Source organism: Buteo buteo, chromosome 16 (genome assembly GCF_964188355.1).
Source record: "Buteo buteo chromosome 16, bButBut1.hap1.1, whole genome shotgun sequence".
NCBI lineage: Eukaryota > Metazoa > Chordata > Aves > Accipitriformes > Accipitridae > Buteo > Buteo buteo.
In genome coordinates this window covers 7,556,591-7,625,787 of record NC_134186.1, presented here as the reverse complement: position 1 = coordinate 7,625,787, position 69,197 = coordinate 7,556,591, and the positions used below count along the sequence as shown (strand labels likewise).

Sequence of the window (69,197 nt, the reverse complement as noted above, 5' to 3'; positions counted from 1 at the left end):
GGGATATTCCTAGGAGGAGAAGGATATGACTACAGCCTTCAGCATCGCTTTTCTCTTCCCAGCTTGCTTTGCTACCTCCTGCTGCTCAGAAGCTTTGGGTGAGATCCCAAACAGAGCCTGAGCCTCTTCCCACCAGCTGTCCCCTTCTCTGGCTCATGGGGAACCACCACATGCAGGACTGGAAGAGGAAGGCATGGGGTGAGGAGGTTTGAGACGGAACAGCACCATCCTGCTAGCATACCCCCATCCACAGCAGGGCACCCATCCTGCTCGCTGCTTTCTAGGTTTCATCGAGGCTGAGCCCTGCTTGGCTCAGGCAGCAGGAAGACCTGGTCTGGAGGGTTTGAGGTGCTCAGGTCTTCCCAGGCATGCTCAGCTCCATGAACCCTCAAAGAATGGAATGGGTGAGCTGTGCAGTCCTCCACTGCTCTGCAGCAGCAGGAAAGGTCGGGGTTCAGACCAGTCAGTGGTAATGGCTTGAAAACCTACATTTCTGTGAAATGTGGATCTCCCTTCTTAAGGACACATGACCTTGAACATTTCGATTTGATCTGAGGAAAGGAAGAAAGTAAGAAAAAGCATCTGATCCAGCACTACTGTAAGCCTCCCCTGAGGAAGGCAGGTATGGTATTAACTCTCACCTTGCTGCTATTGCCCTGCCAGTTGTTCATGCCTGGCTCAGGTCTGGGAGGTGACAGAGCTCTTAATTCAGAAGGGAGAACAATTAACAAGAAATAAAATACCAGTGAGCCTTGAAAATCACCTGGAAGATAATAAAGAGAAATCAAATCTATCCCCTTTTTGAGAGTTCTTCTCAGCTCAGCAGATTTATTGTTGCCTTTTTAAATTTTAACAACTTGCAAGGCCAATGCACTGACTTCCATTACATTAAAACTTTTGCTTTTTATTCCCTAATTCAAAGCAGAAGGGAAGCTAAATCACCAGGCAGCGAAAGGTTTGCAGTCGACAGTTGCTGCTGTGCAAGGAAATAGATTTGTCTTGCAAGGTGTCCTGTCTGCTGGGTAGCACGTGAAGTGAGGGGGATTGCCTTCCTCCAGTCCTGGTGGTGAGTGGGGAGGAACAGGCTTCTGCAGCTTTTTGGGGTCTCCTGAAGTGAGAACTGCTCTGAGAATCTGCTCCAGCATTTCCATGTCAGAGGATGCCTGTTTTCCATGGCACAGGCTGGTTATGGGGAAATGCCTGCTGAGGCCAGTTGGCTTAGGACACCCATGGTTGTGTGGTGAAGTGGTTCTACATGAGACGGGAGTATTGCTTGGTGCTCCCACGGGCATGGGGTCTGATGCCACCCAGTGATGATGAAGCTTCAGTCCAGCAAAGACAAGGTGAAGGAAGATGTGCTCAGCCACTCGCCTCCTGCAGCATCCTAAGCAAGACACTTCTGTCAAGCTTCATCTACCAGATGGACGAACAAAAATAAGTTTCCTTGAGTGTCTTGCAATCTTTCCTCACTTGCCACTGTTTGGTGAGGACTTGGGTGGCCTCAGAGGGATGCTCTTGGTAGTTCCCATACCCTGCCTTCACCCATTGTGTCCAAGCACAAGGCATATTGCACTCCGTGCCTCCCTGTGTGACACTGGACCATTACACTGGTTGTCCCTTATACATTCAGAGGTGACCCAGAGCCCTGTGGGCATGGTATCTTCCATTGCCTTCAGAAGACCTAGACCACAGGAGTCCAAAGAGATGTGCAGGATGCTCCAAGGGGTATGGCCATGCTTGGGGCATTCAGAGCCCAAAATCAATGTGTGGCAGTCACCCTGGTTGATGCACTGAAGGCTGTAAGTGTGGTGCCTGCCTGCATGTTGCTGGCTCAGTGCACAGGTCTCCTGCGGTCATTAGGCTTGCTGGGGGTAATTGACGCAAATTGTTGAACCTGGTGGCAATATAGTGAATGCTTCATTAATGGGGGGATGTAGACCTGGCAGTCCATGCCAGCCTAACAAACAGGAGACATCAGACTGACAACCTGGGGATTGCAAATGTCCCTGCACGCTGGCAGGGAAGAGAGGAGCAAACACCATGCTGTGTCCATTAGGACGTCCTGGGGCTGCCTCTCCCTGCTGCGCATCCTGCCAGCCTCACCTGGGTGTTGCCTACTGCCCATCAAACTCAGAACAGCTTGCTCCTGCTGGGACTTCACTTTGCAGGATGCCCAGAGCCATCCAAAGCAAGCACAGATGTTCTCACCTCTGGCACGGACATGGCTAATTCCTGTGGGGTTTTATTTGGCCAGGATTCAGTGGAAACTCCCAACAGGGCATGTTCTCCATCCTCCTTCACCCCCCCCCCCCCAACTTTTTCAATGTGCCAGACACCGGTGTGCATCCCAACACAGCATCCTTCTCCAGTGTCTCCTGCCTCCCACACCTGTGTGGTACAGGATGGCCCCAGCCCAGGGATCAACCTGCAGCAAAACAGCTCTGAGGATCATCTGTGGACTTCGGTGAGAAGTTAGCCTGAGAACAAAGACCAAGCACCTTCTGATAGTTTTGTTTCTAGCTGGGGTCTAAAAGTATTTAGAGTCAGGTCCTCTTTCTTTACAAGCTAAAGATATTTCACCTGGGAAACAGGTTTTCTTGGCCTGGGAAACCTGGTGGCCCCAGTCCTGCAGGTGTCTTGAGTATGGCATTACCCACGTGCCACAGGGACCTGCCAGCACCAACCGACGGTAATGCCCAAGCTTCAGATTTCGTCAGGATGGAAAGGGAAGCGAGATGGCACAAGCAGGTGTTGTGCAACCATGTGGAGTTACTCATGGTCAGATGCAGCATCAAGAACCTGCTTTTCATGAGGAACTGGACTTGCTAATGAGCCCTGAATCTGGGTCAGGCATTTCCCACACTGGGGATGGGTGGACGCGGGCACCGGCACTATACCAGGGAACCTGGAGACATGAGGCAGAGCAGCCAGATTGTCTCTGGCTGTGACAACACAGGTGAATTTTTGCAAAGGGCTTTTTGGCTTCTGCCTCCTGCCAGTTTAGGCAGGCTGGGGTGTGTGTCTCAGCTGGCTGAGAGCAGCAGCAGTTGTGAATCTGGCCCTGAGATCATCACAGAAACTTGGCTCCTAAGTGAAGGTGCCTGACTTGTGTGCAAGTCCCTTCAGGCCCTGGCTCCTCCTGGGACACCCCTGAAGGTCACGGCTGCCCCTCTCTGAGGAGCAAAGCGAAAGCTGCTTTGGAGATGATGCATTATTTTCTTTAATGCAAGATAGATCAGCTAGACCAGGTGCTGCCCTTCATGAGGTCTTGCTGGGGTGAGGGAGATGTTGACCAAAGCTGTGTCACCAGCCAGACTGTGGCCCATGCAGTACAAAAGCAGGTGCTGCCCCAGCTGAGCAGAGCAGACACCTCTGCAGGCTGCTGCCCAGGTCACTGCAGTACCTATTCGATGCTTTCCAGCTGCCAGGGTGAGAAAAACTCCCTGGCACCTGCCTGGTGGCTGCTCTCCGCATGCTTGTGAAGATCCTGCTGTCCCTGTGGGATGCTCCAGCACCAAGCAGGTTTGTTGAGCCCCCAGGGCTGCACCACCGTAACCATGGGGAAAATAACCTGATGGAGGGTCTTCCTTCTGCTCTCTGTCCTGCGCTAGGGTATGGTTTGGGTATTTTATTCCAGTGTCGCTCTGCTCTTTGACCAAAATTTCAAAAATTAGGCACAGCAGCCTGTTTCATCTGTATGCATGTCTGGGCACTGGATTTGAATATGAAAATGGTGCACTAAACAGGGGTTAAAGTACAGGCAAGTGGCTAATCAGATCTTTACAACCTGTGTGCCGACTGGGATGCCCTTGCCTGATTTGCAGGTTACTCTTGCCTTGTAGTCCTTTAATTCTTTGATCCAAGCAGCTCATTCAGTGAAAATCAATGTAAATAAGGCTCCTGTGGTTCTGCCTCACCCCATCAGAGCCCAATACTTGAGTCAGATGGACCAAAAACTGCTCTCAGCCACTTATTTATTTTTTAAAATGAATCCAGCCTAAAGCAGGATTACGTGGATTAGCAGCTGAGCATTCCCCTGCCTACAAAACATGCACAGCCAGCCAGCCAGATATTCACTGATGGGAACCCTGTCCTCCAAACATGACATGTATTTACATGGCCTCTTGGCTGCTTGCAACCAAGCCCATCTGTTCGGCTGATTCGGGGTCTGCCCGTCCTCCTGGGCTGCTTGGACCACTGCCCTGGGGCGGGGGTGCCAGCCAGGCTGGTGCAGGCAGGAGATGCTATAAGTTTCTCTGTCTGCAGGAAAGCTCTCCTTGCTGACAGCATTGCATGCTGATGGGGGTCATGGAGAAAAGCAGGAGAACTCCTCGGAGCAGGGGGTGCAGGGAGGCGAGGGGTCCAGCAGAGCAGCTGGTGCTTTTACCAGCAAAGCAGGCAGCGTTTTTTTAGCAAGGAGGCCGTCCCTGGTGAAACACCTGCAAATTTGGGAAGGAGGATGAAGCATGGCCTGAAGTTATCAGAACAAAACCCAGGGTAGAAGGGATGTATCGGTCTGCAAAAACACTGGTGCTTTTCCAGATCTCAGAAGGCACCTGAACACCTTGTGCGGGAGCGTCACGGGGACATGGTGTCCAGCATGAGAGGTTGTGGAAATGGGTAGAAGAGCCCCACCTGCAAAGAAAAATCCTGTCGGGTCCTGCATGGAAGGAAACACTCCAGCTGCTGTCGGTACCAACCCACTGACAACCGAGGGAAGGATTTCAATCCAGGCCTGAGCAGCCTGAAGGGCTGGGCTGTCTCTGAGCCACAAGGAGCCGCACGGAGAGGGAGCTGGAGCCATCCTCGTATCTGCCCCCATGAAGGGTCACCCCTGGGTGCAGAACCTTGTCCCCAGGGACGGACCTGTGTCCTCCAACCAGGCACTGGGGGGGAGGGGGTGTGGTTTTGGGGGCCCGGCTGTGTCAGCAGTGAGCGCTGCGGTTCACGGTGGTGCTGGGAGCTCCCTTGACTGAGTCAGGCAGGTGGGCAGGACCAGGGTGGGTGGCTCCATATGGGATAGTGCAGGCGGGACAGGCAGTGTGTGGGCAGGAGGGGGAGAAGCTCTTTGGAAGGGCCTTTCTCTTCCTCCACCTTTGCTGCTGAGAGGATGCCGAGTTCTAGAAAACACTTGCAACTTGTGGCAGAGCCAGGCTGGCCTGTGGGTCCCCCATTCCTCGTTCCCCTGCAGGGAGCTGCACAGCCTCCAAGGCTGATCCCTCGGCTCTGCCTGCTGCCAGCTCCGCTCTGCTCCCTGCCTGTGCCTGCCCACCTGGCATGGGGTAAGGACCATGGCAGAGCGGGGAGCTGCCCAGCCCCAGTCCCTCTGCCAGGGAAGCCCGCTTGGCTAAACAAGTTTTCACTGACACCTTTTTTTCTCCTTCAGTGGAAGCCTTCCAGCAATTTTTAAATTGCTCTCCGCTGAGCGGAGTGAGGCCAGCTCCCTGCCTGCTCCTCGCTTGGAGCAGACAGCTGGCTCCTGCCCTGAGCTGGCCTCCCAGGCTGAGAGCCAAGCAGGCAAGACGCGGGTCCCACGCTCTCACGCATGCTCGCACGGCGAGCGGGGTGCCCACGCAGCTGCAGAGCGCTGGCACAGCTGCCGGCTCCAGCTTGGCCTCCAGAGCGGGAGTGGGACTGTTCTGGAAATCCCAGCCCGGGGGAGGCACTGCTCTGCCCGCAGAGGAAGCAGCAGGGTCTGGCTCAGACCCCCAGCTGCATCTCGCCCCGGGGGATGCTCTCCTGCAAGCCCAGAGCCCAGGCTCTGCCCAAGGGGTGGCACCTTGAACTTGAACGAGGTGCTGGTGCCAGGTTGCACAGGCGCCGACGACCTCCGTCCTCCCCGGTGATGTCCTGGTGCAGGCTGCCTGGGGGGCTGCATCCCTCCTGCCCACACAGCCAGACCGTCTGCGTGGGACTGCCCTGCAGTCCTGCCCCTCTATAAATGCTCCCAAAGGAGCTTCCCGGGACCCACCCCTGGGATTAAAGAATAATTTTCTAGAGGGAGATGGGTGGGTGGAGTAGAGGTGAGATGATCAGAGATGTTTGGATGGAGGAAGGCAGAAATAACTCTGCTACGTTTGACAGTTTCCCTTGTTAATGCATTGCTGATGGTTCCTGTCTTGCTCACACCAGGAGTAACACAGGCCCCTTCTTTGGACATGAACGAGCCTGTGATTCACTGAAGGAGCACCGAGGAAAAGGAAGTATTGAGCAGCTTTGTCATTCAAGACGCATCATTCCTCCTTCACTGAACAAGGCAGAAGCGCGTGCTAATAATCTGGGATCTCGTAATTAAATACCCTGCAGCCTGAATATGTATAAGAAAGCACAGTTACGGTTTTGTGGACTATCTCACTTGTGGCATTTCTGTGGGTTGGAGTTGCTTTGCTTTGCAACTTAAGTGCTCATGTAGGGTTTGCTGTATGTGGCACACTATCAATCACGGGTGTGAAAAATCCCCAAAGCCACCAGAAAATAGAAACAATCTTGAATGCTCCTGAAGTGAAAGCAGAAAGCCATTCCCAAGACATTCCTTCAACAGCAAAATGGCTTTTTAAGGAATCCAGACAGAAGATGTAATAAGGGAAAAGCTGTACAGAAAAAGAAAACCCTACCACCTGCAGCAACACAGTATGATAGGAAAATTCAGGATGGAAGGGACTCTGGAGGTCTGTTGTTCAATCTTCTGCTCCAAGCAGGGTCAGTCCAGGTTGCTTGGGGATTTTTTTCAAGACCAGTCAGGTCTTGAAGGCCTCCAACAACAGAGACCGCACAGCCTCTCTGGGCAACCTGCTACGATGTTTGACTTTCCCCGTGGTGAAAAAATTTTCTCCTATATCCAGTCCAAACTTGTTTCAATTCATGTCTGTTGTCTTTCGTCCTCCTACTGTGGACAATTGTGAAGAGCCTGGGTCTGCCTTCTCAATGACCTCCTTGTAGATGGCCTTGAGATCCCCCCTTGAAGTGTTCTCATCCTCAGGCCAAACAAAGCTTGTTCTCTCAGCCTTTCCTCACAATGGCACATGCTGCAGCCCCTGCACCATCTTGGTGGCCTCCTCTGAACTCAGCCTGCTTTACTGATGCCCGTTGGTAGACCCAGAACCAGAAGAGGTATCTAGCTGCAGTCTAATGAGTGTGGAGTAGAGGAGGGTCCAAATGCCTCAGCTCCTTTGTAAGCACTCCAACTGTGTGGTCTGCATCTCCAGGCACGTCCTCTCCCATCAAGTCAGAGGTGTGCACATGAGGAGGTGACCACAGAGGGCTGCATGGAAGATCTTGAGGACAACCGGTGAAAACCCTGGTAGGAGAGAGGGCTAAAAGCACCATCCTGGAGGCTGGCTGGACAGACCAGCAACCAAAGATGTCAATGTCATTTCCGAAGGAGGTGAGAGTCCAGGGAGATGATTTGTCCTGTCTGGGACAGCATCAAAACCACAGCACCTGCCACCCCCCCCCCCAAAGGCTCCCCAGGGAAGTGGGAGGAGACACCACCAGTCAGGGTGGAGATGCTCAGTGTGGGGAAATCAACTTGGCTGCGGCTGCTCTGTGGAAGAGAGAAAGTGCAGCACCTCCCTCCCTGGGCATGGGGCCAACGTGTCTCTGCATGAACATGCAGAGCGTCCCGCGCATGAGGCGGCTGGCGTTTACTGGAGGGACACTGTTGAAAGCATTTGAAGAGCTTCTTGGCCCTTTTGTGCCTCCCTGGAGGCGTCTGCCCGCGTGGATGTATGCACCACTGCACCAAAGGGACCTTTCCACTGTGATGGCCATGGACTCAAACTCCAAACAAATATGCTCTGAGCAGTGTTTGCTGCATAATTCCTCAGGTACTCAGACAGCTGTGCTTGCACTAGCTGTGATGGGACTGTCCAGAGAGTCAATGAATGGCCTTTGATGTAAATTTTTTAGCTAATGTTGAGATTTTTTTCAGAAAGAAGTACTTAACTCCCACCCCAATGCACCATATCCATCTTTCTTATGGGAACAATGTCCTCCTAAAGCAGTACAAACTGTGGTTCTTGTAACTGCTTCACGTGTGGGGAAACACCTGGGAGGCTGATGGGAGCTGTGCTGCAGATGGTGGGGGGGGTGTCTGTGCAGAGTTCTCTCCAGGCCTGCAGTATGAAATACAGTGCACTACTATTATTATCCCTGTCTAGGGGTTTACCACCTTCAGCAGATATAAGCCATTGGTGTCTTCTTCTGTGGTGTCCTCCACACTTGTTGAAGGCCTGTAACTATCTGCTGAGCCTTCCCATCGCTCTCCTTCAGACTCCTCGCTGTCTCTGTGCTGCCAGTAACCCTCAGCACAATGAAGCAGCTGGTCTGGAAGACCCCTTGCTCCCAGTGCTCCCCATTTCCCTTTGGACCCATCAGCTGGCTGTTGCCATGTTCTCAGATCTCCTGGGAGCAGGGCAGGTCCTGCTGCATTTGGGCATCACATGGGTGTGATATGGCTCGCAAGGGGAAGGGGCTAGTGTTTGCATGGTAAAGAGTTCCTCTTTAGTTGTGTTAGCTAACCATACATAAGGTTGCATTGGCACTGTCAGATACGTTCTGTTACAATGAACAGGGAAATGGGTGGCTTTTGGCTATGTCTTTTCTGAAAGGAAGATGTCAATTCTCCATTGATGGACTGGCTGACCTCTTGGGACGTGCCACCAACTGGGAGCTGCGCATGTCTGAGCTCATGGCCGTTTCCCCTGAGTGAGGACATAGTTCACATCAACCTTGCTCACGAACAGGGGTTTTCCTGTGGATTTCCATCCTAACAGCTTCTGTCACAAATAAAGGATCACATGGGTGTCAGGGCGGAGGCACACGAGGTGGAGGAGTGGTTCAGCACGTATGCTGCCAAGGGAAGGAGCAGGGATGTTGCCCTACTTGGTCCAGGGCAAGATCTTCTGCTGAGCAGGGGCTTGAGTGCTGCTGGACCATGGCCTTGAGGAGGATGCTGGAGAGGGCAGGGTGTTGCAGGAAAGGCTGAGGTGGGTGCTCAGTGCTGGGGCAAGAGTTTTGGTGCATACCTTCACTGCCAACTTTCCATCACATACACGTTGCTTAACCAGTTTGTCTACAGCAGTCCAGTTCCTACCTTTTCATCTCTGGGTAGTGGTGCATGCAGTATTTAAATGCAGATTACCTGGCACCGAAACACTTCATCTCATACTCGCTGGTGCTTAAAGAGTTCTGTAGATTGTCCAGCTTTTAAGCAGCTAATTGCAGAGCTATTGGCATGTCTGCAGTGCATCGCAGGCTCTAGACATACATTTTGTTGTAGGCCTGCAGAAGATTAGATAATTCATCTAGATTTGCTGACAAGAACAGACTTTGACACAGAGTCCCTGCTCATTGCCAAAGCCAGCTGAGCCCCTGACGGGCAAAAGGAGCATTTTTAGGGAAATGCAGCCTTTGCACTGAGCCTGGGGAGAGGCAAAGCCCCAGGAACATCACGTGTAAAGCCTAGCCATTGAGGATTTCTGGGTTTCCACCGCTGTTTGGGGAAAAACAGGCACAAAATGACACCCTCTAAATTCACTCACCACCCAGGAGAAGTAGCTGAGCTCCTCTGACCTACAGCGCATCTCCAAAGTGCCAGACCCCAGGGAGATGTCCACAGCTGGCTGGGGGAGAAATAGGCTCCTGGATCCTAATTTACCTCCTTCACTGTGTAAAATGCCCGTGGCAAGTGGAAGAAGAAGACATCTTCTGTGGTGCTGGTCTGATGGCAAATGTCCTGGTTCACCAGGGCCTGTGCTAGGCACATCATGACCACCTAACCAGGGTAGTTACTTCACCACCACCACCAAGAAGGGTTTCCCCATGGTTGCACCCCCGGCTAAGAGCCCCAGACCGAGCAGGACATGGTGCCCATGTCACCCACTTTTCCTGGTCCTTGGCTGTAGCCCATAACCCCAGAAGTAACTGGCCACCAGCCCTCTGCATGGGAGCAGGACGGGTGGAGAGCAGAACATGGGCTCAAATCCAACCTGAGAGACTCCCATCTGAGGCTGGCTGGAGGCAGCGGTTCCCAAAGGTCAGGTCAGGAATCCTGGGCCATCCTGACCCTTCACTCTGCTATGAGATGCTCAACCCACTGACACTGCACCACTCCCAGGCTGCTGCTGTGGTACATCTCCATGTGCCAGGCCGCCGAGGGCATGCCAGGTTTTGCATGGGGATCGCGTGGGTCGGAGTTAGCAAGTGCTGGTGCACATGTGCAGTGTACGTGGTGTAAGGATGAGGTCTCAGAAGTCCCTTCCTGCCCTTGTCCAGGAGCTTGCCTGTTACCCCTCTGTGCTGCAGCAGTGCCCATCTCCTGCACCACACCTTGCACAGCTCAGCTCTTGCAAGCTACACCAGGGTTAGGGGAAACTGAGGCAGGCAGGAAAACAGGGGGCTGGGGAAGGCAGAAGGTCTGCATTGCTGCAGGCTGGAAGCAAAAAGCAAGTGGTACGTATTGACCGGTTGTCCCCAAGGCAAACAGGGAGCAGGTGACTGCATCCATCGGACTGCTCTGTGCAGGGTGGGACCTCCTGCGCCAGGACTCGAGGGCTAAGGCCGTGCTGTTTATTTGCAAAGCTGCTGGAGAGGAACTGGCGGGTGAGCACGGTCCCGGGTTTTGGGCCACGTGTCAGCCGGGGCGGGGGGGGGGCCAGGCTTGCTGCTGAACGGGTTCGCCTTTCGGGATGTCTTGGGACGGGAGCCTTGTGCGCGGCTGAGCAACTAGAGCAGGAGACGCGCCTTGCTTTGGGGCGTCCTGGGAGCTGAGCTCTCCTCCGACGCTCTTGGAAAGCCTGGCGTTTCTTCCTCCCCGTGGGCAGAGGCAGGGAACTGCGTGTCCTCTCCCGGCCGACCTCTCCTGCCGGGTCAGCAGGTCCCCGCTGGCCTGAGCCACAGGAATGCTGGAGCACAGGCCGTTCGGATGCTACGCTGGTTAACTTCAGTCCGAGCACTGTGCTCATTTGAAAATATCCTCTGACAAATACCTGCACAAACAGGGGGGGGGAAAACAACCACCAAACCCAAGACCTAACCCTTTAAAAAAAAAGGCACTGTAATTTTCCACAGGACGGAGGCATATTATTTGGCCTCCCTGCCCCGGGGCTGCTTCAAGTCCCTCACCAGCATCGTGGGGTTTGCAGCCAGCGGAGTCCCTCCGCCGGTGCCTTTGCAAGCGGGGCTGAGCCGGGAGGCTGGAGCAGGAGGGAGCGTTGCCGGCCCAGCGTGGCCCTGCAGGGTGAGGCTCGCAGAGATGCGAGCACCCGCCTAAGGCTTCCCGGCAAGCCTCTGGCACGGCGGAGCAGGGAGCGGGTCCTGCGCTGACCCGCTCGGCCGCACCCTCCTCCCCGCCTCGCACCGGCTGTTTTCCGCTCGGTGTTGCTCCCCGTGCTCCAGCCGGGCTGGCAATGCCTGCGCCGGCGCTCGGCATCTCACCTTCCTCCCACGCGGGTGCAGGTACCGCCTGGCTGGCGGCCACGCTCCCGTGGGAAAGGGCTTCGATGGGGTCCCGGTGGGACAGGGGTGCCCGACCCCGGTTGGGGCTTTGGCAGGTGAGGGATGTTCCCGGGCATGAGCCTCAAGTCCGGGTGCGTGGTTTGGAGGTGAGAAATGCCTCTAAGCACCACTTCTGCCCACTAAAGCTCTGGCTGGGTTTTGTGGCACTGGGGGCTATCGGTGAGAAACTCCCAAAGCATGAACAGGCTGCCCGTCCGACTGGGAAAGGGGGAGAAGCAGTGGCTCAGCAAAAGGGGAGAGTGCAGCCCCGGGGAAAAGGCTGGAGGGGACCAGGCATGGGGTGCAGATGCACTGGGATGAGACTGGGGTGCCCAGGCCTGGGGTGCAGGACTCAGCCCCGTTTGGTGAGCTGGAGGCAGCCCTGGGGACAACTTTGTGGATATCCACCAGGCAGCCAGGGGAAGAGCCACAGGGCTGCTCAGGGAGGGGACCAGGGTGTGCGTGTTCCTATCACGGAGTGTAGCCCTCCACCTCACCCAGGCACAGCTGAGGGTCCTGAGTCACTGGGAGACACCCAGCCCTCCAGCATCTGGCCCTCCTGTGCCTCCCCAGCTCAGCCCTGACTCCTTTGGAGGCTTGCAGCATCACTGGCTGCATCTTTGCTTCTGATGGGCTCTCCCATCCATGCCCAGTCCTGCTGGGACCTCCCTGCCCTCCCTGCACCCGAAGCAGGGAGGCAGGATCCTCAGCACTGGCTGGGGGTGTGTGTGGGAGGGGGCATGGACATAAGCCCAGTGCAGAGAGTCAGGAGTGCAGAGCCTTGGCAAATCTCCCATCTGGCTTCCCAATATCAGTTCAGTGCTGGTACAGCGATGCTCTCAGCTCCCTGTGACCTCGGGGATGCAGGACCTGCCTGGGTCTGGTGCTGTGACGGGGCAAGACTCCCACGGTCACTGTAAGAGCCACGTTTGTGCCTTTGGTGGAGGTAATATCTCCCTCTTGCAGTGTGGCGCTGGCAGCAAAGCCAGGCAAAGTGTCAGTTGGTCATACCGAGAAATGCTCCGAGCGGGCTGGATGCTGACCCATGCTCATCCCCATGCTGTCCCCCCCACACCTTGTGGCATGTGCTGATGAGAAACATGTTGCCCCACCACGATTACCAGTAGTGCTGCCTCCTCCACCTCCCAGTCGCTGGCTCCCTGCCCGACGCACGCAAAGGATGCTTCATTCCTGGCTGATGACTGAGCTGCATGCCTGGAGCATTTGCTCTCCAAGGGGCAAAGGAAGACGGCTGGGCTGCGTGGCTGGCATGGTGCAGGCACGAGGACAGCACTGAGGGTCAGCGGGAGCTCAGAGGTCTTCTATGGGGCTCTCCAGGAAAGCAGCAGAGAGCTTTGGTCCTGTGAGAATGTCACAGGGCTGGCTGTTCCCGTGAAGTGGTCAGCATGGCTGGGAGAATGTCCTGAGCACTGCAGCTGGGTGCTGGATCCTGGCCTGTGAGGTGTGGAACAAGGCTGGGTGGCTGTGGAAGGGCATGGGAAGACCTGGAGCAAGGGGTCTTGGGGATCTTGGGTCATTCCTGTGCTCCTCCTGACTGCTGTGGGGACACGAGGGGCTCTCTGGACACAAGGGCTCTGCTTCAAAAGGGGGCGCAGCTCTGCAGTGCTCCAGAGCAGTGCTGCCCAGGGCAGCCAGAGCAACCTGGCTCAGGGATAGAGCTGGAAGAACCAGGGCCTCTGAGCAGGTGCGTGTGTGTGTTTGCATGGTGCATGTGCATGCGTGTGTGTGTGTGCACACACGTGCATGTACATGTACATGAGTGTGGGCACATGTGTATGAGTGCATGTATGGACGTATGCATGTGGCATGCATGTGCCTGCACACATGGGTGTGTCAGCAAGTGTCTATATGCACGTGTGTGCATGCATGTATGTATGTGTGTGCATGCATGTATGTATGTGTGTCCATGCTCCTACAGCCCTGTTTCTTTGCTCCGACATCCTGCCCACCTCCCCTTTTGACAGGCAGGGCATGCGTAGCCCCCAGACGCTTCTCACAGGCATGTGCTCCTGCTCTCTCCCTTGGAAATGCAGGTACTTATATGTGAAAATATGGAAGCATGTTCAGTCCCTGCTCAGTGACCTTCAAAACCATCCAGCAAATTCAGCTTGGACCACGAGCCCAGCCAGATGGCCCTTCTCAAACACGCTGGCCATGCAAACTGGGGTTTTACTCTTGATTCCTGCTCCTGCTCCAAGGCAGGCTCATGAAACAGCGTATTCAGTATGTGCTCTGGGAAGGCAGCCACGCAGCCCCGCTCCAAGGAGGAGGCGGTGGGGAGACTGCCAAGCCGGGCTGGGGAGGGACGATGCAGCCGCAGGCCGGCGGCCGAGAGGCTTTGGGATTTGTAATTGAAATGTGAAGCACAGACTTAAGTTTGGGGGATTCAAAACTGGAGGGGAGGGGGCTGTGTACAGATGTCTGGGGTTGCCAGCACCATCTCCAGCCAGGGTGGCCACTGGGCACGCGAGCAAGGCGGAGGGTGGTGGGAGACATCTCTGATGCTGGTGTAGAGGAGCCCGCAGGGGCGATTGGATCGCGGGGAGCTGGGCAAGGCCAGTGTGACTCCTGAAGGCCAGGAGAGGGGAGAGCAAACCAAAATAACATCACCTAACAGAAGGGAAGGGTTAAAAGACCTGTCAGAGCTGAGTCTCTCTGGAAGCATGGGAGACAGCTGGAAAAGATTTAAATAACTCTTTGCTGTGTGTCTGCAAGCCGTGGGTGCCAGCGAAAGGTAGTCTTATTTCTGATAATATCTGGTCTGACACACTCAATGTGTTTAACAGTTTTCAGTTCACTCAGGCAGATGAGACTAACTAGGAAGCGATCATGCAGGGATTCCTGGATGCTGCATTAGCATGCTACCTCTGAGAGGAATGTTTTCGCCTCTAAATGCAAATAGAGGTTGAAGCTATTGAAGAAGCTGTGACTGATCTTAGTCTGAGGAATCAGTCTTGCAAATTCAGGGGTAACCAAGCCCTTGGCGCGGACATGGTCTTGCAGGGCAAAGACTGACAGGGATGTCGGGGACCCCCTGGTGCAATGCCCAGAGGGGTGCTGGGGCTGGGGTGCCCTTTCGCTCACCTCCACCTTGGCCACCACCAGCCCCCAACAAGGAGAGACACTGCAGGATGTGGCCGATGCCGGCGATTGCCTCCAGGTCAGCAGGGCTCTGGCAGGACACGGGGCAAAGCAAAACCTAGAGACAAGGGCCACGCTCCCCTGTATGGCCCTGGGAGGTGAAGGGGGCTCCCAGAAGGAACTCAGCTGCCAGTAAATCCTTCCTGTTGGGATTGGCACAGCCCCACTGATGACCTCATGGGTGCTAACGGAGTATTGATGCACCCACACAGAAAATGAGGCTCTGGCAAGCGTTTTGTGCCCTCACCTGTGGGACACCAGTGCCAGGAGCTGATCACAACCTCCTAAAGTCTCTTGCCAAAACGGTTCTCGCTTAGATGCTGGGGGACTCTGCCTGGGGAGGTGGTGAGGGTGACAAGTGACTGTGAGCTCTCCGGGTGATGCTGTGCCCAGAAAAGCTGATGAAACCTTTTGGTTTGGAGACAGGGAATAGTGTGTTGGGCTGGAGAGTTTTACTGCCTTCGTGTTTGGCCGTGGTAGCTATGCCAGGAGGTGAGATTAGAGGGTTCATGAACTTGTTGCATGACATACACCATTTTCTATCAAGCAAAGGTATATTTAATCACATGGAATTAGCACTGAAAACTATTATTAAGGATTACTATTATTAAAGAGCAGATTTTTCCCTAAGCGCTGTTCTGGAGCAAAATTTAATACTGATAGCATACACCAAAGGTTGGTCAGAAATTTTCCACCCAACCCATGTCACATAAAAAATGGAGCTATCAGTTACACAAGACTATCCCTAAAGTGTCTGCTTGGTTTTTCAGCAAAACTCCAGCCCTTCAAAATGCAGCACTTTTGGTTTTCAACTAAAAACATTCATTCTTGAAATTTCTCCAAATAAAAGTATGAAAATTTAGTCCCGCTATGATGCACTTGGTTTGACATGATGTGAACATGAACATGGACATGAAGCAAGGGACAAACCCTGCTGCTGTTGGACTGCATGCGCCCCTTCCACGGACTAAGGGTTCAGCATCAGGCCTTATGAGACACTGGAGAATCCAACCCCAAGGTGCATCCCTTTCCCAGGCAGGATGGAAGCAGCTTTCCCTCCACGCTGCAGCTCCGGGAAATGGCTCTGGTGCCTGGCAAGTGGGTGACTCGGGACTCTCCTGGAAACCTGCTCTCTGAACAGGGCTGAAGGAAAACATTGTCTGGAATGGTTTTCCGTCAGAAAACAGGATTTTATTGAAATCAAATCTTTCCCTGGGAACTTGTCTATTTTGCTGCCATTTTCTCCAGGAAGAAGTCTACCAGAATCACTTTGACTTTCTTGTTTCAGCAGTGTCAAAATGTTTATTCCGATCATGTCAAAACACCAAGCTCATTTCAGGAAAGTAAAAATATTTCATTTTGACTTTATCATTTCATTCGCTTAACTTCCACTTTATGTTCCGTGAAAGTATTTTTTAATACGTGCCGCTTGATATCCTTTTGCGCCACGCCATCCAGGCACTCTGTGAGGAGATGATGCTGGATTGTCACACGCGGCGTTTCAAAGGCCCGAATTAGCATTCGGGTGAATTTTCATTTCGTAGGACGTGCTGCACGTGTGGCTTTGCTTCTCAATGCAGAGCAGATGCCTTGCATGCTGCTGGGATTTTCTTGGTACTTCCCTCTCCCAGCTCTCTGCAGACACCTGTGGGAAAACCTGTCTGCTGATTCCCATTGGGATCAGGGGGCTGGTGGGGTGGCCTAAGGTGAGGGTGATGGGCTGCAGGGTGAGATGGGCACCTGGGTGGTGCTACCCTCTGCCCGGCTGCCGCTTGCTGTCCTCTCACCCAGCCAGACCGCAGTGCCAGGGGAGTGCCCTTGCAACCAGGTACTCTGAGTTGTCATGTTGGAAGCTGGATTTTTCCTTGGCGGCAAGACAAATTGGTCACAAACACAGTCCTTGGAGCCTGCTGGTGTTTTTTTGTGGGGGCAGGTATCCCCATCTGCCTTCCAGAGGGGCACTGCCCAGTGTGGTCCCTCCTCTGCTCCCGTGCTGGCTCCCACAGCTCCATCACCACCTGTGGGGCTCTGCTCTGGACCCTGGAGCTGCTGGGCACCCCCCAGCAGGGATGGTGAAGGAGATGGGGGATTCAGAACAGCCCTCCGGTGTAAATTTGTGGGGTGAAAGAGGGCAGAGGGGGTCTGCCTGGAGTGTTGCAGGAATCATTCAGGTGGAAGAAAGATGGAGGTCCTGCTGGCCTGGTAGGACAGGAGGTGATGCCAGCATCAGGAGAGAACAGCAAGCCTTGGCTCTGCCAAGAGCTGCAGAGGAGATGGCAGAGCGGGGGCTCAGGCTGCACCACCCTGCCTGGATCCAGTCGGTGAAGGGATGCCTGGAGCGGCAGCTCTCCTCCTCCTCATCTTGCTCCTCCTCTTCATCCTGCAACTGGCCCCTTTCCTTTCATGCCTCCTGTTGGTGGGTATGATCCCCCCGAGCTCTGCCCAAACTCTGCAGTCCCAATTCCCCCTTCACGAGGAGGGTTTGCCCTGGGGAGCAGATGCTGTGGGGCTCAGCGTGGTGCATGCTGGATGTCCTCCTGTTCAGATCGTTCTGAGACCACTCAGACGAGTTTTGCAGGCGACTTGCAACAGCCAAGCCACTAGAGCACCCACCAGTCGCCAGGCATTAGAGCATCCATCCACTGATGGTGGGCACAGATCTGGCGCTTTCTGGGGGGCAGCGCTGGGACAGGGCAGCTACAGCCCCCCTCGCTGCCACCCTCACTTGCAAAGACCATCTCACACATGTGTGGCAGGATGTATCAGAGCTGGTCCTGCTCGCTCCATCCCCACTGAGCTCCCATTTTCCATTTCAGCCTCATCCTTCCTGCCTTGGAAGTGCCTGGCACCTTACTGAAGCTGGACACATCTGTGTAAGGCAGCCCTGCTCTCCCTCTCCTGAAGCGAGAGCTTCACATGATAAACCAAGGTGTTGAGTGGCATCATCATCAAAAGCAAACTGGTTCCTGTCCTAGAGCCCAGGGGCCACAGGAGCCCCACTTCCCAGCCAGCTGGGAAGAGGGGAAGGAAGCACCACACCCCACGGGACACCTTTGCCAACATGCTGCTGGAAGCTGGCAGGGAAGGGACAGAGCAGGGAGTTGCACCAGGCAAGGGCTGCGCTGGCTGTGGGAAGGAGGTTGGAGAGAGACATGTGCCCGGACCCCACAGCCCCAACCACCCCCATCACCCCCTTCCCTGCTGCTGCCGCCATCCAGCCGGACTCTGCTCTGCTTTCCCCCCTACCAGACCCTCTGCTGCTCCGGTGCTCACCCCAGCCCCTGGAAAAACAGAGCTGGAGGAGCAGGTGAGAGATGTGGTAAGGTTTTGACTAATAAAAATCTCTGAAATCCCAGCGCTTACCCTGCAGACCCCCCTCATTTTCCCAGGCGTGGCCATGGAGTGTGGTGGGTGCCTGGCATCTGGGATCGGGCAGCCAGGACCAGGGGGCACCCCGGGGTGTGGGGGAGAAACGTGGCAGCTCACTGCCCCCCAGCTCTGCTCCCAAGGCTGCCTCTTACCATAAAGCCATGGATGAGCAGCAAGGCCTGCTGCTTAACGGGGACAGTGGCAGCATGCAGCTGGCTTAATAAAGATGCTCCTGCCTGGTGCCAGGCGGTTAAGTGATAATTAACCAGGTGCTTGGGAAGGTGATGCTGGAAGCCAGCCCCACGCTGCTGCTGCTGCGGGGTAGAGTGCTGAACACCCACCTTTGTGCACCTCAGACCTGTGAGTGCCTTGGCTGGGGCTGCGTGCACCCAGAAAAGTGCTGCTGCACACCCTCGGGGCTGAGTGAGGAGGCCAGAGGTGAGACCCTGGGCAAGCCAGGGATGGGAGTACCGGGCAGCTTTGGTTGCTTTTAGGTGCAAGGAGCCATGAAGCCGTCCAACACCTGCCTGTCACCTTCACCACCAGCAGCCATCCTTGTCTGCAAGGCTAAATACTGCTTTACAGGTGGGGAAACTGAGGCAGCAGGTGAGCAAAACCAGCATGTTTCTGCAGCATTAGGTATTGATAAAGCACTGGGGAGACCTGGCAGCATGGGCAGGGAGGTCCGACCGCTGTTGCCCAAGGGATGAGGCAGCTCAGGGCAATCGCAGGGAGGTGCACCCAGTGCAGCAGAGGAGAAATGCTGCTGGAGAAACCGAGCAGCACCGGGCAGGGAGAGGCACCCACTGCAGCAGCACAGGAAGGGTTGTGCAGGCTGGGACCCTCCCGCTCAGCTCGGCACTGGGTTGCTGAGCCTGGGCTGGAAAAACAAGGCTGGAAGAGCGGGTGAGAAATGTGGGAGGGTTTTGACTAATAAAGGCAAGACTGAGGGAAGAAACACCGCCAGGTTCCAAGTGGGCTAAAGGCTGCCGAGAGAGGAGGGAACGATCCTGCCTTCGGGCCCTCAGGGTAGGGGAAGGAGACCGTGGGTGTAAACCATAGCGAGAGAAATTTGGGATACATCCCAGGAGAAATGTTCTGGGGAGGAGGGAGGCACAGGGAGATGCAGAGGCTGGCTCCACCCTGGGGTCTGTAGGGTCGGGGGGGGTGATTGGGGGTCAAGTCCATCCAAGGCTGCTCCAGCACCACACACCCCATGCGGCCGCAGCCAGGCTGGCCAGGGCACATCGGGTGCCGGCCTGGCTCAGCCTGCCTGGACCAGCTGAACCAGTAGATGTGGGGCTTGGCCAGCAGGTCCCCCTCTGCATGGTGGGGGGTCGGGGAACGCAATACCTCAGCCCCCAGCTAGCTGGGATGTGCCTCCAGGGACAGCTGGGGCTTCTGCAGCCACCGCTACCGCTTGCAGGTTGCGTGAAACAGAGCACTTGTCAAGTCCCTCCTGTATATTGTATTATATTTATTAGATTATATTATACTTTATTATATTATTAGAGCTGTCAGGCCAAGCACTTCAAGGCTGGAACCATCAGCTTCATAGTTGCTTGGGTAACCTTAGCCCGTCCCCTTGGACAATGAGTGGGACTGCAGGGAAGTATCGCGTGTGACTGTGGCATTAAAGACACTGTTACAGACACAGCTGGTGGCAGCAAGGGTGACAAAGCCCCAGAGCCATCCAGGGTGCTCGGTGACAGTGTCCCCAGGGCCAGCGAGGCATGGCGGGTGGGAGGGATGGGTCTGCGGTGGGGACGGTCAGAGCAGGCAGTGTGGGGCCGGCAGGCAGCAATCCCGGGGGGGGGGGTGGGGGGGGGATGCAGGGGAGACACCTGTGTCCGTTGTGGGTAGGGGGGACACAGAGCTGCTGCGGACACCCCTGTCCCCAGTGGGTGCGGGGGCAGGTGCGCGTCCCCAGTGGGCGCGCGCGCGTGCGTGCGTGCGGAGACGTTTGCACACTCGCGGGTGCGAGGGAGGTAGGTGTGCCTCGCCACGGGGTGCAGGGGGTGCGTGCAGGCCGGCATCCCCCGCGCCTGTGGGGCAGGAGGAAAGGCGGGCTCCGCTGCACCGAGCTGCCCTCCTGCCCTGCCAGGCCCAGCACGGGGCAGGGGGGGCCGCCCCAGCCCCGGGTGGGCCGCCCCAGCCCCGGGTGGGCTTCGTGGGTCTGACCTCACTGTCACCACGTACCCCTGCGGTGACATCATCGGGGAGTCACCGGCCCCGCCGACAGCCCGGGCTGCTGGGGACGGGACGGGGCAGGGAGCGGGGCGGGGGGGCTGCGAGGGGGCGGGGCGCTGCGGGGGGCGGGGCTGTCAGGCCAAGCTACCCCGGGGCGTGGGCGGCGGGGCGGGGCTGCGGCCCTGGGGCGGGGCTTGCGCGGAGGGGGCGTGTCCTCCAGGTAGGAGGCGGGGCGGCGGGGCTTGGGGGCGGGGCCCGCTTGAGGGGGTCTCCCCCGACCGCGCCGGCAGGGGCGTGGCCTCGGTGGGCGAGGGGGCGTGACCCGTAGTAAAGGGGCGTGTCCCGCCGCCCGGCCGCGGCGCCGGCGTTGCCCGGGGTGACGCGCGGATGCAGCCGACACCCCTGACGTCACCCGCGGGGAGGGCCCGACCCCCCCACAACCCCCCAATCCCCCCCCCTCCCCGATCCCTCCGCGGAGCGTCCCGCCGGCGCCGCGCCAATAGGCGGGCGGGGGGGGCGTGTCCGCCGGGCGCCTCCCGCCAATGAGGAGGCGGCGGCGGCTCGGGGCAACAATGGGGGGCGCCCGGGGCGCACGTGGGGCCGCCGCCGCTGCCGGGGGTCGGCGGGCCGGGGCGGGCTGGGGGGGGAGCGGGGGAGCGCGGTGCCGGGGCTCTCCGCTCCGCTCCGTCCCGCCCCGCCGCTGCCCCGTGCGGCGCTGGGGCACTCCCCTCCCCCGCCCTCCTCCCGCCCCTCCGGGCCCTCCCCCTGTGTCACGGCGGCGCCCGCATTCGGGGACGGGCACGGCGGAGGGAGGGAAGGAGGGAGAGAACGAACGAACGGACGGACGAACGAAGGAACGGAGGCAGGCAGGAAGGAAGGAAGGAACGAACGAACGGCGGCCGCCCCAGCATGTGGCCCGCCCGCGCCGTGGCGGCAGCGCGGCGGCGGCGGCGGCGGCGGGCAGGTGCGCGGCCGCTGAAACGGAGCGGGGGGGCGTAGGGGCGGGGAGCCGCCCGCCGCCCGCCCGCCCGCCGCCGCCGCCGCCGCCGCCCTCGCCCGGCGCTGTCAGGTGCGTGCCGCCCGCCAGCATGGCTCCGCCGCGCCGCCGGACTTAGCGCCGGGCCGCCCGGGGGGAGGCTGCGCGCCCGCCGTGCCAAAAGCTTCCCCCCCACCCCCCACCTCCATCCCGCTTCTCCCCGCCCAGGTGCCCCGCCGCCCGGCCCCGGAGTACGCCGGTCCCCGGCCGAGGATGCCGCCCGCCGCCGGTCGCTCCGGTTCATCTGTTGCTGCCTGAACCGCGCCGCCAGCCCGGTGCAGCCTCCGCCGATGGATGCGGCAGCCCCCGCGCCCTGCCCGCCCGCAGCCGCCCCGCTGGCTATCGTGCCGGGAACGACTCCGGAGCTCCGCGGCTGGTAAAAAAAAAAAACAAAAAACCAAAACCAACAACAACAACATCAACAAAAAAAAAAAAAAAACAAAACCAAACCAAAAAAACAACCCCCCCGTCTCGCCCGGGGCTGGAGAGGCGACCGATGAATATGCAGCATCCCCCCCGGCTCGTCTCTCCCGTTAGCCTCCCGTTTCCCGGCGCGGAGCCGGGCAGAGCCGCCTCCTAAAGCTCCGCCGGACTTGGGGCTGCACCCCCGCCGCCTGCGCCCTCCAGGAGCCGGGCGCACGGAGCGGCTCCTCCTTCCCCTCTCCCCCTCCATCCGAGCTTGGAGCCCTTCTTCGCACTCCTCTCCCTCTCGTGTTTTTTGGGTTTGTTTTTTTTTTTTTTGGTGTTTTTGGTGTTTTTTTTTCTTTTTCTTTTTTTTTTTTTTTTTTTTGGGTGGAAACCGACTGTAACTCCGGGGAGGGGGTTGTTGGGGGGGGGGCGGGAGCGGCGGGGAGGGGACCATGGAAGAAAAGCTCCAGGCGCATCAGGTGGAGATCGACCCGGATTTCGAGCCGCAGAGCCGGCCCCGGTCCTGCACTTGGCCTCTCCCCCACCCCGACTTCGCGGCGGAGGAGGAGGATGGGGGCGCGGCGGGAGGACCCCCGGCGCTGGCGGCCGGCGGCGGGGAGGGAGCCGAGAACGCGGCGGCCCCGGCGGAGCGCAGAACGGCCGCCGCCGCCTCCCTGCCGCCCCCCGGCGCGGACGTCGGGCAGCTCCGCAAGGCCAAGACCTCCCGGAGGAACGCCTGGGGCAACCTCTCCTACGCCGACCTCATCACCAAAGCCATCGAGAGCTCGCCGGAGAAGCGCCTCACCCTCTCGCAGATCTACGACTGGATGGTGCGATACGTCCCCTACTTTAAGGATAAAGGAGACAGCAACAGCTCTGCCGGCTGGAAGGTACCTGACCCCCCCCCCCGACCCGAACCTCAGCGCAACTTCCCCCCCCCCCCGTCCCCCCGCTGCCCAAGGTGCAGCGGAGCTCGGGTGCTTTCCCCGGGGCAGCCGGAGCTTGCCCCTAGCTGGGGGGGTTTGGGGGATCCCCGCTTTCCTCATGGTTGGGGCGGATAAGGGCTCGGTCAAGTTTTGGGGAGGGCCGGTGCCTCGTGGTGTTGCGCGTTGGAACCAGGCTGAGCTTGTCCCGGGTTCACCCACTGGCCTCGGGTTGAGCCGGAGCACCGGGCCGCCATCCTCCTCGGGGAGGTCGGGGAGAGGGGGATGGCAGCGGGCAGGGTGGTCACGGCCGGCTCTCCTGCTGGTGTGCGAGCACCGGGCTACGGTGAGTGACAATCCCGCCGCCACGGCTCTGCCTGTCCCTGCCTGCGGGCACCTGAGCCCTGCCAGGTCCCTGAGCGCCAGTGGCGTGCCCAGGAGGACAGCCGGAGGGAGGGCTGTCCCCAAACAGGTGTCTCCGGGCCGGCTTTTACCCAGTGCGTCTCTCCTGTCTCAGCCCCCACCTTCCCCAGGGCCTTGTCCCCCTCCCGGGGGGCCACGCAGGCAGCACACGGCCCCCGCGGCTCCACGCTGGCTTTCCCTGGCTTTGCTCCCCGGCTGGCACCGTGGGCTTGTTAGAAATCCCTGGTGCGGGCAGTAATCCCCCTCTTGCTCGGTGCGAGCTGGGGATGTATTGCACTGACCATTCCGGCACCGGGCAAGGGCATGGAGGGTGCCGGGTCCTGGGGAGGGTCACGCTGGCCCCTCCGGTTGATGCTTGCCCGGCTCCACGCTGGGAAGGGGGAAGAGATCGCCTGTGTCCAGATGGTGTCAGTAAGAAGGAGACGGTTTCTCTTAAGCCCTCCCCTAAGCCCTGTCACCTCCAGTGTGATTAGTGTGTAACAAGGCTTCGGGGGCTTTAATACCAGCCTGCAGTCCTGGCACGGTGTGCCCTGGCTCCGTCGGAGGCGGCCGGACCTGGCCTGCCTTGGGGGGGTCCTTCTTGGTTGCAAATAGGGCTCTTTTGGGGCAGGGAGGCCGGACTCTGTCTGTGGCACTTGTGGCCGGGCCGTGGGAGCTGGCGTTGCGGGGAGCCTGGGCATCCTCTCTGCCTTGCCCCACTCGTGACGGGTGGGCAGGGGGCAGCCAGTGTCGTCGCCCCCCCCCCCCTCCGCCCCCAACGTGAGGATTCACCGGGGGAGGGTGTTGGGGCTGTGGTGGTGGCGGAAGGTGGTGGCTGTGGGGGGGCCTTTCAAACCCCCACCTGGGGCAAGACCTGCATGGCCCTGGGTGCACGCTGGGGGAGAATGGTCTCCCCAAGGCTCGCACCCATTGGGGACAGTGGGGGCCACGCACTGACAGGGTCTGGGGACATGTCAGAGAGGTTTGGCAGGGCTCTGGCCCGGTGCCTGGCAGAGCTGGGATGAGAAGCGAAGGGATTCCCAGGCAGCCGAGCCTGTCACTGGGCTGTGGGATGCTTGGGGACCCCCCCAACCCGGGTATCCCTGAAGGGCAGCCCAGGGCAGTGAGGGCGAGGGGACGGAGCCATGAACAAGTTTGTGTGCCCAGCTGCAGCTGGGCAGGAGCGGGGAAGGGGGATGCTCCTATCCCCCCGTGCTGGCACGCGAGCCAAAGCCATTGAGCAAAGCCCTCCCCGCGTGGGAAGGACCCGAGCCGGGGATGGCGGGGCTAGCAGCGGTCCTTGTCACAGGGGAGTGCTGGGGTTTGATCCACCCGTGGCTTGCACGGGATGGAGGAGTGACCCATGTCCTCTCTGGGCGTGCCAGGGCTTGCACAGGGACAGTGGCAGCGTGCGGGTGTGTCTGTGCAGGTGTGTCTGTGCAGGTGTGCAAGGTGGCACAGGCTTCCCTTCCCGCCTACACCGGCACCGGCTTTTGGCCCCTGGGTGAGGGCAGGCTGTGATGGCAGCGTTGACTGCCCGCATCAGTCCTGGCGGAGGTGACCCTCGAGGGCATCCTCCTGGGAAAGCAGGAGCGGCCTTTCCCCATGTCAACTGTCACCCAGGGTGTCCCCCGATGTGTCCCAGAGCCACGGGAGGGCCAAGACCTTCTCCCAGCATAGCCTCCACCAGGGAGCGTGTGGGAGCAACGCGGGTTGTTCAGCCCTGTCCCTTGCCCCCTACGTCCTCCATGGTGTCCCTTGTCCCTTGGTGTAGGAATGGTGCCTGGCCTGCGTCCCCATACCAGCACTGCTCAGGGTGCTACCAGCAGAGCCCCATCACCCAACGTGGGGTTTGGTGACTTTCTCAAGGGGGCTGCATCCCCAGAGGCTTCGTGGTGCATGATGTGCAAGGGGGCAGGACAGACTCAGGGTCCAGCTGCTGTTGGGCACGAAGGGGCATTTGCAGGGGCATTTGCAGGGGCCGCCTGATCGAGTGGGCTTGCCTGGCTGCACCCCGGGATGGGATGCTCTCCACCTTCCTGGCCCATCTCCGGGTCAGAGCGGCTCCGCCATGGCTCTGCCTGTCTTCCCCTGGGCTGCGGGCAGGCGGTTCTGCTGCCCGGGCTGCACCGCTGCTGCCTGCTCCCTCCTGGCAGCCCTCCTTGCCCTCGCGTTGGCACTGTGGCTTAAACCTCCCAGCCCAGCACTGGGCCGGTCACAGGGCAGACGGGAGGGCCGAGGGCTGCCCAGCAAAACGCCCTGCCTGACCTGTGCGCACACCGGGACAGACAGCACAGGGTACCCTGGGGCCTGTCCTGATGCTGGAGGTGCCCGATCCCCAGCTGGGGCTGGCAGCGTAAGGGCTGGCAAGAGCCTGGGGTGAGAAGCAGTGTGCAGAAACCCTCTTTGCCTGGCATTCTTGTCGGACACCAGCATGTCAGGGGTTAAACACCTTCCTCACAGCCCCATGTCCCTCCTGGCTGTCCTTTGCCCCGACCCCCTGGGTGCCCCCCCCCCCCCCCCAGCACATCCCTCCCCGAGTCAGGCTGGCAGCTCCTGGTGCTGAGGGAGCACCCAGAGCGCTGGGCAGTCAATTTTGTGGTAACGAGCTGCTGGCGGCTTATTAAAGAGCCCCTGGAGATGCCACGTCCCTCCTGCCCCAGGCCTGGGAGAAGCATGGCGGATTTAAAGCGTTTCATTACCCAGCACAGCGGTGTCAGAGGGGGGTCTCGGGTAACGGGCTGCTCCTTTAATTAGCTCCTTCACAGCCTCCCTGTGCCAGGAAGAGCAGGATGGTGGAGGTCTGGGGGCCCAGCCAAGGGCACGGCATCCCCATGGGGTGCTGGCTGCACTGCTGGTGGTCTGGCAGGACTTCTCCAACCCCCCCTGCCCTGCTCCGGCACTGGAGGGGCTTTCCCAGGAGGAGCCCTTCCTGCATCAAGCCGGCTGTGCGGATGCTGCACCCACGCCTGGCCGTAGTGTCTGATGTGTCTGTCGGGGATGTGTTCTCCCAGGCTGGTTCGTTGTCTCTCGGAGGGGAAGGATGCTGGCACGGGGTGCATTTTGGGCTCAGGCCTCTCCTTCCCTGCCAAGCTGCGGGTTGCATTGCATGGTTTTATGGCAAAGTAACCAGAGGCACACTATCTAAACACCTTGGCCGTGCTCAGTGTCGGGACTGGGACCAGGACCCAGGCCTGTCTAACAGGGAGGGGGGAACGCTCTGGCCAGTGCCCCCCTGGGATGTGCATCCCCCCATGCTCCCCATGCTGCAGCGGGCTGGGCTGGCATGTTGGGCTCGTGCACCGGGAGCTGCTGCTGCTGCTTCCCAATGCAGGGCAGCAGGCGCCCGTTGACTGACAGTTCTGCTTAATTAGGGAGTTGTTATTTTATCAATTCCAAAGCGCTTGAAGTTTTCTGCTCCAGCTCACGCTTTCCACTTGTTAATGGGAAACCAACACCCTCCGTCAAAAAGGCAGCGGCACTGATGCATTTTAAAGGTTTCTGCTTGCTCTGGTTTGACATCCAAAATATAACAATCAAGCAATCAGCTGGTGGATGCCTGTTTGATGCAGCTCTGACAGTGCTGAAAACCTTAATTTCCCAGCCCTCCCTCCACCTCCTCCTTTATATTGCTGGGTCGGTAGCACGGTGGCTGCTCCTGCCATGGGGGACTGGGGCTGCCGTGTCCTGCTGGCCCACGGGAGCTGGGAGCAGTGTGTGCTCGGGGCCGGGGGCTGCCATGCAGAGATGCCCCACCAAATGCCACCATCCCCTGCAGGGCAGGATGGAAATGAATTAGGGAGAGAAAGGGGTGGAAAGGGTGTTTGAGTGGGAGCGTGGTCTGAGTGCCCCTTGCTGCCAAAGGGTTTGGGGTGTAGTGGGGTGCTTCTCCTCCCCCCTGGGCATGGAGACCCCTGAGTTACAGCCCCGTGGGGCACGGTAAGAGCATCCTTCAGGGGAGCTGCTCCTGGCTCTACCTGCTCTGTCACTGATGCCACCCCTGCCCCAGCCCCTGCCCTTCCCCTCTTGGATGGGGGTGAGTGCATCTGCCTGGAACGCTGCCCGGTGCGGCTGGAGAGGCTCGAACCCAGCGCCTGGGACTAATGGGGACGACTTTCCCCTTGCAGAGGGCAGCCTGGGTGCCAGGGAGGGAGCGGGTGGTGCCATGGGGGGGTGGCGAAGGGGGGAGTTACGGGGAGGATGGGGTGACACGGCTCTGGGGGTGACACGGCTCTAGGGGTGCACAGCAGGCTGGCTCCCATTTGCACTGGGATTAGCAGCGTGCCACCGGCCCCGGGGGGCTCGGCGGAGGGCACGGCCCCAGGGCACTGGGCTGAGCGCGGGGGGGGGGGGCTGCCCACTCCGGGCTCCCGTTTGGGCGGTTTGGCGCGGCTCGGCTCGGCTCACGTATCCCTGTCCTCTCCATATATGGAGATTTTTCCAGCGGCACGGAAAGCCCGATGCTCCCCGGAGAGCTGCCCTGCTGTCCCGGGGGCCGAGCAGGGCCGGGAGGAACTGCCGGTTCCTTCACCTCGGGGAAACCCCTCTGCTTCACCCCCAAAGAGCCCCTGGATAAGCCGCCCTGGCTCTCTGGTCCCCACAGGTGCAGTGCCCCTGGGGTCCCCCCGGTGTGAGGGGATCCCCCAACCTTTTCCCACGGCACAGGCGGGTCCCCTGGGATGCTGGGCTGGGGTACCCGACCCTTCAGCGTCCCAGGGCTGGAGCGGGGGACTCCTCGCCTGTCCCCGACTTCACACAGAGATGGGGGAGCCCGCTCCCGTCGCCTCGAGCTGCTCCGGTGCTGCTGGCGGCGTGGCTGTGAGGAATCCCCCGCACTCCTCTCCTCCTTCCCACCTCATTTTTCTCTCTCCTTTTTGGAGGTTTTCATCTTCCTTCTGATTTCTCCCCCCCCCCCCCCCCTTCTTCTGGAATCGCTTTTCATGCAGCGCTAACTGCTGAAGTAACACAAACCTGCTAAATGGTCCGGCTTTATGATAGCATAAAAATGATACTACAGCAGTGAGTGGGGCTTTATTAAACCCAAGGGAAAGGCTCCAAATGAACAGCTTGCTCTGCTCTTAGCTTTCCCCCACACTCCCTCCCTTTATTTTTAATAACCACTGGAATATAAACTACAGTTAAGATCCTGTGGACTAGAAGAGCGCTCACAGCCCGGCATTATCTCCGTCCGTCCCCACATGCGGATCCCTGTGCGCATCCGTCCCCTCCCGCTTGCCTGGTGCTCTGATGGGAGGACCAGCATCCCGGGCTGGGAAATGAATTTCCTGGTGTTTGGCTTTGTACTTAAAAACCCTCGTAAATATTTTGCAGGGAGGCCGTGCCCCCAGCGGGTCAGGCCAGGTGTGATGCAGGAGCTCCTTGGCCTGGCTTCCCATCCCGGTGGGATCCTCACCGGGATGCTGCCGGCAGCAGGAGGTCCCCTGGGCTTAGGGATTGGGGTTGGACACCTGTCACCACCGTGTTGTCACAGAGGGAGCTCGCAGGAAGGAGATGAATCTCCCCTCCCCACTGCCACAGCAGGGTCAGACCCCCAGCCCCAGGCTGTCCCCTCCATCCCTGGGGTCCACCCCAAGCCCCGCTGCTGCCATGCCCTTGGGTCTCCCGTGGGGATGCTCTGGAGCTGGGTATGGGGTCTCCCCCTTGCTCTGCCACCGCACTGCACCTCCGCCCTGCCCGCGGGGAGGCAGCTTCCTTCCCCCCTGCCCTCCTGCACCCACTGGCGGTGGGCTCGCCGCTCCCCGATTGCATTACTTTTAATTAGCCCGACACTTCCCGTAGGCTCCTCTCTCCTGCTGAAGGTGCCTGATTAGTGCTGAGGTGAAAGGCACTTTGGGTTACGGAAGGACACGCGGAGAGGCTCGCCTGTCTGCCGCTGAAGCTCATTTTGGACAGCATCTGTTCATTATTATGTGGTGCCTTGGCTGGGCGCCAGCCAGGAGAACTGAAAGCCCGGGCACAAAGCTTGCTTTCACCCACCGCGGGGAGGAGGAAGCAGCCGGCGCTGGGAGGGGGTGCGGGGACCCCCGAAGCAGGCTGGTCCCTTCCCTCCCAGTGGGGATGCTCCAGCATCCCAGAGTATCCTGAGGTGTCGCCTGCTATGGGTCAGCCATGGGGTGTCCAGCCCCGCTGGGACCGCTGCTGTCCTGTGGGGTGGGGGGCAGCAGCGGGGGGCTGCCCCAGGGGGGTTAGCAGCAGGACAGGGTGATGTTGGGGTCTGCGTGACTGATGCCTACTTTTTCAGGAGGGGGCTCATACTCCCCCTCCCCAGCACCCCCATGCCACCCCGTGCACCCAGCTGTGCCCATTGGGGCTGTGCGCTGTGCCTGTTCTCAGCAGCGGGGAGGCTCGTGGGCTTTGCTGCCTGCTGGCCTTCTGGGAGCGGGTGCCGGGATTGATGGCACTTTGTACCCACTGAGGCAGGGATGCAGCAGCGATGCAGCAGCGATGCAGCTCAGCTCACTGCTCCCCTGGGGCCTGTGGGCTGAGGAGGTTTCCCACACAGCCCTGGGTGCTGGCAGTGGGGGCGTGTGAGGGGATGGCTCTGCCACCCAGACACCCTGGTAGGGGCAAACCCTTGCCTGCGCCTGCCCACAGGGCTGGACGGAGCACAGGGAGCTGCAGGTAGCGATGCCGCAGGGCATCCACTGCCTGTGCACACACGTCTGAATTTGCACGTGTTCCCTCGCACGCTTGTGCGTGTGCATTCTGGGCCCGGCGCGTGCACACGCGACACACGTGTGCCGGGCTCGCCACGTGCGCTCCCACGTGCGCTCGCACCCGCACGTTGCAGTCGAATGCACATCGGGTGTGCAAGGGCAGCGCGGGGAAGGACCCTTGAACACGCTTTGGGCTGGCTCGTGCCGCTGCATGGCCCTCCTGGGGACGTGGGCTGGTGGCAGTGTCCCCCTGTCCTTGGGGACCGGGGGGACACCATGGCCTTGCTGTGGGGCGGTGGGTACCGCAGGGGCTGGGTGCTTTTGAAGAGGTGGCTGTGGCTTGAGGGGGGGTGGGAGCCTGAGCCGGGGCGCCGAGCAGCCACCTTTGATTTGCTGGGAAGGGAAAAAAAACAAAACCAAAAAGCAAAAAAACAAAGAAAAAAAGCCAACCCCAAGAAAGAGAAGAAAGGCGAGGGTTGTTCGGAGCTGCCTGCCACCTGGCGCGGTGCCAGCCCGGGGACGCTCCAGAGCAGACATGCCAAGCTGTAATTGCAGACAGGCTCATTTCAAGAGACGAGACGGTTATTTTTAACTCGCGTTAAGGTAATGCACTGATCTCCTGCCTGCTGGTTCAAAAGTTCAACCCCCCCCTCCCCAAACCCCCCTTTGCTTGCCCACCCCATGCTGGTACCCCCCAGCCGGACTCCGGGTGCCCGCCTGGAAGGCGCATGGCCTTGCCCACAGACCACGGTTGGGCAGCCTGGCGCTGCCAGACACCCTCGCCCTCCCCGGGGCAGCCTTTGTGTCTCCCCGGGAGTCTGGCTCCTCTCCTGCGGGATTGGGAGGAGGCTGCAGCCGAGGCCAGCCCCGGGGTACAGAGGAGACGGGCGTTCGCGGGGCTGTGCCAGCTCCGTGCCCAGCCTTGGCGCTGCCGAGGTCCCCGGGGGATGGTGTCGGGGATGGGCGCTGCGTGCCAGGCTGCCAGATCCTGCTCGGCATCCAGTGGGAAAGCCTTGCAATGCTGTGTGAGTGGTGTCACTGCTCACTCTCCGAGGTCCCCAAGCGCTTTCCAGTCACGGCTCCATATGCTGGTGGCCATGCTGCCCCAGGGACTGCTGGCGTCTCCTCCAGCAGCCAGGCTGGCAGGGATGGCAGGGCAGTGCGGGGGTGGTGGGATGTGGATTCCCCCCTCCTTGGGCTCGCTGGGCATCCCCGCAGTGGAGGGCTGGGTCTCTGGGCCACCCGTCTGGCTGGACCAGCCACCGAGCCCGACGCTCCCAGAGCCTCTGGTTGGCCCACGGCAAGGACCGTGCAGCCACCTCGGCTCTGGCCGTTGGCAGTGGGAGAGCCGAAAAGCCATGTGTGAGGGATAGATCTCCTCTTTTTTTTTTTTTTCCTTAAAATGTATTGCAGAGTGCCAGCAGGGTTTGGGTGCCTTCTACTCCTTGGGGAGCAGCTTTGCTACCCTGAGATGGGATGTCACTGGCAGCATGGGACCCAAGCGGTGCCAAGCTGGGGAGCATGGCAACAAGCCTGGCACCCGCTCCCCGACCCTTTGCCCAAACCATCTGAAGCAAAAGTGGAGTAGAAACACTCCGCAGCATGTCAGGTTTGGACATGTAATAGCTGTAATTAATCCTTTGCCCCCCCATCAGCCTCCCTTAGGAGCCCAGCCGATGGGAGCCTGCGGGAACAAAGCCCTGGGGCATTCCCGAGCAGGAGCAACGTGTCCGTCCCCCTGTCCCCAAATGCCCTCTCGCCCTGGTTCGTGGCGTCAGCAGTTTGCCAGACGGCCAGGAACTCCCTGTGTGGCTGAGATGTCTTTTGTCCTCAGCCGTTGCATGGCCGGGACTGCCAGCTGCAGGTTCTTCGCTGCTCCTCCTTTCCGCTGCCGTGGTTCAGCATTTTCCTCCCCTTTGGATGTAGCCACTTTCAGCAGAAGCGCTGAGGTTTGGGGTTTGGAGGGGACCTGAGGGGAGCTGAGACCCGCCGTCCACGTTTCGTGGTGTTTCACCGCTTGCCTGGGCTTGTCGCTGGCCCCTGTGGCAGCGCATCGTCTGCCGGAGCCGATAAATCAGGGGGAACAGCCCGGCTGCGTCAGCGGTGAATTGTGGGGCCATTATCTGTAATGAGTTCAACAAGGATGGCATGGCGTGAGCCGTGGGGCGAGCCTTACCGGGATTATTCCTGGACTGTGACCCTGGCAAAGCGGGGGGCGTCTCCTAGCCCAGTGGGATGGCCGGCTCCGTGGGGGGATTATGTGGCCACGCGCTTCGCTGCTCCGCCTGTGCAGACCCATGGGATGGGAAGGGCTGCCCGCCATCCCCTCTGCGTGTGGGGATTGGGAGTGGAGGGGGACCGGGGGGTCGTGTGGGTACTGTTGGCTCTGTACTGGCGTCTGTTGATGCTGGAGGGACTGGGCACCACATCAGCGTGTGCTGAGGTTTCAAGCATCCCTAGAGCCTGCCCAGGCTCTGGGATGTGTTTGATAGCGCAGGATCGGAAACACCCAGGGCAATCTCTAAGGATGAGAGAGCTGGGGAGACCACAACTGGGACCGTGCTTGGGACTGTGCTTGGGACCACACGTGGGACAGTGCTTGCTTGGGACCACGCTTGTGATCCCCTTCAGCATTGGGTCCGCTGGCTCCTTCCCCCTGCGGGTGCAGGGCACCAGGAACCATCCCGTCCCACTGCACAGCCGGTCGGAGCTGCTGAGAGCCGACGGCTGCCGGGAGCGGGTTTAAGCAGGATGAAGAAGGACAAGTCCCTGGCTCTGCAATGCCACGCCGATGGGTTCAGGCAGCCAGGATGCCTGCTGTCACCTCCTGCCTGCAACTTGCCTGGCCGGCAGCCGGCCCTCGCGCCCTCCCTGCCCCAGGTGGAGGGCGCGTGCGGAGATGCAGGGAAGGAATTAACAAGCTTGTGGAGCGACAGGCTCATAAATTTCAGCTTTTTTTTTGAGACTGTCAAACCTATGCCTGTCCCAGGGATGTAAGACAGCATTTTATTGCTGCCTGCTTGATGGTTGTTCCCTTCTCCTCTGCGGCTGTGATTTATCTCTGCACTTTGCGCTGATTGGATTAGAAGTTTAAATGCTAAGGGTGCATAACAATATATTTTTCTTATTAATATTAAAAAATCATTATTGGATTTTTTATAGTTCTGTTTTGAATTGAATCCCCTTGCTTGATTTATTCTCTCTCCCAGAGTAGAATTTAATGCTAATAGGAACAATCATTGCTTTGTTTTGAATCTTTGACTGTTTGGAAAACTTTCCCTGCAAAGGGAAATTACAGCATTATTAAGAGTCCATTAAAATAGGGTTTGCCCATTCCTGACTATTACCTGCGAGCTGGAGAGAAAACAAAAAAGCCAAGACAAAGAGTCTCTTTTGTAGGGCTTTCTGCTTACACCCTTCCCTAGGTATAATACAATTATCGTGCCAATTATTATAATCAGCTCTATTTTATCGCAGGTATTAATTGCAAGTCCGGTCAGTTTGATTTCTTGCGGGACGCTTGGCGGTGAACACATGCGTGTAGCGCAGACCACGACTCATCTGCGTTCACCTATGGATGAGAAAAAGGCAGGGGCCTGGCTGCCCGTGATGGGGGACGATGGGGACTGCGGGGCTGCTCAGCTTCTTGCTGGTTTTCATATTTTTAAGGCAAATATGAGAAGCATGATGGCAGCCCCCGGCTGATGCCTTTCGCAGCATGTTCCCGGGGCTGTGGGTACCAAGTGATGGGATGGAGGATGCTGGATATCCTCCCTGTGATGCCCTTCGTCCTGGTGCGGAGGCTGAGCGGTGTCTCTGCCCGAGCGTGGCGACCAGCCATCGCCCACCCACTGCCGTGCCAGCCCCGGGACCCACCACATCCTTGCAGCTGTGCCCGGCGTGCCTTGCTTTCAGGCAGCTGCCTGCAGCCCACAGGGGCCGGGCACACAACCCATAGGCAGCCCTGGAGAGCAGGGGCAGGCAGGCAGGGGGGAATGGGGCAGTGGTCAGAGGGGCGGCATGATGCCAGGCAGCTGGAGATGTGCCTGGGCTCCGCGCATGGTGCTGGGGTGGGTGCAGCGGCGACGGGGACCTGTGCCAGGCTTGGCACGCGGCTGGCACGGTTGGCAGGGGGAGGGCAGCCTGCCCGGGCACGGCTGGGGCAGGCCTGGTCAGCCGCGGCCCCGTGGAGCACCAAGGCAGAGGGGGGAGGCTGGGGTGTGGGGTGGCTACTGGGCGTAGGTGGGAGCGGCAGGAATGTCAGCCCGGGGCACGCGGGGTCCCACGTTGGCATGAACCACCCTGCAGCACTGCGCCGTGCCAGGCCACCAGCCTGCACTCTGCACCCCAAAACCTACACCCTGCACCCTTCACTCTGCTCTCCAAAGCCAGCTCCCTGTATCCTGCACCCGGCTCCCCATACCCAGCACCCCACACTCTGCTCCCCAAATCCTGCACCCTGCATTGTGCTCCCCAAACTCTGCTCCCTGCATCCTGCATGTCACACCCTGTACCCCAAACGCTGCACCCCAAGACCTCCACCCCACACCCTGCACCCTGCATCCCAAAACCTGCACGCTGTACCCTGCATCCTGCCTCCCAGACCCCGCACCTCGCACCCTGTACCCCACCTGCCCAGACTCCCGCCCAGACATTGCTTATTGCAAACCTGCACCCACTCCCACTGTGCACCCCATACCTTGAATCCCCCCGTGCACCCTGTACCCTGAACCTGAACACTCAGAAACCCACCTGTGGTTGCTGGACACCCCGTGTGCTCGGCTCTGCCTCCTTGACCCCTCCGTGCTCTGTGGGTTATGGGGCGTTGCTGCAAAGTGCATCAGCTGGGGGGAAACCCCTGTCCCCCTTGCCCCATGGCACGCCAGCATGAGCAATTAGGATGTGCACCCCCATGGGTCTGGGGGTGCAGTGCGGTCCCTTGGGGACCACCCTGTGCTGTGATAGGGTGGGGGTCCCCAGCACACTTCTGTGTCCTGGCCCTCGCCGGTGTGATGGGCATTTGGAGAGCGCTTCCGCTCACCCCGCTTTCCCACCGTGCACTGCCAAGCCTGCAAAATAGTTTTTTCCCACCACTGACAACGCTGTGGCAAACACATGCAGCGAAACAGCAGCCCTCAGTGTAATGAGAAAATGCCAGACGGGTGCGTCAGATGCGGGGCTGGGGGGAGCTAACCCAGCCACGCCGTGGGGTCTGGCTCACCCCGGGGATGGGGCGAGGAGGTGCGCCCTCAGACCCCTCTGGAACCGTGGGATGGGCCCCTCCTTGCATGCCTTGCTGGGGAGATGCTTGCTCAGAGGTGGTCCAACCACCTCCCCGCTGCTGCCAGGACAGCACCGCAGGGCACACGTGTGCCCCCCCACCCCGTGCTGGCGGGTGGCACCGGGCACGGCCCTGGCGGGGCTGTCGGTACCCACAAAGCATCGCCGGCTTCCAAGCAGCGTGTCCTTAGGTGTCCTCCCACGTGCTGGGACCATCTGGCCGAGGTTTCCGGCGCCCCATTCATGGCCAGGCAGCGCTGGGATCCCGGCGGTAGGATCCACTTGCCCTCCATGCGTATTTTTTGGCTGACCCCCTCCTGTTTTTCCTCCGTCCTGGAGCCTGAGCGCACCAGCCAAGGAGCGGCTGTACGGGGAGGCTGCCTGCCAGGCCCCCGAGCCGGCTGTGAGGCCGTAGGGTTTATGGCAGCGGCAGCCCTGCGCTGGGCTCGCGGTGGTGGCTGCGGGCTTTGAGGTGGGGACCTGGCATGGGGGGATGCAGGGGGTACCCCCAGGATGCGCGGCGGGGTGCTGGCAGGTACCTCTGTGCCCGTCCTGCTGCCTGTCCCCGGGAGGCAGAGACACGTATGTGTCCGTGCCCATGTGGGACTCGGGGGGCTGACCCCACAGCTGGGGTTTGGGGAGCGAGATGGGGAGACGTCGGGTACAGTGCTGTGGGAATACTGGGGTGCAGAGCTGGGAGATTTGGGGTATGGGACTATGGAATGTGGGGTGCAGGACTGGGGAGTGTGGGGTGCTGCAGCCGCATGGTGGCACGGCCCCAGGGAGACGGGGATAGTGATGGCCTCGGTCCCTGGGACCCCTGTCCCTGCCCCCAGCCCTCTCCGTGGCACGAATCCTGCTCCTGCGTGCGGAGAGTGAGCGGAACCAGGGGGCTCCTACAATTATCATCGCACTGAATAATTCATAGCAGCATTACTCCAGCGAAGCCTCTCCCTGCCCCAGCTCCCTGCCATGCCGCCTGGCAAGCACCGGCTGGCTTTGGGGGTGCCAAAAAGTGGGGGGGCAGGCTGGCCGGGGGGGTGGGGTGGGGCAGAGGGGTGTCTGTCACCTGCTACCTGCTGCGAGGGGTTGGGGGGGAGGCGCAGGCAGGGGACGGAGGAGTGGGTTGGTGTGCGTGCCCCCGGGAGCATCGCCATCCTCCCCACTGCACCCCCACGCTACGTGCCTCAGTTTCCTCCTTGTCACAGTGCCAGGGACGCTGGAGTGAGCAGGACCGGCATGCGGGTTGTTTTGCTGCCTGGCTCAGAACACCCCATCTTTTAGGGGGGGTGTCTCCGCACAAGCACACAGCATCCTGCTCCCTCCAGCCGTTCCTGCAGGGCTGGATTTGCCCCAGGGGGGTCGAGACCCCATCCAGCCGGGATCCAGCTGCGGGGCCGGGAGCTCTTGGCCCCAAGCGCCTGTGAGCCCGGGAGCAGTGAGGGGTTAAACGCAATAAAGCCGGTGTGAAACTTTTGGCTGGGGAGCTGCAGGCAGAAAGTGCATTTGTAGCCGCAAGTGGCCGCCTTGAAGACGATCCAGATCTGTCTGGGAGCCGTCTGCTGCTAAAACCCTTTGATCCACTTACTTCTCCCCGGGGAGCTCCCTGCAGCTCTGGTGCTAATGCCCCCGTGGCGACAGGGGCTTCGCTGCCAGACGGATGCAGGAAAGACCCCCCCCCCCTTCCCACTGCCAGGGAGGAAAGCAGCCGCAAAAAAAGAGGGGGGGGGGGTGGGCAAAAAAAATGAGGGGCTTCGGGACACAAGAGCGATGCCACCAGGCTTAATGTATGGGGTGCTGGGGGTGCCTGGGGGTGGGAACAGGTTTGGCCGTTCCCAGGCTGTGGGCAGGGATGTGAGGGATGGAGCGAGCGTCGCTGGGTGATTGCCATGGTGCCAGGGCGGGGGGAGGGATGGCGGTGCTGTCATGGGGAGGGTTTGCATCGTTGATGGCTCCTCAGGACTGCAGATCTGGGGGCTTCCAGCCCCATGGCTGACTGCCCCCGTGCAGAGCCACATGCATGGCTGGGTGTGAGGACGTACCGCTCAGCAGCCGGACCCGCCGGTGATTTTGGGGGTGATGAGGGCCCGGAGCAGCTTTGCTCAGGCGAGCGTGTCCCTTCTGCCTCCCTGCCAAGGCCCGGGAGCAGGATGCACCTTCCTGGGGCTGGGAAGGTAGCAGTGGCACGTGTGGCTGTAGGGATGCTCTTGGGGACACAGTTCCTATTCATCCTCACCCTGTACGGCCTCACAGCCTGGGTTTGTGGGGGCAGGAGGTCCAGCCCTGTGCCCAGCTGCACCCGACTGTTTGGGATTTATCCCGATGTGTATTTGTACCCCTTCCCAGTGTGAGTGGCACTGGGATCCCCATGCTGGCCATGCTGTGCCAAGCCAGCAGGCATGGGTATGGCTCTTGGGGTCAGTGAAGGTTTGGGGCATGGGGAGATGGTTTTGGAGTCAGTTGGGCAATGTTTGCTTGTGTGGAGGTTTTTTCCACAAAGGAAAAACAAATTTGGGTCAACTGGCCCAGATAGCAAATTGGCTGAAAGGGGAAGGCAGGAAGAAAACCAATAGTGCTGGGCATCCAGGAGCCAACTCCCATGGGTTTAAATGACATATCGACAGTTTTGGGTCGTAGCGATAACTTTGCTTTTACTGTAGTAAATGCTTAAAGACGGGAAAGCTGAAATAAGCTGCCATACTAGACATCAAATACACATTTTCCAGTGGATGTCAGGACTTAAAGGATGCACTGGTCTGTGCCTTGTCCTCCCCAAATCCCCATTGTGGATGGGTTTCACCCCTGTGGCAGTGGGGATGGGTGTCCTCGGGGGGTTCCTGGGCTGGGAGCAGTGCTGTACAGCATGGGCAGTGATGGGGTTGGCATGGTGCTGAGCCCTGCAAGGGGACACTTTCACGTGGGCTGTACCCTGTGCCCTGCATAACATGCAGGCAAGTTACAGATGGACCCGCTAACCACAGGCTGCAAGTCTGTGCACGGAGCAGGATGAGGCCATAGGGGAGGAGGGCCACAACATCCTCCTCCGTCCTGGGGGATGGGGTTTGGGAGCTGGTGCTCTGGCGGGTACCCGATGCTGCCTGTGGTTTTGGAGATGCTGGGCTGCCCTGCCAGCAGGACGGCATCGCCTCCACCGCTGCCAGCAGCCCTGGCTGCGCTCGTGGGGAAGGAAAAAACCATTGAGGCAGCGGCAGAGCCGCAGGAGAGGCCAGGGGACGGTCATGGCCAGGGACGGTCGCGGCTGGGTCCAGAGGGCTCATGGCAGGGCCGAAGGGGTGGGATGGAGGTGTGAAGGGAGGCAAGCAGGGAGCGAACAAAAGCTGCATTGAGTGACAGCGCCTGGCCATCCCGCCGCCAGCAGAGCAGGAGCCTGGCCAGGAAAAACAGGGCCTGGAGCGGGGAGCACATCATGTCCCTGGCTGGGGCCGCCGGGGCCCTCGGTACATTCTGTAGCGGAGGAAGCTGGCGCGGGGACGGGCTGGCTCGCCGGCCGCCGCGGTGCAGCTGACCCCGGCGGGGAGAGGCGTGGGGGGCTCCCCCCCTCTGGGTGCTGCACCCTCTGACCGCATCATTCGCCAGGGCTAATTGTCTGCGTAATGAGCCCGGCTGAGACCGGTCAGAACCCCCTCTCCCACCCGCTCGCTCAAGGGGGGTCGGAGGCTCCTCGGTTCTGGGTCAGTGCTAGGGGAGGAGGCAATAGGGTTGGGGGGGGGGGGACGGACAACCGGCTTGCAGACAGCGAGCGGGCGCCTTGCCCAGGAATTCGAGGATGGTTTGCAGGCTGCGCTGCCCAGGCAGCAGCGTCTAATTCAATTAAAGCTCAGTGTCACGAAGCCGGGAGGCCGGCGGCGCGTGGGAGCCTGGTGGGGGCCCCCGTGGGGAAGGCGGCCGTCTGAAGGGCTGCCAGGTCCCCTGGGAAACAGCCTGGACGTCAGTGGGCTGGGGGTGTCCCGTCCCGCCGCAACCTCTGCTGAGAGACCTGGCACGCTGGGCACGGGGTCTTACCCAGGCTGGCACTGCAGGCAGGTACCCACAGCCCGGGGATCCTGTGGAGCTGCTGGAGGTGTCACCCCCCAGTTGGGAGGTATTGAGGGATGACCCTGGGTGCTCCGACCCCTTGGGATGGGCTTCCAGGTGACGGGAATCGGGAGCAGCTTCATGTGGTGACTTGTGGCTTCCCATTGCTTTTACACCTCCTCCCTGTGCCCCAGCATGCTTCATCCCCCTCCGCTGCACTCCACCCCAGCCCTGCTGCAGTCCCCATCCCCATCACCCCCCAGGAAAAACCTAAAATTAATGACCAAGAGGGCTGTGGATAGGGTTCAAACCCCTGCAGTTCAGGTGCAGGGTATCGTCTCCCTGCAGTCCAGAGCTGATTTGTTCCTGGTGGTCTGGGCACCAGTTCCTCCTGCCCCTTTTTGGGCCTTTCGTGACACCCTCCTCAGACACCTTTTTTGGGTGGCTTTGTTTCCAAGAGTCTGATTGCTCCAACTGAAAGAGAAGACCCCGCTGGCAGCATGGGACTCCAGGAGGGTCCTGGGGCTACGAGTGCCTGCAGCGGCAAACAGCTGAGCCCAGCAGCCCATGGCATCACTGCCAGTTTGCAGGTAGAGCAGATTTTCGGGGTGTCTTCCTCCAGAGAGACTCATCAGCACTAAAAGAGAGCCCCGAGGATGCTGCATGGCCTGACCTGGAGCATCTCCACCCACCTCCCGGTCCCACTGGCAGGTGGGGAGCTGGCCCCCTCGCAGCGCCCATCGCTCAGGGTCAGAGTGGCCCCGCGGGGCTGTGGCAGTGCTGGGCTGGATCCGGCTCCTCCCTCGAGCAGCACCGGGACCGGCTGCTCCGGCAGGCTCTGGCTGATGCAATTTTTGCCATTACAGGTAAAACTGCTCTGCCTCAGGTGGTGAACTCCTCCGAGATGGGCAGGAGGGGAATTGTTGTGTTCCTGTTGCTTTGCAGCATCCTACAGGGAACCTGCAGCCTCCCCAGGTGTGTCTGCCTCCTGCTCAGGCTGTGTGTCGTTGCTGGTTCATTTGCAGAGCTGTGCTGGGGGGGCCAGAGGCTACACTGTGCATTTCCCCCCCCCCGCTGCAGCCCCCGTTGTGGCTCCACTGACTTGTTACCCCTGGTCCTGCTGGTTTTATACCTGGTCTGGAAGCATCCCTGCAGCCCGCTGCCTGCCCGTTGCTTACAGCCAGTGCATGTGCAAGCGCAGCCCAGAGACCACCATGGTGGGCTGCGGCTGTGGCTTTCCTGCTACCCTGTGTGATCAAACAGGGCTCGGAGAGGGTGGACACCCTGCCTGGGGTAATGGTGCATCCCTGGTGGTAAGCAGCTGAGATTTACAGCTGGGGAAGTTTGGAGCATCGCAGGAAATCTTGGGGTGTCCCCAGTGCTTCTGAGCCCTTGGAGGGAAAAGCAGAGGCTGTGATTAATCCAAAGGCAACCCGGGAGTGCTGCTGGGGGAGCAAAGCTCCCCCTCCCCAGGGTGGGATTGCTGCCAGCCCCCTGGCAGAGCACTGAAGGATGGGCTGACGCTGGGGAGCTGCAGGCAGGGGAACACACCCCTGGGCATCGCTGTGGGGAGACAAAGCGAGCAGGCAGTGGTGGGGGAGTAGCAGGCAGCAAAATGCTTGGACCCGGCTGGGAGCGCAGCGGCTCCTCTCTCCCTGCTGCCAGCAGCCCAGCAGAGCAGCCCCAGGCAGAGATGGCAATGTCCCCAAGGGGAAAGCCCTCACCAGTGCCCCGGGGGGCGGCAAGGTGGGGCCGACCCTATCGGGACCCCCAGGGCACGTGCCCATCTGGCACAGGGCAGGGACCCCCTTGCAGGAAGAGAAGGCAGACGAAGCCGGGGTGCATCGCCGGGCCCCCCGCTTTGCCACCCTTTCTTACCTGCGGGATGTCGCCCGCCGTTTCCCTGGCAACGGCGATGGCATCCCGAACACCTCGGGCAGAGTTTCCCTGCCTCCCCTGCGATGTCATCCGCCGTTTCCCAGGTAACCCAGCATCCGGGAGCTGGCTCTAGCAGGCAGGTAGAGGAGGACCTCAGCCCACCCACTGCCTTCTGCTGTGCCCAGCCGTTTGTCACCCAAAAGCAGAGCACCGGTGGAAGGGCCGTGCCTGTGCGGTGGCCCGTGCTGGCCTTGGGTGGCTGTGACTGAGCGGTGGGGACAGGCTGGCAGGCCCCAGGGTTGCTCTTCCCAGAGCCAGGGATGGGCAGATAAGGCAAATGGCCCTGCACCTCGGGGAAGCAGGCAGCCCTGTCCGTGCTCTGCTCCCTGATGGTGCCTTCTAGGTCTGCCTGGCATTGGGGAGCCCAGGGAATGGGCAGCTTGGGGAGTGGGAAGAGTGGCATGGCTTAGGGACATGATGCCCACGCTGTGTCCAACCTCATCCCTGAAGAAAGGGCTGGGGATTGTGGCTGGGCTTGTGGGGAGCCGGTGTTCCCAAGGGGAGAACAGCCAAGGGAGGTTCAAAAGTGTCCGGGTCATCTGGTAATTCCCTTTCCTGGTCACTTTTGAGCAACTGGTCTTGGCAGGAGGTGTTAATCTCCAGGAGGGCACTGGTGAGGCATGGTGAGCATCCCACTCTGCCGGTCCTGAGGCTGTTTTCCTCCAGGCGATGCCCTTCATGCCATGAGCCCATCCTGGGATGCACGCACTGAGCAGAAACTGTCCTGGCACCTGGCATTGCCCCCCTTGCTCTATAAACAGCCTTGCTGCTCATCCCCAACAGCTTTGCTCCATCCCAAGCCTGAGTGGCAAATCCTCCTGCTCCCAATGCAAGTTTTTAAGAGACCAGAAGCCCAACTAAATCCTGCTGCAGCAGAGTTAAGCGCTGGGTCCGGGGATGGGACCGTGGCAGCCCCAGGTGCTTTCTCTACCAGCGGGTCAGGAGCCTGGAAGGTCCCTTGCTGATGCAGCAGTCCTCAGCCCTGCCCGGGCCAGCTGCAGGGGCCCCAGCCCAGGCGCGGAAGCGGGGCAGGGTGGGATTGTATTTGGATGAAATCGGAGCCTGTGGCATGGCGGTCGCCAGGATTTCCCCGTGGATCCTGTGCTCTGGGGCCAGGGAGGTGAGCGCAGGCAGGGGCTGTCGGCTGGGGTTTTTTTGGGGGAGCCATGGCCCTACTGGCAGCCAGCCCCTCTCCTGCGTGGCCCCTGCTTGGGTGCATCGCCTCAGGCGGGGGCTGCCTCACTGTGCCCTTGCCTGTGCTGCCTCCGCCGAGGGCATCTGGCAGCCCTATCCTGCCAAGCCCCCAAGGCAGGGGGGATGTCCCGGGGGGGTTCCCCTTTTCCGAGCCCACCAGTGCGCGAGCACGTCGGTGCAACCCTGCATGCGCGAGCGACTGTGTCGGTGCGGGGTGACACTGGGAGTCCATAGGCTGCCCTGTGCGTTGTCCAGCTGCGGTGGCAGGATCGGTAGGCAGGGCTGTGCAGGGAGCCCAGCCACCCGAAAAGGGCTCTGCGGGTGCCTGGAGGCTGCAGGGTGCCGGCGGTGCCTATGCACCCCGTAGGTGGGGAGCATCGGGGCGCGGGAGCCTCCCGCCCTGGAGGGTTTTACCCTGCCCTGCAATGAATGGTGCAAGCCCCCACACTCGCTGGGGCACGTTGGGGGGCTTGCAAGCCCACCCGGCTGGGCAGCTGATGTGCACGGGGGAGGCCTCCCCTCCTCCCGGCCCTCTGTGCTGTGAGTAAGCGCAGGCTGGCGAGACCCCGGCGCAAGGAGCTGTGGGGGTGGCGGGGGGGGCCGTAATTAGCAGGTGCAAAGCAAGCTGCTGCCGGTCGGGTCAGCTGAGTCACCGCACAGCCGGCATGTGTGCCGGGGCGCACGCCTGTGCACGCAGGCGTGGGCGATGTGGGGCACGGGGGGTGGGTGCTGGGGATGGGGGGCTGCGGGATGGGGCGCAGGGGGTGGGGTGGGCTGTGGCTGAGGGTGCACGTGGGTGCATGCCGTGCCTCTGCGTGTGGGACCGGGAGAGGTGTGTGACACCCCGCTGCAGACTGATGACATCCCGGGCAGGGCTGTGTGACCGACCTGGCTCCGGCTCAGGCTTCTCTAGCCCTGGGCCGGTGGCTGCTCTTTCAACGCCCCTGGAAAAATGGAGCTTTTTCCAGCTCCCCTCCGAGGGCACGTTTGCTTTTGGCTCCTGTCCAGCATCAAGTGGGGGCTGGGAGTCCCCGGGGAGCTCACCGGCTGCCCCCATGGGGCACTGCTATGGGTGCTCTTTGGGACTACATGGGGCAGAGCAGGGATGGACCCCAGGACTCTCTCCTGCTCACACACTACCCCCAGCCATGAGCCCCTCGCCCCGCACACCACGCCAGTGACCCCTGAGAGCATCCCCCTTGGGGATACCCAGAAGGCACCCTGGGGTGCCATCGCTCCCCTGGCCATCGCCATGGGTCCTGCAAGCTGTGAGCAGGGCCAGGACATGACGTCTGGGGAGGGCTGGGCTGGCCCTGGGGTATGGGCTGGGGCTCGGACGTGGCAGAGGGCAGATGGATGGGGCAGAGCTGACTCGTGGAGCGATGGCTGTGGAGCAGCTCTGCCAGTGACTCCCTCTGCCACAGTCCCCTCCGTGCCTCAGTTTCCCTTGACCGCAGGCAGCCCCAGGCTGCGTGGGTGGGGGCAGCATCCCTCCTGCCCACAGCCAACAGGGCTGGAGCTGCAGAAACATCCCTGGGGCCCTGTGCTGACCTTGCTCCACTTGCGTGACTCTGGCTTGCTGAGCACGTGCTGGGGGGGGCTTCAAGATGCGATGAGCGTGTCACGCGGGATGCTCGGGGCAAGGGGGCTCCAGCTGCCCCCCCCCAGCGTCTCGCCGTCTCTCCCAACAGGGTCTGCGTGCGGCTGGGGACCGCACGGCACAGCCCCAGGCGCAGACCGAGACTTTTCGGCTGCCTGAGCGACATTAAAGGCATGGCGGGCTCAGCCCTGCTGGGAACTCCCGTCCTGACGCGTCTTGCCCCGGGTTCTGCATCTGCGTGCGTGAGTGTGAGCACACAGCGCAGGCAGGCAGCTGAGCCTCCCTGCCTGCGTGGGATGAGCAGGCAGCAATTCTCCTGCTGTTGTCACCAGCACCCGCCTGGTCCGCAAGACCTGGGGGACAGGGCTGCTTTCCAGGGGCTGTTTCGGAGGTGCTTGATGTCCCTTGGGTCCCTGTGGCAGAGGGCACCACACTCAGTGGCATCTCAGCCGTGCCGGCATCTCTGGGTTGCCTTTCCCCTGGCGGGGACGTGGTGCATGGATCAGGACCTGGTGCCTTTTGGTTTTCCTGGGCCAGGAGAGACATTGGTGTGAGGCCATTTCCCACTCTGTTTCTGGCTGTGCAGGGACTTGGTGACAGCCATGACAGTGGCTCATGCCACTGCCACCCTGTCCCCATCCTTGTGGGATGCCAGCTCCAGGCGTGGTGTATTCACCCCTGCCAGGTGGGCAACTGTGGGGATCTCTGCTTCCTGCAGCAGCTGGTTCCTGCCTGTCCCAGCTGGGCTGTGCTGGTGACATGGGGCTTTGTGCCCTCCACCTCCCATGCACACACAAAAAAAAGGAAGTTGGAAGTGGAAAAAAGGGAGTTGTGTGGATTTTGGAGGGTTTCTGTGCTGCAGCGTGTACTGGCGTGGGGTGCTGTGGCTGGAAGGGCTGGTGTGGGGCCAGCTGGCACTGGTGGAGGGGACGGGGACCCAGCTCCCAGCCAGCCGGGATGGTGCTGCGGGATGCGCCCTCTCACAATGCTGAAGGAGGAGGGATGGCTGGAGCCAGACCATGACGCGTGTTGCTGTGGGCTGGGGTGTGGAGCAGTGTCCTGTGAGAGGGACAGCAGCGTGGGGACAGCAGGGATAGCGTGGGAGCCTGCCAGGATGGGCAGGGGTGCCATGAGCTTGACCAGAGCAGGTGGACCCGACGTGCCGTTGGCTGGAAACTGCTCATTATTTTCACGGATGTTTTTTAAATAGTGCTTCTTGCGACATTTCTGTGCTGTACATCAGGTCCCCATGATGAGTATTTTCTCCTCTCACCCAAAGGCATTGCATCACTAAACCCTCCCCTGCCCCACCTTTGGGGCCTAAAACCTGCAAACTAGTGAAAATATTTGTTTTCTTGAACAACTGGGACTTTTTTATTGGAATAAAACTGTTCATGAAACATCTTTCAGCCAAGAGCATTTGGTGGCAGGGGTGCCCCCGCTGTCCTGGCAACCCATCTGGTCCCCATCCACCTCGGGGCTGAGAGCCCTGGTGCTCCCAAGCCTTTGCCTTCCATGCTTGCTGGTGGCAGGATGAAATCTCTTGCAGGTATTTGAGAAGCAAAAGGCACCTTTCCACGCACAGCCAAACCAGCCCTTCATCTCCAAGGGCTGCCCTGAGGTGCACCTCCATGCATCTGCCCAGGGTTTGCTGCCTTTGCCAGGGAGTTTGCAGAGCACAGGGAGCCCTTCCCTGCTGAAGCAGCCAGCACAAACCTGCTGGGGTCCTGGATGGGACACAACGTGTCAGAAAGGGTTTGGCTTTGCTCCAAGGGCCTCTTGAAAGACCCGTGGCCAGAGCTGGAGGACGCAGCACAAAGGCACTCACTGCTCCTCCAAGCATCCTCGCAGGGCTGGTTCCTAGGGATGGTGTGGGGCCACGGAGCAGGTGAGGAATACCTGGAGCAGAGCGAGTGCTTGGGGGACATGTGTGCCCCGGTGCATGACCCCGTGCCCAGCTTTCCTTGCTTTTCTGGGTACAGGCCAGGTCTGATGCAGATCTCAGGCTGAAAAACAGGACAGCCTTGACTGAACAGACGCAGGGGAAGGATGAGGCTGAATGCAAAACCCTCCAGGGTCTGGGGTTTCTGCTGCTGCTCAGGTCAGCGTGGTGCTGCTGGTGCATTTGGGCAGGACGGTGGTACAAGGGTGACGCGTGGCTGTGACCTGCATCTCTCCCAGGTGGCCAAGTGACCCAGAGATGGGGTTTCATGGCACCCCACAGGACGGTCATCTCCCACGGGTGTCCGAGCATCCTTGTGTAAAGCAAGATGGTGCAGGCTGAGCCCCGCTTCTTCCCTTGTCTTCCTCCTGCGGGCTGCAGGCGATGAAGAGGAGGCAGATAGTTTCTCTCCCAGGAACAGCCAGCTCCTCTGCCTGGTGGGGTTTGGCCCTCCCATGGGGGCTCAGCATCCTGGTTGGGGTGCTTTGTTCATCCCTCGTGGGTGCTGGGTCTCCCTGGGGTCTCTCAGCCTGGTTTGATCTGCCTTACCTTCAGATCTGGAGCAGTTCTTATTTGCTCTGGGTGTACTCAGCATGGGTACAGGCAGGGCTGCCTGTGGGTGCCAGGGCACACGTTGTCCCCAGCCAGGCACAGCCCCGGTACCGGGCAGCAGGGGGGCAGCCAGCAGGGAGTTAAAATGGTACCCGAGGAAAAGGGAGAGCAGCTGCTTTAATTATTTGGCTGCAGTGAGAACTTGGTGTGGAGGAAATTGAACCCAGGGGAAAAAATACTGTAATTTCATGCAAAAATTACATGGCAGCTCCGAGTGATTTACTGCAGCTATTTTGGTGGCCAACTCTGGGGTGTAATTAGAGTATTACTGGATAAGTGGCTGATGGTGGAGAGGGTCTTTCCAAGGCATCTCACCTGATGTCATGTGTTGGAGAGGGGTCCAGGCAGACGGGGACTGGGATGCTGGGAGGGGGCATGTTTTGTCCCCAAAGGCAGGGGAGCTTGATGTCTCTTAGCTGGATGTAGGCACCTTGCAGAGCATCCCTGGCTGTGCTGGCACCCTGTGGCTTGACAGCACCCTTGGTACCCTCGAGGGAGGCTATAGGTCTTATCCAGCTCTGGAGTGGCTTTTGTGGGGAGTCGGCACAGCCACACTGTGTGGGTCTCTTGGGGAAAGGGGTGTGTGGGCTCAGCCTTGCTGGGGACCTGTGTTGGGGGGATTTCTCAGCACGTGGGTTGGTGCCACAGTATTTTTTGGGGCGCTGGGAGAGGACGTGGTTTCCGGCTCTTAAGTGTTGCAGTGCTGTGAACTGGGATGCTGGGGGTGGCTGGGCGCTGTGCTGGACCTGGAGGACCTGGGGCTCTCGTAGGATTCTGCAAAGAGGGGGCAGAGTCCAACCCCATGCGCACCCCGTGCGCAGCAATCCCCTGCCACTGCCAGCCCCCCAGCCCATCCTCAGCATCACCGCGGGGCTGGGTATGAGCAGGGCAGGCAGCAGGGTCTGGCACAAGTGCCCCAAGCAGCGCCGTGCCCGGCAGCACCGCGAGGTCCCCCTGCCATCTGGCCAGGGCAGGTGGCCCAGCAGCCTCTGGCTCTGATGCAACCCAAAGGCGAGCAGGCGGCCGTGCCAGGGCCAGCCAGCTCGGAGGTGTATGACACATGGCCACAGCTCGTCTGGCCCATACCCCCCCCTTCCCTCTTTTGGCATCGTGTTACAGGGCAGGGATACGGGACATGTGTGGGGCTGGAGGCAGGCAGGGCAGGCAGGAGGTGGGCAGAGGCTCCTGGCTGTCCCCTGCCTGTCCCTTGCCTCCTGCCAGCCCTGCACTGGCACCGGTGTGCAGCCTGCAGGCAGGGTCCCCATAGCCAGGGCGTGTGTGGAGCCAGCCCATCACCTTGGCATTGGGGCATGCTGCGGGAGCAGCCCAGCTCTGCCTGGGCCATGTCTCTCAGTGACACCCGGTGCCGAGGTGAGCCTGCAGCTTGGCTCCGTGCACCCACTGCTGTGTGATTGCACCCGTGCAACTCCTGCCTGCTTGCAGGGTGCTGGGAAAGGCCGGCCTCCCTGGAACCGTCCCTTGCTGGGCTCAGCCCTGGGCTCTGCACCCCAAGACTGCAGACTGTGCTTTTAGCAAGGGGGACTGTGGGGACAGTGACACCGTGTCGGGGCCAGGCCACCGCCTGCTGAGCCCCCAGGCTCCCGTGGGAGGGTCCCCGAGCTCCCCAGCCCTGTCTGCTCTCTGCCTGCTCTCTGCCCTCTTCCCCGCGAGGTGAGCATGCCTGCTCGTTATCTGCAGCCACCTTGGTGTGATCTAATGAGCCCTTTGGGGAGCGCGTAGGGCGGCACAGGAGGTGCTGGGGGGATTCACAGAGATGACAGTTCTGCCGGGGATGCAGAGGGATTACTGCATTACGCATCATCCCCAGGGCTCCTCCTCTGCCCCCGCGGCCCCGCTGCTCCCCCCAGCAAAGCCCGGTAGTGCCGAGGATGGATGGTCCCGGCTGGAAAGGCAGCGTGGTCCCCTCAGGGTGATGGATGGGGCTGCCCGGCAGGACGGGGCTTGGGACAGGCGCTGTGGGGGGAAGGGACCTCTCTCCCTCCAGCCACACTGGGGACCAGCTCTTCTGGTCCCTTCTGTCCTGAACCAGCTTGGGAATGGCCATGGCTGGAGGAGGAGGTGTCACGCAGAACCCCAGCAAAGTCAGGGCAGGTCTGGGGCTGTGCTGGCCCCATCAGGAGAAGCCCAAGGCTTTGGCCAAGGGAGGAGCAAACCGGAGTGGGGAGTGTCTTTGAGCAGGCTGTGGGAGCTGAATTTACCATCCAGGTGTCCGTCCAGCACTGAAATCAATCACCCAATGCCAGTCCTGATGCTGTCCCCATACATCCATCCCCTTCTCCCTGGGGTGGGGGGACCCGTTCCCTAAGCCACCTCACTGGGACCTGGTGGCCAAGCTGGTGTGAGCCATAGTGGGAAGTGGGGAAGATGCTGGTGCTGTGTCTGTCCCCTCTGGACAGCGGGGACAGGCTGTCCCACAGGGGATGGGCGCTGCGGGCGATGCTCTTGGCGAGGTGCCTGAGGATGGGGACAAGGCGGGACCCGCCAGGGCAGGGAGGATGCTTCTGGTTTTGAAGGGGACATGGAGTGATGGCAGCTGGCTAAAATAAACTGGCTGCCATGGCAACAGCAACACTCCCATTGCAGAACTTGGTAGCAACCAGCTGTTTGGCAGCAGCAGTAACCAGGGCCCCGGGAGAAGGATGCTCGGTCGTGCCTGCCACCTCTGCTCCAGCGACACCCATGCCACCGCTGGGATGGTTCCAGCCTGGGCATAAGGAGTCTCCCGATGTGGCCCATCTGCCCTCTGCCAGCTCCATCCTGGCCGGGAGGTGTGCAGGGGGTCTCACCCCTGCAGAAAGGGCTGAGCCAAGCACCCACCCGTGGCTTGGCACCCACCTGGGGCTCTCCAGCTTGTCCCCGTGCTGAGCCCATGGTGGGTGGAGGCTGCAGAGCGTGGATGCCTCAGTGAGCATCCCCAGCCAAGGGCTGCGGAGCAAGTGCTGGGCATGGGGGGCTGCCCGGGCGGGGTGGCATGGGGAGCAGTGCGTGGTTTGATTTGCATCAGTCTCTTCTCCAGTGGGTTTGGGAACCGCTTGCAGAGCTCGTGGTCAGGAGGGGGAGGGAGGCACCAGGCCAACTGTGAAACACAAACTCAGCTGCCAAGTCCACAGGGGTGGCGAGGGGGAGTGCCGTGCCAGGGCATGCAGCCCGGGCTGCTCCAGGGGGGGCTGTGCCGGGGGTCAGACCTGCTGCGAGCCATGTAGTATATGGCAAAGGTGGGCCAGAACCATCACGGGGCTGGGCAGGGGATGGGCTTTGCCCTGGGGACCCATCCAGCTGCCACAGCACCTGTATTTGTCCTGAAACCTGGCCTGAAGCCCAGGCAGCCACAGCCAGGCACTTTCTGGATTTGGGGGTTTGGGATGGGGCTGGCGAGTCCTGGCAGTGGGTCAGGTCACAGTGGTGGTTTCCACCTGGACCTTCTCCTTCAGGAGAGGTTGGTCTTGGGCATGCCATCACCCAGCCCCAGGGAACGGCAGAGGGACGTGGGCAAGGGGCTGGGCCAGCATCTGCCCTGTGGCGTGGGTTCCCAGCTCCACTTCTGCACCCCAGAGCATGGGGTTTGCCTGGAGCCATCCTTCGCCCCACAGCATCATGGATCTGTGGGGCAGGACAAGGCTGGACCCCCCCTGCCTGATCCCTGCCAGGCTCTGCCCCTGCTCTGCCCCCAGGGGTGGCACGGAGAGGGGCTGTGGGGGGGCTGCGCAGGGAGGGGGGCTGCAGCATGGGGTCCCCCATAATCCCCAGCTGTCCCTCTCCCCCCGCCCCAGCGCACGCCTAGGGGGTGATTAGTGGCTCCTAACGAGATGCCGGCTGGGCTTCGAGCCGGCCGCGATGCGCGAGGAGGCGGGAGATGCTCTGGCCCGGCCATGCTGAACAGCCTTCAGGCTCCTTGCGTGTCAGCCACCTGCGATGGAGGGCCTGGGATGGACACGGCCCGTCACGCCTCTAATGGGCATTTGGTTCAATTAGCAGCACGTCAGACCGGCTCTGCTCAGGCGACGCGCTGACCCGAATACGCTCGCCTCCGCTCGGCAGCCGCTGGCGAGACCCCCGCGGCGGGGAGGCGGGCGCCCTCCCGCTGCCCCTGCCGTGCCCTTTCTGGGGGCACCGGGCAGCCTCCGCGGTCCCCCCTGCCCAGCTCCAGCAGCGATGCCCCGGGGAAGGACGTGCTGGTGGGGGGGCACAGCCCTGGGTCCCTGAGGGGGACGTCTGACAGGACCGGGGCACCCGCCGGGCTGCAGCGAGTGGGCTGCAGATGCCCGAGACAGTGCGAGGGGCTGGCGGGGGGCTTATGGGGCATTGCAGGGAGGCTGGCTGTAGGATGCTACAGGGCACTGCAGAGAGCTGACAGAGCGGTACGGTAGGTTTGCTGTAAGATGCTATAGGGTGCTGCAGAGATACGGCCGTGTGACACTGTGGGGCGCAGCGTGGGGTGCTGTGGGGTGTTGCAGAGAGCTGGTTTTGGGGCCCTGCGTTGGGCCGTGCAAGGGGCTGGCTATGGGGCAGCTGCATGGCTCCAGGGCACTGCAGAGGGCTGCCTGGGGTGGGAAAGGGCGGTGCAGGGGGGTGGCAGGGGGTGCTATGGGGCAGTAACGCTCTGGCGTGCTATGGGGCAGTGCAGAGCACAGGCTGCAGTTTTGGAGCAGAGGAGATCCGGTGCACATGGCAGCTGCTCAAAACTGCTTCGCCAAGCCCTGCACCAGGGGCTGCTCCTTCCCAGCAAGCCAGCGTGTACCGCCCCAGCTCTGGGGGCAGCGAGGAGATGGGGAGATCGCCACAGCAAAGAGGCTGGCAGGGTTTCACAGCCCTCCTGAGCTTGGCATGCAGCTGGTGCCAAGCTGTGTCCTGTCCTTGGGGAGCCCGGTGCAAAGCCCAAGGAACCTCGTCACACGTTAGGCTGGATTTACAGCCGCCCGGCTGCCTTTGCCCCGGCTTTCTCCTCCATGCCGCTTCGCTTCGCCTGGTGCCTGTGCTGGGTTCACCCGCCAGTGCACAGAGGGCTGCCGTGGGGTGGGCTGATGCGCCTGCACCCATGGGAGGTGATGGGGGTCTCATCTCACTCCCTGCCTCAGGCACAGCACAGGGGTCCGGCTGCTGTCAGCATGGGGCGTCCGTCCCGGTTGCGAGCATCTGGGGTGCTTGGCATCCCTCTGGCGCGTGGGGCATGCTGCCACGGCGTGCCAGCTGCCATCTGCTCACCAGGCAGGCGTGGGCCCTGCTCAGGATGCGGCGCTTCGATGCCAGGGCTGGTGGGCTGTGCACAGCCACCAGCTGCTTCGGGCAGGACCGTGACACCAATGGCAGGGAGTAGGGCTGGCCACCCCCAGGGGCTGGTGCCAGGAGGTCACGTTGATGGCCATCGTGCACTTAGCTGTTCGTGCCCATGGGCAGTGCTGTTTCTTGGGTGAATACGACGTCTTTTTGGGTGTCACTGGTGACTGTCCCATGCCACCACCACCGCTGCACAGCATCCCCTGGGATTAGGCACCATTGGGGCTGTCGGAAGCCTCTGCCCCTGGAATATTTCCTCCAGCGCTGGCAATTTTTATGTGCAAGAAGTAAATAAGGATCAATTAACCCCCAGAGCAATCCTCGTGCTGCCAGAGAGCAGCCGGCAGAGCGCTCGTTAGTGGCCCTGTCGCTACTTCCTCCTGTTAACCAGCGTGCGAATCTCCGCCAGGTAACGGGCTCATTAGCTGGATGGACCAGCAGCCTGGACAGATGTACAGACCCTGGCTGTGGGGCTGGGGCTCTCTGGGAGCGTGCAGGGTCTCCACGAGCACGACCGGGCTGTGCTGCTATTGGGAGGGGTAGGATGCGCAGGGACGAGGCAGGGTGTGGGATTTGGGGGTTTTGTGGTTTTGCTCAGAAAAAACCCAGGTGCCATGGGGACAGCAGGGAAGGGTGGCAGCCCAGGGACAATGATGGGGACAGCAGACAGGCACAGGGGATGTGGCATGGACAGGGGCAGGTCAGCAGGGCCCCCTCATTTGCTCTCCCCAGCTCTGGCCCGGACCAGGGCTTGTGCAATCCTGCTCTCGCTTGAATTGCACTTGTTTCCCCCATCCCGTGCTCTCCTCAGGGCACACAAGAGAATGCCCAGCCCTCCCTTGCACCCCGAGACCCATGAGCACCCCAAGGCTGGAGGAGTGACCCCTGGAATCTGCTGCTAGGGTGCTGCTGGCAGCAAGGATCGGCAAGGTGCTCGGGATCCCGCAAAGACCACCTTTGTGCCTGGCACCGATGCCCATCTCAGGCGTCCAGCAGCACCCCACTGCCGTGCCGGGCACAGCCTCGCCAGACGGCGTCTGTCCGGTCACAGGACACGGGAAACGCTCCCGGCCCAGCAGCAGCAGCAGCAGCATCGCTGCCAGATGCAAATTGATAGTCAAGTCACTCATCCAAACAATGGGGTCCGGCTAATCCTTTTACAATGGGACTAATTGCTAATCAGACCGATTTCACACTGGCTGTTCCCCTGACAATGAGGCTCCGTGGAGAAGGGCTCCTGGGGGGGTGAGAAGGCTCCATGGGTACCCACAGCTCCCACCAGCCCCCCCATCCCCGTGCCAGGCCCTGCAGCAGGGCCAGCCCCCCAGCAGACGGGCACCGGGATGGCACCGGGGTCTTACAAGCTGGCAAAGCCTCCAGCAGCTGGTGGCCAGGGCTTGGCACAGGCTCCAGCCTCATCCTCCCTTGGTGTCAGGCAGGGCTTGGGTCCACCTGCAACACCTGGCAGCCCTGGTGCCACCTCCAGCCCTCGCTTCCACTACCCCGAGCATCCCCTGCCGCTCTGCAGAGCTATGGGGGCAAGGGCTGGTGCTTGATATGGCGGGTGTCCTCCCCTGGTGGGAGCCCTGGCACGGACTGAATGTGCGCTGGGGACCGATGCTTCTTTCCTTGCGCTGTTTGGGTGCTGTGGGGCTGCAGTGCCGCATGGAGCCAGGATGCCGGGAGGGTTTCTCTGCTTTGGTGAGGAGCCTGAGCCACTGGAGTGGGGTGGGCAAGGAGAGGGTGCCATGGGGACAGATGGGAATGAGAAGGGAGGTACAGCAAGGGTGCAGGGCATGGCCAGGCCTGCAAAGGTGCAGGTTGCTGTGGGAAGTGGTGCAGGACTTTGGGTCGCGGGGCAGAGAGGGGCAGAGCAGTGTTGGAGGCATCGTGGGGACCCTGGGACTGGCACCAGCCTTCGCCTCCTTCCCTTGCACCCTGCCAAAATCTGCCAGACCCAGGTGCATGCCTCTGCCAAGGCAGTTGCTGTCAGGGAGGTTTTGCCAGCCCTGATGTCCCCTGCACATCACCGCACTGCCAGGGGCTGCCCAGGAGCTGAGCCCCGCATTTCGGGCCATGCGATCATGCGCTGCTCCCTGCCAGCCTGGGCCTGGGTGCTGTGGGACGCCGGCTGCTCGTGGGGCTGCCTGGGGGCTGCCGAGGCGGTGGCAGGTGAAGCAGGTCCCTGCTTGCGTGGTGTTAATAAGCTCCTGGCCCGCCCCCGTGCAGCCCACTGCCCTGCGCCGTGCACCCCGAGCTGTGGCCAGCCAAGCACATCGGGGTGCTAATGAGGAGAGAGCCGGGCTTGCTGCACCTTGCACTTAATTGCTGCTGTCTTTTGGCTCTTAATGAAGCTTCGCTGCAGAAGAGGCAGCAGCCTCCCTTCCCCTCCTCTCCTTCAGGCAGCCTGACCCCTTCAGCTTCCCCCCACCAGCCCTGTTCGCTGCCTGACACCAGCCTGGCCCTGGGTCCATGGGTGGTGCTGGGTGCTCTGCCCTGGAGCTGTGAAGGGAGGGCGTAGCAGAGGAGGAGGTTAGCACCGTGCTGAATGTCACCCCCGTCCAGCTGTGATGTTCCCAAACCCCATCCCCTCTCTTCTTGCTCCACAGGGCAGTTCAGTCCCAGCTGTGGAGGGCTCCAGCATCTCCTTCCTCCCAGGCTGAGCAGACCTGGGGAGTGCTGTCAGCGAGGGAGCAGGGCTATATAGGGGGTCCCCAATCCTGCAAGGGCCCAGCAGAAGCTGGGCATCACCCCAGCAAGCCCTGCTTGGGCATGCCCAGCTCCCGCCTCATGTCTGTGTGCATGCAAGGCAGCACCATGGCGCTGAGCTGGCTGGTGGCTCTGGCTCTGCAAATGCGGTGACAGCCACGTGCTCTGCTTCCATCCCCTGCCACTTGCACCATGGCTCAGTCGCGTGGATGGGTCATCCTGTGGCTCAAGGGAGGGGTGTTGGGGGGGTTCAGGGAGAGCTCTCCCTGCCAGACAGGCTGGCCCAGGGCTTGGCTTGCTCCACCTGAAGGTGATGACCATCTGCATGGGCAGCCACCGCTGTGGAGGGCAGCACGTGTCCCAACCTGTTCCTTGAGCTGTGCCAGCCACAGCCTGCCCCCTCCCCAGCTTTGCGTGGGGCTGTGCAGGAAGGGGTTAATGGCTAGCCCATACCTGCAGTTGCATTTTAAAGATGTGAAATTAAAGCCCGTAATTTATTCTCCCCACACACGAAGGAGCAATTAGTTCTAAACACGGCTTAATCAGTCAGCGCGAGATTGATTTCTGTAGACTTGGATTTGGTGGCTGCTGGCGAGGAGCCAGCCTGGGAGCAATCTCCAAATAAATGAAGTGCAGAGAAGTAAGCCATTACATAATATGATAGATGAGGCTGGAGCTCACTCGCCTCTTCATTAGTATTCCACTGTACACCAGCAACGGCACCAAACTTTCTCCCCGGCACCTTGGTTTCTTTCCCCCTTCCCTGTCCCTCTGCCCCCCCTTGAGGCTCGGCAGGGGCAGGAGGAGCTGCCTGCCTCCCTTCAGCAGCCCTGCTGAGCCCTGAGCCTGCGGGCAGTGCTGGAGCAAGGGTCTCCACACCGTGGACTCATGCTCTTCCCTGGGCTCTGCATCTTGCCTTTCCCCTCTGGACCCTGGGGAAACCAAGGCGCAGGGAGCTGGAGTGGCAGCTCATGAGCTGCAGATCAACAGCAAAAGGCAGATGTCCTCACCCGCTCTTCCACTGGCTGGAGTTTTGAAGGCATCTCGCCAGGGTCACCCCAGCCTGTCACCCTACGGGGCAGTAGCAGCTGGGGATGCTTGTGCTGGGACGTGGCCCCTGGTGCAAGCTCCCTACCTTCTCCTGCCTTCTGCAAGGGCATCCCTGCTCCGGCCAGTGTGCTGCTCAGAGCCACAGCAGCAGGCAAGAGCCAAGTGGTTTCTACTGCTCTCAGTAGAAACCCCTTTGAGATACTGGATGTGGATACAGGGAGCCAGAAGTGTCTGGGGAGAAAGCAGTCACCAACCAGCCCTTGTCTGGGCAATGGGGGTTGTAGCCAGATTTGGGCAGTGGGGGTTGTAGCTGGGTTTGCAAACCCCCCTGTGCTGTGGTACCCGAGCCTCTCGGGCAGGGTGCGTGCCTTCTGTCCCTGCCACCAGACCCAGCCTGCAGACACACAGAGAACCAGACCTTCCCTCTCTGCCTGGGCCCTCAGCGCTGCTCGCAGGGGGTGTTAGGCATTTTGGGGACAAGATCTCGCATACATGGTGCTGACACGTTGCTTCGGGCTGTGGTGGTGCTGATGCACGCTGCGCAAGGCATGCTTCTCCCTCCCCGGTGATGAGGGAGGAGGGGAGCACATCGCAAAATGATGCGGGGCAGGGAAGGGGTTTGGAGCCAGCTCCAGAGGGTTGGTGCCCAGCGGTGTGTGGACAAAGGGGGTCCCTCTGCCTGTGGAGCTGGTGGGGTGCCTGGGAGAGGGGGCTGGGACCTCTGCAGAGGTGCATGTGGACAAGGCTGTGCTGGGAGCATCCCAGTGGGCTCTATTTGGAGCATGGGTGGTGCCAGGGCTGGGAGGGACGGAGAAGACCTGGACCTCTGCACGGACATGGTACAGGGCCTGACTCTACCCCTGCTTTCGTTGCCTCCTCACCTTGTCCCTCCCCAGGCTGCTGCTAGGAAAGAAGAGTCCCCTGAGACCTGGTCCTGCCTGGTGCTGTGCTGGTGCAGGTCCCCAGGGCACATGCTGAAGACCCCCGCCACACTCCCTGCCATGACAGTAATTGCAGTAATGATAGATAGCTGTTAGATGCAGCAAAGGGCCATGACCCGTGGGCTCCCAGAGGTGAAATGCCTGGCAGTGCTGTGGGAGAGACCCTCCAGCTGAGCCCTCTGAGCCCTGACACCTCTGGCTCAGGCAGCCGTGGTGTCCCAGGGGAGGGAGTCCAGGTCCCACATGATGCCCCGTGTACCCCCCCAGCCCCGCAGGCATTCCCTTCCTGCCTGGGGTGCTGGAGCTGCTGCTGACCATCCCCTCTGTCCTTGCTGTCTCCACAGAACTCCATCCGGCACAACCTCTCCCTGCACACCCGCTTCATCCGCGTGCAGAATGAGGGCACCGGCAAGAGCTCCTGGTGGATGCTGAACCCCGAGGGCGGCAAGACGGGGAAGACGCCCCGCCGTCGGGCAGTCTCGATGGACAACAATAGCAAGTTCCTGCGGATCAAGGGGAAGGCCAGCAAGAAGAAGCAGCTGCAGGTGACGCAGGAGCGCGGGGAGGACAGCCCTTCCTCCCAGCAAGCCAAGTGGTCGGAGAGCCCCGCATCCCACGCCAGCGACGAGTACGACGCCTGGGCGGACTTCAGGACGCGGGCCAACTCCACGGCCAGCACGCTGAGCGGGCGCCTCTCACCCATCATGTCCAACCATGAGCCGGACGAGCTGGAGGAGGATGACGGTACCCCCTCCTCTCCGCTGATGTACCCCAGCCCCTCCAGCACCATGTCTCCTTCCCTCAACGCCCGCTGCTCCGTGGAGCTGCCCCGGCTGACCGACCTGACTGGCACCATCAGCCTGAACGAGAGCCTCGGGGAGAGCATGCTGGACGACCTGCAGGACGGCTACACCATGAGCCCTTCGCAGCAGCTCCCCCCGGCCGCCCTGCGGCAGCGGAGCTCCAGTTTCACCTTCAACTCCAAGTGCTCCACCATGGGGGCTGCCACCAACACCTACTGCGGGACTATCTACAGCCAGCCGGCCATGAGCCTCATGCGCCGCCTGCCCATGCAGACCATCCAGGAGAACAAGCAAGCCACCTTCTCGCCCGTCAGCTCCTACAGGAACGCCTCGCTGCAGGACCTGCTCTCCTCCATCTCCTACGCGCACAAGGAGAGCATGGTCCCGGGGGACCTGCCCCTGCCGCAGGCCAGCCCCATGGTGCCGGCCCGTGGCCACAGACACAACCCGCTGCTGTGCGGGAGCGGGGAGCAGGGTTTGTCCTCCTACCCGTCCCACTCGGGGTCTCTCATGAAGAGCAACGCTTTGTACCACCCGTCACCAGCCGGTCACCACCCTGCGGTCAACACCAGTGCCTTAGCTAATCCTGTCAGCCTTATGAGCTTGCCCAGTGACACGTGCAGCATGACAGCCATGCCGCACCACGGGCATCTGCATTCCTACGCTAATAACCAAGGGGCACACATGAGCTTGCTGGATTCGCTGCAGGGCCCCTACCCGGGGGCTGTCCACCCCCCCGTGTTGGGCCAAGACAGGTTCCCAGCAGACCTGGACCTGGACATGTTCAACGGGAGCCTGGAGTGCGACGTGGAGTCGATCATCCTGAATGACTTTATGGACAGCGATGAGATGGACTTCAACTTCGACTCGGCTCTCCCGCCACAGAACGGGCTCAACGTGCCCGTGCTGCCCGGGGGTCCGCAGCCCACGAACCAGAGCTGGGTGCCCGGGTGATGCCTGCCCCGGGGTGGGGGGCTCGCCACTGAGAAGCCACGAGGGGAACATTGAGACTAACTTTTTTTTTTTCCTTTCTCTTCTGCCTTTATTTGTTAAGATGGGCTAGAGCCATCGGTCTGAGCTTGAGGTTGAACACAAAACACGAACCGTAGGGTCAAATACTGAGACGGGGTAGGGCCCTCAGCCCCCAGACCACACGTGTGCCCAATCTGCTGGGTCCTCCCGTGAGCATCCTCTGGAGGACACAGGGCAGGCGGGCGGGAGAGGCAGCCGGAGCCAGGGGGGTCCGGGGGAGGGGAAGCAGGAAGGGAAAGCCTTTCCAGAGGGTCCCAGTGCCCTGGTGCGATGGTGCCGGTTTGATTTGTCCTTGGGCTGGGTGACAGAGTGGTGACGGCTGGTGGCGTGGGAACCCCCTGCATGGGCATCCCTCTCTGGAAAGGGACGCTTTTCTCTGAGCCACCTTGGGAAATGAGTCCTCTGAGTAGAAGTGTCAAGAGTGGGGACCCTGCCCCAGGGCAAATGGGGGGCTCGTCACCCCTAAATCCTGGTGGAGATCTGAGCTCTGCCAAGCCCACACGCCCGAGCCACCTCCACTGCGGGTCTCCTTACGTGGCTCCAGTCAGGTTTTCTTACCAAGCAGTGAGAAGAGGGGGTTGATGATGGAGGGAAGGGTATGCAATCTGCAGCCCTGGGGACAGCACCTCGGCAGCCCACGCACCCACCGGTGGCTAGGGGTGCCACGGTCACTCCTGCCCACAGGAAAGCTGCAGTACCCTGCCCAGAGCAGGCGTGGGCACACTCCTGCGCATGGTTCACAGCGCTGCATGGGGTGGTCCTGCTGGGAGTGACGTGCTGCTGGCCTGGGTCCCCCATGCCAGAGGCTCAGGGGGAGCTCAAAGGGGTGGGGTGGGGGGCGTATTTATTCTATTTCATGCACTCTTTTCCTATTGAGTTTTTGCATCAGAAGGAAGAAAGGGTCGAGCTTAGGGAGAGGAGGAGAGAGGCTGTGGGCAATGCTGACAGCTGCCCATCACACGTCTCATCTTGGCTTGGCCACAGCTTTGGGTGTTGGATGATTGGGTGGAAGCTGGGGGGCTGTGACATGGGTCATCCTCGCAAAGGGGGTGTGTGCATGTGAGGATGGGAGGGATGCTATGGCCAGGCCTCCAGAGGCAGCGTGGGGTCCACCCTGCCCCAAACCTGGGTGACCCACGCTGCTTCCCCCGCGTGCAGAGCTCAGGGAGGTGCCACAGGGCTCACAGCTGGGGCTGTGGGGCTCCTGGGGGGGTCATTACTGGTTACAGGAGTGACTCTAGCCAGCAGCCAGCATGTCTGTCCTGGAGGGCTCGCTGCCCATGCCTGGGATGCCAGGAGAGCTGGTCCAGGGGGCTGTCAGCAAGAGGGGTCAGCCCTGGTGCACCTATCTGCCAAGGGCCGGTGCTCCATGGGGATGGGGACCACAATTCACACGTGGTCCTGCTATGTGTCAGGAGCCCAAACTGGTCCCACTGCCATCCTGCACAGCTGGGGCGACGGCTCCCTGCTGCAGGGCAGCTCAGTCCTTGGTGCAACGGGTTTTTTGGAGTGGGGCAGCCAGGCAGGCTGATGGGCAGCTGGAGTGGCTGGTCCAGAGGAGATGTTGGGACTGGGAGGAGAGGCAGTGGGAGGAGAGGCAGTGGGAGGAGAGGCAGTGGGAGGTGCTGCTCTGTCCCACGGGGCTCTCTGCACAGCCCGTCTTCCTCCTGGGCACCACAGGCTTTCTCTAAACCCCCTAGCCCTGGGTTGCAGCGAGGGTCAGTCCACTGAACCAGCATGTTTTCCCAGTCCAGCTCTTCCCTTCTCACTCCAGCACCACCTCCTCTACCACGGTGCAGGTGCTGGGTCCCACCGAGCCATAGGGGAAGCGCGGCTGCTCGGAGCCGGGGCAGGGTGGGACCCAGGGGTGGGCACCTCCTGCTCCGCTCCTGACCCACGTCTCTGTGGCAAAGCGTGACAGAGGAGCCCCATGTGCCACTGTTCACCTTCACCCTGGGCACACGGCGGGCATAGTCTCTAAAGACATTCTTACAAGTTAATTAATTATGTTTACATTATTTGATCATGTACAGAATTTAATATATTCTATTATATATAATCTTTCTTGAATGCTTTTTTAAAAAGGATTATTCTTTGGTCAGGATCATTACCGCATTCGTTTTATACACCACCTTTCGTTTCAGGCATATTTAAAATAATTGGAAACCAATTGCAAATGGCTATTTAATACCCAGCACCCCAGCTCTGCACTTGGGGTGTGAAGTACTGCTAGCAAGGAGAGGCAGGGAGGGCAGCTGGGGCTGCCATGGGAGCTCTCCATGGCTGAGCATGGGAGAGAGGGAAGGGGTCCTGGCTCTTCAAGGCATCCGATCTCCAGGCACACATCCAGCAGCACACCAGCATGCCGAGCAGCGCGGCCAGCTGGGGCTCACCCCGGCAGTCGGGCATTTGCAGATGGGATGCTCAGGCACAGGGACCCTCCCAAAACCCCTTCGGTGTCACAGATACGGACCGACCATTGTCACGGAGGGGAAACCGCACCAGCAGTAGGAGAAAAGACCCCCGACTTGTCCCGGTCCTGCCCCGCTCCCCCGCCCCTGCTCGCCTCCCCCTGCCCTTCTGAGTGGTGCCCCCGGGCATCCACCCCCGGGGCACGTCCCATTGCGAAGCTGTCTTTGTGGTTCGTGACCGTGGGGTTGTCGTGTGTGCGGTGGAGTCGTGTTGGTAAGCGTCGTGTGTACAGTCGTCGTGCGGTGCGAGGGACGGCGGGCAGTGGGAGGCAGGCACAGAGACCCCCCCTAAAGTGACTGGGACGCCGGGGAAGGGGGGTGGCTGGAGGGGGAGGCGAAACGGGCTGGCCCCGCCGCGGCCGAGGGGAGCGGAGCCAAGGGACCTGGGGATGCCAGGACCACAGTGCCCAGGTGGGGTGGTGGTGATGGGACAGGGGTTTTGGGGCTGTGCTTCGTGCCCGTGGGGCAGGCAGGTCCTGGGGGGTGGCTGGCACGGCCGTGACCCCTGCGGCTCCCACCGCCCCGCTGCCGGCACTGCTGCGAGCGCGGGGAGGGGGACACCAGGGCTTTATTTCGCTGTCCGGCAGTGGCCGAGGCTCCGGGTTCCCTCCCTGGAAACAACTCCCCGAGCACAGGGCACCTCGCATCCCACCTCGCTCGGCTTCAGCCTCCCCACTCCATCACTCCGTCTCCCTCCCGGCCCCCCCCACCCCACAGGACAGCCTTTGGGGACAAGGAGCATCCTCTGCTCCCAGCCCCACTCCCGCCCAGCCCCAGCCCTGCCCGGAGCGAGGAGCCGGCGTCGAGGGGACGCCGAAGGGGCCCCACTGGTGTGCTTCATACGGCGGTTTTCGGTCCGTCCTTTCCCTCATATTTATAACTGTACAGACTGGGGGGGGAGGGTCTCTGACAGGCGTCATCTCTCACCACGCATCTATCGTAGGCAATGGTAACTTTCTTGATCGTGCTATTAGAGTTTGTGTATGTGGCAATGTAAAGAACTGTGTATAGTGCATTGTACAGCATATTTTCATGAATAAAATTGTTTTAAATATTACAAGGCGGAGCTGCTGCCTTCAATGCTTATGTGTGTCTGGGCTGAGACAGGAGGGACAGTGCTGGACCAGTGAAGCTGGGGGGACTTGGAAGAGCCACCAGGGAGAAGATGTGATGTTTGGGGAAACTGAGCTTGCACCCAGCATGGGGATGGTTGGGCTGTGCAGGTGTCTGTGCAGTCCTAGCTGGACACAGACCTCAGGACATTGTCGTGGGCAGTCTATAAACACACCTATTTGCTGACTTTTACTAATATTTTCTGAGACTGACGGCCTGCCTCAGTGTCACCACTACCCGGGGCAGTGGTAGGTGACGGTGTCCAGCTCGTGGAGGTGCTCATGCCCTGCACCCGCTGCCCCAAGCCCCTTCACTCCCCGACAAGGCTCCCTGGGTGCAGCCCCCAGTCACGGGCCTGGAAATCCCCTTTTTTCAGCAGCTGTTGGAGCTCTTTGGACTGAAACTTCCCCTTCTTGCAGGTCAATTTATTTTCTGCCCTGGAAAAAAATTGCCGAAGTGACTGGAGGGTGTGGCTCCCATTTTGGGCAATGATTTATGGTTGTGGGGCAGAGTGGGTTGGAAAAACACCTCTGTGGTTCAGGGCTCAGGTTCAGGGGTGGGTCTCTGCTCTAAGACCCCTCAGTGAGCCTTGTAAAGGGGACTTGGCCACCCAAGGGGCTCCCCAGCGTTCATCAAAGCACACTGGAGAAGCTGAAACCCCTCAGAGGTGCTCTCAAGCACAGAAAGCTGAGTATTGCCCTGCTGCCAGGCACTGAAGGGGCTGAACCCCCACCCACCCCAGTGGTGCAGCCAGCCAATCTCTCCGCCTCATCCTGCCTCTCCTCGCCAAGATTTTTGGATGGCTTCTCTTAGGGCTCTGCAGGGAAGGCAGAACTCATCCCAGGCCACTTGGGGAGGACGTGAATTCAACTTCTCCCTCAATAAACAGCTAAAATGAAGGTGGGGAAACTGAGGCAGCCTCCAAAACTTATTTCAAAATATCCCTGCCATCTCCACACCCGCATGGTGCCTGAGGGAAGAGGCTGCTGGTAGCAGTTCGCAGGCATCTGTGCACACCGTGTACAGTGCTGGAATGATATGCCTCCATCATATTGCACTTGTGGCCAAGCACCCCAGTGTCACCAGTTCAGCCACCTCCACTTGCTGGCATTGCAGGTGGAGCATCTTTCTGCTCTTGTGGATCCAGCATTGTCCCGACATCACTGCCATGTAGCAAAGTGCAGGCATGGGAAGTCCTGGTGAGGAGGCTTGAGACAGCCAGTTCTTGTCCACTGATGGTCCTCTGGTAGCTTGGAGAAAAAGTCATTAGCGTGGCAGGGCGGTCATGTCTTGGAAGTGCTCCCGAAGGCCTGGCACATCCCCGTAAGCTGGTCCCTATAGGTCAGTCCAGGACAAAAGGATGAAGGGGAGGAGGGATCCCAACTACTAAAGACTTTCCTAGCAGAGAATCCAATTAGTGCAGAATTTAATTGCCATGGCTCAACAGAAGAGGGGCTTTCAACCCCTGACCCAGCAGCGAGCCCCGCTGGGTGTGGGAGGGCACTGTTGTTTGCACCGTGCTGTCACGGTACAGCGGGACCTGGCACGGCTGTGCCGCAGGGTGTGCTGTGCACCAGGAGCTCCTTCAGAACCAACACACTCACAATGGGTGGGGACTGTGGGGTCTGTCTCTGTGGGGCTGGAGGAGGGCTGCTGCAGGGGGACCCCTCTGCCTGGCCAGACGGAAGCAGAGGGGTCCCTCTTTGGTGGCTGAGCACCCTGGGACAGGAGGGTGTCTGGGATGGGTTGTGGCATTTGTGTCCTGAGTGGGCAAGAGGTAGGAGAAGCCTGAATGTGCCATGGACAAGCTGCAAGAACCCAACGGGATGTCACCCCAGTTGTCACATGGGGCTCAAAGGCCGGGGCAGAGGAGCACAACCAGGCAGTTATCTGGGGGAGGACACTGGGATCCAGGTATTTCTTGTGGGTTTCAATGGGGATTGGTGCTGGACATGAAACCACTCACACCTTGCTGTAAGGAAACCTGCAACATAATACAGGATTCCCGCTGGCAGCATCTGCAGAGGTTACAGGACTGGCAAAGCTGCAGTGATCACAGCAAGCCATTGGGTGCGGGTCTCATCTCTGGAGTGGGTTTAGCTCAGCATTTCGTAAGAACAAGGGGCAGAACTGAGGCCAGCGTGATCAGGGCTGGAGCAAAAGAGACACCAGGAGGGCTTTGGGGGCTTGAATACCATTGCGTGAGCTACCACTGCGAGGCAGCGGCTGCAAACGGGGCCCGGAGGAACAGGGTCCCCCTTAGGACACAGCACAGAGATGGACACATCATACAGGTTCCCACGGAACGGGGCCAGGGAGCAAACGGGGCCATGCCGCCTCTCACTCCTCTGTGTCGTCTGTGCTGTGCAGGCTCCTGTCTCACCAGAGGCATGAAGCCAGGATGTGTTTTTACCAAAAGAAGGTCCTTCACTCTTTGCTGTGCCCTCCAGGGTCTCTGCCCAGATTTTACACCATCCAGCACAAGACATGAGCACTGGAGAAGCAACCCCAGAGAGCACCAACAGAGGAAACATAACTTCTATTCCTGTTATCCCTTTCCACTGGCATTACTAGCCCTTTCCATGGCAGTCTGGTGCCCAGCACTCCCCACTCTGCAGATCACCCCCAATGTCCCCCTGAGCCCCACCAGTGACTTCCCAGCAGGACCTCCCTCCTCACAGTGAGTGCTGCTGGGACGCAGACAGCCCAGCACATCCTCCTCATCGCTGCTGGGACCGTCCAGGGAGAAGAATTCCCTGCAGAGCCCTGCAATGGCAGCTTGTGCCTGCTGCTGTGCAGACAAGCACGTGACTTCCTAAACATGGTCTTAAACCACCCCACATGGTAGTTCGGGTTTTCCTATTTTTGTGAGAAAACATCACACAGGTGATGCGTTGCTGTTCTCCGTGTCCTCAGCAAACCCCACTACCTCCCCAGAGAAACTTGTAATCCTGGTTTTAAAGAAAAAAGAAAAAAAAAAAAAAACAGGAAGAAAGACGTCAAGTTGGTTTGACAGGATCTATTTTCCATAAATCCCTGTTGATTGGCATTAATTATATCACCCTTTCTGATTCTTTATTCATTGCATTCCATATCAGCCGTTCCATTATTTTGCCTGGGATCAATGTCAGTCTGACAGACTTGTAATTACCTACGTCGTCCTGTTTCCCCTTTTAAAATATTAGGCCAACCTCCACTTTTCTCCTGGGGCCCCGGAAATTTTTATGTGCTCTACACCATACCAAAACTCAACGGCAGTGGTCCAGGACATGCTTCAGCCAAGTCCCCTGGCCGGTGGTTTTCCTCCCTGGAGGTCTGCAAACCCCCAATGCCAGGCATCTCCTGTCAGCTCCTGAGCAGAGCCCGTTTTTTGCTCTCCATGGTCGTCCTCCATCCAGACGCTCAGCAGAGCTGCCTGCTGACAGCTTCTGCCTGCTCTGCACGCACTGACCTTCTCCCAGTGCCATCTTCTAATGCCACCACTGTCACCAGGAGCCCAGCAGGCTCAGCCTTTGCACAGATCTCAGTGCACTGACAGCCCTTATGCAAGCATGACTTGCAGCCTGTTGTGAGGGTGGGATTTGATGTTGTGCCAAGAGGTCGGACAGGATGGGTCAGTGGCCCTTCTGGTCTGAAACGTGGTGGGAACACAGCCTGGCTCGCTTCCCACCTAACTTCATTCCTACTCCAGTGATGCCCTCACCCCCTCTGCAGCAGCACCCTCCTGCAGTCATTTCAGCCCAGACTTCACCTCTCCCAGCTTCCCTTGACCCTGTGCTCAGACCTGCTCTTGTCTTCAACTCCATCTGCTCCCTGTGCTCTCAGTCTCCCACGTCTGCCCAGAGCTGGCCTCCACCTCCAGCTCTCTGCGCCCTGGCAGCTCTCACGTCCTTCTGCTCTTCCCTGCAGTCCTCCCTTCTGCCACTTTCTCAGCCTCATTGCACCAGATGGGAAGATGAGCTTCACAACATCAAGGTAAAGAACTGGATCTCACCAGTACCTCATTCATGGTACATGGATACCCTGGAAGCGACCAGCCCATCATGCAGTTTTAGGAAGCCAAGGTGTTGGTGATGCCCTGGCATCCTGGTCTGTGGATACACATGCCTTTCCAGATATGAGCTCAAAGCCACCCTGCAAATGGACAAGCCATCAACCAGACGTACTCCCCAGTGTGACCCTCAGGCTATAGATGATTTCCATCTGATTGTAAAGATGGACTGCTCTGCACATGTCCCACCCTCTGTCCTGCTCTGGGGATTGGGAGGAAATGATGGAGTAGGACCATGCGGCAGCTGTGTGGTCCTGAGCCAGGAACGGCTGCATGCAAGGTGCTGGCAGTGCTCCGCTCCGGCAGCCGTTGCAACAGAGATACTGCACTTGCAGTGCTGGTGACTACTGCTGTCACCTCTCCTCATGTCCCAGTCTGCAAGGATCCACTACGGAGGTCCTCAGCTAGGACGGACATCAGCTGGAGGTGAAGGGGATACCAGAAGGCAGTGAGCTGGGGAGAGACCTGGGCTCCAATTCAGCTCAGGTCTCAAAGAAGAAAGCTCTGGGGATGCAGAACAAGGCTGAGAGATCAAGAACTAATCCGCCAGCTGATTTGTCCAGTTCACACAGGACTGCCCTGACTGGCCAAGGAACCCTTCAAGAAGTTGCACAAAGCCCATGATCCATGAGAGCCTTTCCTTCCCATCCCACCTGTCAAAGTGAGCTGGATGAAGTCAGCAGGACTGAGGAAGGTGGCTGGCTTGGCCCATGCCGGTGCAGCCTGGAAGACATTGATTAGTATCACTGGGAAGGGGATGCTCTTTAGAGAGCCCAAGACCTGTCCTCCAAAGGATGCCCAAAACATCGCAGCAAGGAGGCCTTCCAAAAGAGCAGGAGATATGTGTAGAGCCCTGAGTATCCATGCAGAGCTGAGGGGAGGGATGCGGTAAGGCGGGCGGTGTTGCGGAGGAGCCGGATGAAGAACAGACCAGGTAGGGGCAGAAGGGGTTTGGTAGAGTCCCTGGTGACCTCCTCTGGAGAGAAATGTTCTGACATGGGGAGCTCTGGGATGTGAGGAGTCAGAGGGACCAGGGCAGCCCAGGCAAGGAGGTCTTGGTTCCCATTGACCCCAAAGCCTTGATCCTGCCCACAAAAAGGCCTTCACTGGTGCTGCACTAGATGATCTAGCTGAAGGGCAGGGAAAGCCATGCACTCACCATCTTCACGCCCAGCTGCAAGCCACCATTGCCCTGTCCCATTCCCGCAGGCAGTGGCACAAGGCACGAAAGAGGATTTTGGAGCCCAGGAAGGCTGAGACCATTCAAGCAAAGCACCATTAGGGATCTGCATGCTCGTGGGAGGCGGGGAGTGGGGGCAGCCCCGTGGGGAGCAGCGCCTGGCTGAAATGTGCTGCTGCTGAGCAGGAGGAGGGACAGACACATCCAGCCAGCCCTGCAGCAAAGCTGAGCCACCCCGGGCACTGCCTGTGTCCCTTCCCACCCCCAGAGCATGCAGGAGAAGGAAAGAGAGATCAGTATCCCCACTGAGAACCAGGGAATGGAGAGAGGTGGAAATCCAGCATCTCTCCTGCTGTCCCCACTCTCCTGCCACTCGCCAGCTCTGCTCTGCCCACTGCCTTCGCCTGCCTGGAAGGCAGGGACGTCCCTGCGGGGCAAAAGGGCACATCTGCAGCTGCACAGAGATTTGTCATCATTTACAGGCTTTGGCCGGGAGAGAGGGAGGGTCTCCAGCAGCTGGGGCTGTGCCTCTGACCCTTCCCACCCCATCCTGCCTCGACAGAGCGGAGGCTGGTTTCATCTCGCTGGCGTTGGCTGCAGGCTTGTCCTGAGAGGATACTTTGACATATTTTACTATTATATGAGATAACTGGCACTTGAGAGGCTTAATTGAAGAGCTGCAAAAGTGTGCTGCTTTCTACTCCTTTGAAGACAGCAGTCCCTGCGTGGCCATGAATGCTCTCTCCGCTGCACCAGTGGCCTCCCCATTGCCCCTGTGTTGCGTTAACTCGGCGCCTCAGAGCTCCTGGATGAGCTGGTGGAATCCAGCCCACAGGCACATCGCTGCTTTATCCGTGGAGCTGAAGGTCCTGGGGAGGGGACAGGGGCTCCCGCGGGCGCTGGTGGGACAGGAGCCAAGCCGGGGTGCAGCATCCCCCTCCCCGCGATCCCACGGGCAGATGTATCCACAGACGCCCTTGGAGCATGCAGGAGAGGATGAGGACAGAAGGCTATAGACAAATAAGGAGGAAAGCCTTCAGGAGCATGTGTCTGTCATAAGATATTCCCTTGCAGAAATCTTGGAAACCTTAGAAAGAGTTTTTGCTCAATGTTATTAATTAAGGCAAAAGAATCCCCATATGGAAAGAGAAACAGTCAAGTTATATTTTTGCTAAATACGCGGCACCATATGGTAACATACAGAAAATTGGCCACATAGGCAGCCTAGAATATATGTTACCATATGTTCATATGTACTTTATAATTTCTTTGTTTTTGAAAGAGGGCATTGTCTTACGGGGCAAAAATGAGCAGCCCACCCCAGGGAGAAGGAGAAACATCACAAGCTGCTTTTGCTGAATTAAGCCCAAGGAAGCAACCCAACCACCTGGCCTGGGGGCTGCCTGCACAGGCAGGACAGATAAGACAGCACGAGGGCAGTGTGAGCTTCTTCCCTGCTCCGCATCCTCCACCATACCTCTTCAGCATGGGCTGCACTGCTAATAACCTGCGTGTGCAGGCTGGGGAGACCCGGAGGAGGAGGAGCGAAGAGCCTCCCTTTTGTGCTGTCCCCAGGAAACCTTAATTTCCCTGCAGCAAAAGCAGGAGGAGAGAGAGGGAAGGATCTGCTGGGAAAGCGGTGGAGACCTTGGGAATATGCAAAGAGCCTCCATCCACAGCTCGAGAGCACAGCACAGGACCCCGTGTGTGTGCGCGAGGGGCAGGGGTGCTGCTGGGGCGTGCAAGGCGTGTCGCAGGAGCACGGATTGTGCAAACGCGTGTTTGCCTGGGGAGGTGGCTGCGGGAGAAGGGGTGTACATTTTGCACGGGGTGTGGGTGAGCGTGCACCCACGCGTACACACCCCGGACGCCTTTGCTTGTCCCCCAGACTAATTGGAGAGAGGATCTCTGAACAGTGTCTGCATGCACTCGTATGTGCAGGCGGGGAGCTGTCATTTACCCCGCGGGGAGGTTGTCACAGTGGGAGAGAGCCCACGGCATGGCATAATGTCCCCAGAGACCAGGTCCTCAGAGACCAGAGACTCCCCGGGAGTGCGAGGGTGCAGCGGCCCTCCGAGGGACAGGCCAGCCGTGTCCCTGATGGCTGAGTGCTGGCACAGAGGTTTGCTGTGCAAAGGTGCCCCAGTGTTTGGCCCTGCTCAGTACAGCCCTAATCACTTCTGGCTTTTTTTCAGCTCCGTTTTCTCCTCCATCTACCCTTAATCCTCCTCCAAGGACAGGCTGGAGCTTTGTCTTTCCAGGCTGCTGCAGCCAGCGTTGCACAGCGC

The 69,197-nt window shown here is 60.1% G+C and overlaps 1 protein-coding gene across 2 annotated transcripts; it reads left to right on the top strand.

Moving 5' to 3' along the window:
• The first annotated feature begins 20,854 nt into the window (after positions 1-20,854).
• FOXO6 (forkhead box O6) lies at positions 20,855-61,619 on the top strand. 2 transcript variants are annotated; one of them, XM_075047707.1, is made up of 3 exons: positions 20,855-21,181; positions 21,422-22,551; positions 56,604-61,619. In XM_075047707.1, the coding sequence occupies exons 2-3, from the start codon at positions 22,114-22,116 to the stop codon at positions 58,014-58,016; spliced, it is 1,851 nt and encodes a 616-aa protein (XP_074903808.1). In that variant the 5' UTR covers positions 20,855-21,181; positions 21,422-22,113; the 3' UTR covers positions 58,017-61,619. The 2 variants fall into 2 exon arrangements, with proteins under 2 accessions (XP_074903808.1, XP_074903806.1); XM_075047705.1 differs by having other exon boundaries at positions 20,855-21,286.
• Positions 61,620-69,197: the final 7,578 nt, after the last annotated feature.

What these genes read in the sequence shown, in the direction of transcription:
- FOXO6 (XM_075047707.1), top strand. Translation starts at nt 22,114, where the DNA reads ATGGAAGAAAAGCTCCAGGCGCATCAGGTGGAGATCGACCCGGATTTC. An exon ending in ACAGCTCTGCCGGCTGGAAG is followed by an intron (nt 22,552 to 56,603) that starts GTACCTGACCCC and finishes CTGTCTCCACAG; the next exon opens with AACTCCATCCGGCACAACCT.